The sequence below is a fragment of the Symsagittifera roscoffensis genome, chromosome 3 (genome assembly GCF_963678635.1).
Source record: "Symsagittifera roscoffensis chromosome 3, txSymRosc1.1, whole genome shotgun sequence".
Classification (NCBI taxonomy): Eukaryota; Metazoa; Xenacoelomorpha; order Acoela; family Convolutidae; genus Symsagittifera; species Symsagittifera roscoffensis.
In genome coordinates this window covers 60723436-60795524 of record NC_087064.1, presented here as the reverse complement: position 1 = coordinate 60795524, position 72089 = coordinate 60723436, and the positions used below count along the sequence as shown (strand labels likewise).

The 72089-nt window shown below is 34.3% G+C and overlaps 2 protein-coding genes across 3 annotated transcripts; one reads left to right on the top strand and one right to left on the bottom strand.

Moving 5' to 3' along the window:
* The first annotated feature begins 36101 nt into the window (after positions 1–36101).
* LOC134842281 (uncharacterized) lies at positions 36102–47196 on the top strand. The gene is made up of 11 exons (XM_063858552.1): positions 36102–36685; positions 37167–37489; positions 37787–38610; positions 39441–39627; positions 39999–40186; positions 40794–40989; positions 41526–41704; positions 41883–41963; positions 43832–44080; positions 44573–44807; positions 46823–47196. Exons 1-11 carry the CDS (start codon positions 36318–36320, stop codon positions 47110–47112), a joined length of 3120 nt encoding a protein of 1039 aa, XP_063714622.1. The 5' UTR covers positions 36102–36317; the 3' UTR covers positions 47113–47196.
* A 7828-nt stretch (positions 47197–55024) lies between these two features.
* LOC134841233 (zinc finger protein 236-like) lies at positions 55025–71338 on the bottom strand. Of its 2 annotated transcripts, none has more exons than XM_063857082.1 (8): positions 70580–71338; positions 70320–70489; positions 64484–64824; positions 63655–64053; positions 60940–61305; positions 57082–59671; positions 56148–56361; positions 55025–55810 (listed from the first exon to the last, which is right to left on the bottom strand). In XM_063857082.1, the coding sequence occupies exons 1-8, from the start codon at positions 71333–71335 to the stop codon at positions 55109–55111; spliced, it is 5538 nt and encodes a 1845-aa protein (XP_063713152.1). In that variant the 5' UTR covers positions 71336–71338; the 3' UTR covers positions 55025–55108. The 2 variants fall into 2 exon arrangements, with proteins under 2 accessions (XP_063713152.1, XP_063713154.1); XM_063857084.1 differs by having other exon boundaries at positions 70320–70500; positions 70580–70685.
* Positions 71339–72089: the final 751 nt, after the last annotated feature.

Below are 72089 nucleotides of genomic sequence, written 5' to 3'. Positions count from 1 at the left end.
AGCCTGTCAATCAATCATTCATCCTTTTATTACGTTGGTCTGCTAAAAGACTCATTTTTTACTTTTTATGCTAAAAGATTGGTCTGCTAAACGATCGGTCCCCACGTTAAACAATGAATGCTTGATAACACACATGTAATTGGATGCAAGGGTAAACTTGGATGCGTAAGTACATTGTCATCATTGAACAAAAAGAGCAAGGTGGAGTCAAAACTGATATGATTTAATTGAATCGTCAACATAAAACTTGCTTCCGCAAGGTTTTGTACAGCAGCATAAAAATTGACCGTTGTAAGGTTCATAGAAATTAATCAACGAAAGAAACGGAAACTTTGTTTTCTTTTTTTTTATACAGATATAGCCAGGGCCGGATTTAGAGGGGAAGGGGGCGGACGCCCTCCTCCCCTCATGGATTCGGCCCCTTTCCAACCCAAAGGCTCCCCTTTGAACTATTTTGAGACATCCATTTTTTGCTAACGGACCCTAAAATTTTTCTAAAGGTGCCTTCGGCTCAAATATATACTAATACTAAGGGAGGATCGCGCGCCAAAAAACGCAATTTTTAGGTAAAATTTTTTCAAAAGTGCCTAAAAACGCTGTTTTGGAATGTTTTTTGAAATTTTGCCTGCGGCGCAGAAATTTTTGGCCAAAACAGGCACTTTTTAAGTGCTTTGGGAGAGCTCGGAAAGTCTACTTGGTCGGCCAAAAATTCGAAAAGGTCAACAAAATTTCGAAATTTTTAAAAAACACCTAATTTTAAAAAAAATTTCATTTATTTTTGATTCAAAACTTAAATGAATCAGTCTTTTGATTGAAAACTCGTTAAAAGGCAGTGAAACACGTTACAAGGCCGTCAGAAAATTTAAGGTTTAGCATTGAGACGAGCAGTTTTATTTTCATTGCAGTTCTGAATTTCTGTCACGGTAATTTTATCATACTAGACAAGAATTATGAAATTCTTACAAAATGAAAAAAAAGCAAATAAGATGGATTGTTGGATTGAAATTATATAGGAACAAGATTAGCGGTTGTTGTGAATGTGTAAAAGAATGTTTTGACCATTCTAGCTGAGAAAAAAAATTAAGCTTAAATTTCATGAAATGTAACTAGAATTAAAGCTCAAAGTTTTGAGACCAATTTTTCTCGACATTAAAATACTTCAATTTCTTATCGGAATCCAAATTACATTTAAAATTTCTGATATAGCCTTTTTTTCGATGAGCAATCCATTATGAGAAAATTCGTTCACACTTTTTGCATGTGAGCTAATCAGTTTTCAGCTACCTTTTTCTTTCTCTTTGAAGTCAAAACTTCGTCTAATGATGAATTGAGTCGTCGAACCCCTGAAAGCTATTACATAGTTAACGTTTCAGAAGGCTAGTAAGTAAAAAAATCATGAAACCAAGCCCCCATAAGGACTGCAACCTTAGAAACAATCGGGAAACAACGGCCAGTTTGTTTTTTGGTTGAAAATAAATTATACAGCTTAGCCTGAATATCTACTTGCTTATAAGGTTTTTGTTTCACAGTCTGTTATAGCGAGTCAAATATGGTTTGCCGTTCATTGCGTAAGCATTGAAATTTTCACACCAAACTTTTGTTCAGACTTTCGAAGAGAACGGAAAGTTTATGCTTTGGATGGTTTTTTTATTTATTGAGTTTTTGGAGATCGAAATAATAGTTTTTTTTTGAGAAAAAAACTTTATACTCTATTGGAGATATTGACTCCCTGGAATCAAATACAAAAAAATATTTTACCTTCGATCTTTTTGCGAAGCAATTGCAATTTTTTTTAAGTTTGCCAACTTGGCCATGCTCTGGATTAATTTATGAGCGTTTTGACGAATTTACTCACAACGCTGAAAACTTAACGCGAATTATTTATGTGTGGAGAAATAACCCGCGCAACAAAATCGTTCCAAACTTGATTGAGGTTAACTAATCGATCGCATTAAAGTCGTTAGACTCAAATTTTTACACTTGATCTTTGATTATGTCCAAAAATTATAGTTTTTTGAAATTTTCGTATCCAAAAACTATTCGATGTGGGTTAAGGGCCAATCGAAACATTCAGGGCTTTACCCTGATATACGAGCAGTATTGTAACTGTTTTTACGGCATCTTTATTGACATCTTCACTAAAAAGTTTGAACTATTGGGCAATCGATATTTTTAAGCGAAATAATTGAAGCTCCCATAATTTCTAGTTTTATAAGCAAAATACGTATGAAATGTGGTAAATCAACCTAAGACCCAATTCAAATTTTTTTAATTCAAATTGTTGCCAAAAAATCACTGCTGAACACCAGCTAAACATGAGTTTTCATTAGTATAATTTGATTCCAGCTGTCTTATTTAATCAGTTATTATGATGATGACTCACAAACAATAATTACACAAAGAAAAGTTACACTTATTTGTACCTACATCCAAGTTTGGACTTAAATAATTGATTATTTGGAATTATTTTGTTTGTTTTTTGACAATTATAATTGATAATAATTATCAAAATTAGGTGTTCAAAATTAATTCTGAATGTGATTTTTTATTGTTGTCGAACCAAAAGTAACATTTTCTCATCTTATAAACCTTATTAACCTTATAAACTTCAATTGATTAGAAAACTGCTAAACATGACTTTCCTATTTTTCACATAAGCCAACCTCGATGAAAAGCAAAAGTCAAAAGGAAGGACACAGAAAAGGGGCAAACTGAGACGGTTATCTTCAATTAAAATGGATTTTTGTGCATCAATCAAATAAGAAATTGTACTAAGAACAATTGATTATAATCGATTATAATTCATTCATTAAAAAAATGGATTAATTATCATCTAAAATGGATTAAAAAGTATTATAATTGATTTGAATTTGTATTCAAAAAAAGAGAGTGTTATCATCGATTAAAAATCCATATATTATTTCTCCGTTTTTGTAAGACTTGTTCTGGAACCAAAGTATAATCGACTATTAACGCTTGAAACTAGATGCGGGTATGCATACTTTTTGTTCCGACTTTCGGTACGAAAGTAACGGAATATTTGTGCTCGGGGTGGGTTTTTTTTTCTTCAGACAAATTTCGACTTTTTAACTAGCCAATTTTGACGGACTTTTTTTACATCATTCGAAAGCTATTGTTGTCCTGAGATTAAATTTGAAAAAATATTTCACCTTTGATCATTTTTCGTAAAGTTATGAGGGTTTAAAGATTGCCATTTTGGCCAATTTGGGACAATTAAAGCGCGACTTATTTCGCGCTATTAACGCGTAAGCGAGATTTAATCCGTCTTGGAAATCGTTCTAAATTGGTTCAAGGAAGCTTATATGCCATAATTGATTTGTTAATAGGAGCAAAATCTATCACTTTGTACTTAATATGGCATGTGGGGGGATGTTTTCACAAAAAATCTCCAGTTTTTTAGAAAAAAAATTTTAACTTTACTTTATTACATTTAAATTTTCCATTTTATTACTGCTCCATAGACCTTAAAAGGCAGTAGGAACATTCAGGGCTTCGCCCTGATACGAACAGTCTTGTTTTTTTTTAGCTAGACCTTAGCCATTTAATTTCCCATATTACAAGAATTATTTTAGCGTCACAAACTTGATATTACGAGCTTTTGTAGAATATACAGGCATTTGGTATCGCTCCAAACCGCTTCAAAAACTGCAAATTTGTAGAATCCATATCAACATTAGAGGAATCTAAGACATTTTGTAGAATCCGCTTTTGTGAGCGGAATCTGAAAATTGTTAGCAGATTCAATCTGCATAAATTTTGCGGGAAATGCTATATTTTTACGAAATCCACTTATGATTTGTTGAGTTCAATTTCAAAACAGAATCCACAGCAGAATTTTTGCTCAAAAAAGATTCGCGACGCAATTGACTCCAGAAATGTAACGCTAAAAGCAGTTGCTCGAGAAGGCCACAATAAACAAATATGGCAAAAATCATAACAATTGCTTAGTTCATTTTTTGCTTTTTGGGAAAAGCTCACAGAGCATGAACAGACAGCCAAGTTGCTTCTTAAAAAAGTAAGATCAAAACATTAATACGAATTAACCGACAACTTCAATGATCTGTCTGTTAAAATTTGTTTTAGTCTATCACGGTCATAATCACCCGGATCGAGGTGCTCGATTTATGTTTCAATTTTCTAGGCCAAAGATTGGCCTGTTTCGACCGTATCGACCAAACTTTGGTGGGTTTTGAGTATCTCGACCAATTTTTGGTATGTTTCGATTTTAACGACCCAACAAAAAAGTTCGACTTTGTTCGACCCAGTTCGGGTATGTTCCGACTTTCGCGACCAAAATTCGACAGTTTCAAAAAGTTTGTTTGTTTGACCCCACATAGACACATAGATGGGTTTCAGGTTTTTCGACCAAAAACGGATATGTTTTGACTGTCTCAACTTTCTCGACAAACAAAAAATTTAATCACCTTTTTTTGCTGTGGTTGCTCCAAAAAACTGTTCAAAAGGCTTTTTTAGTCTTTCAGTGAGAACACATCTGGTTTAAATTTTTATTTCAAGTTTTGGACCTGAACAGTTTAATTTTATGATTTGGCTTTTTATAGACTTCATTATCAATCAAATTGCTCGGATTACGAGACAGTTTCTTTTATAAAGTTTTCTCTGTTTTGGTAACGTTTCTTTGATACAGTCGAATTGTGGAAACGGTACCAAAAATTTCAAAAAAATCTGCTCGCCTTATGTTTCGAATGGGCTCGGTGAATGTTTACAATGGGCTCGACCTATGTTTTTGCCGTGCTGGACCGATAATTCGACTGTGCTCGACCTATTTTTTGACTTGGCTCGACGTATGTTTCGACTTTTTCTCGATCGAAACTCGGTATGCTTCGACTCTGCTCGACTTATTTTCGACTTTCTCAACTATCAAATAACATGAGCAAATTGACAAAAGACTAGAATGTATGCTTTTCAGAGGATTTTTTGCGATGTTGCTTGATTTGAAAATAAACCATAGGAACCTGTAAAAAGCAAAATTCCTCCATCGAAAACTTTTTTTTTTTTCAAGTGAATCTCCAAGTTGCTATTATTTTCTTACCAAACCTTTTCCGAAACTGTTGATGTGAAAACCCATATTTGAGGAATTTTTGGTAAAATTTATTTTTTCTTGCCGCAGGAAACCTTAGATTTCCAAAACTTAAAGGGTTCACTCTGAAACTCAGGCAAAATTACTCAATTGAGGTAGGCAAATCAGAAAAAACCTGCGGTAGAAAAATCTTCCCAATTGATTGTTGCGGGTTGCACCTTACTGACGAAAGTCTTTTCGGAGCAGATTTTTGTGGTCAATTTCAAATTTCAATTTAATTAGAAATTTTAAAAAAATAAAATGTAAAACAAATTAGGTTGTGCTCGACCTATGTTTCGATTTTCTTGACCAAAATCAGGTATCTTTTGACCGTGTTTGAACTATGTTTTGACTTTTTCGACCTATGCTTCGACTTTCTCGACCAAAATAGGTTATGTTTCGAATCTCTCGAGCGAAATCGTGTATGCTTTGAGTTTGTGCTCGATTTCAAATATCTTCTCGGACGCGGAGTTTCAGCTGCAAAAGTGCACTTCCTCGACTTTCATATTCGAAACATAAATCGAGCTCCTCCACCCGGGCATGTTTGAAATATGTTCTACAGAATTCAAATAGTGTTTTAACTATATATATTTTTATATATTTGGTGCCCACTTTGGAAGATTAACGATTTAGGACAAGACGATAGCATGTAGCAAAAGACTGCTACAAAATGGCGGAGCCAAACAATGAAAAGTAAAGTAGCGTTTTACTGCTTTCTGGATCCGGTCATCATAGGACCCTCAAATACGACGAAAGGAGAAAAACAAGCCATTTAAAACAGGTGTGAAAGCTATTGAGAACGTTGACACAGAGGATTCAATTAATCCAAAGGAATCACTGGTGATAAAAGGTCCGATATCAGAGGAAACAAAAAAAGCGAAGATAATTTGATCAAAAATGCGAAAAAAGATCGGTTCAAAAAGTTTTCGATTGTTTAACAACGAAATGAAGAATGGAAAACAATACGAGGTATAGAGCGGACAAAAAAATTGCGCTCAACGTCAGATGCATTAATCCTGGCTAAATATGGACAGTAAAATAATGCACAGTAGGATACACAAAGATGAAAATTTCAAACATCTTGTCGGGCGGTTTTATGTTGGTTCGGACAGGACCAATGGTGGTTGAGATGTTGCACTGTTCTCTGGTTCGCACCACTCGTTGAGACACGGATTTCCTTGCGTTGCACCGGTCGTTCCGTCTTCACCTTGTTTGCGAAAATCGAGACTAAATTTTCTCGCCGCAAAAGTCTGGAAAGGACAAAGTTTGATTGAGAAAGTCTGACCATAAATTGCAAAAAAATCAAAGTTTAATGATGCAAAAAAAATCTTGACAATTTAAAAACAGAAATTCAAAAAGCAAGATTGTCTAACTGCTTTTATTTGTATCATCAAAACAATTCAGCATCGATTTGCCAAAGGGCTACATCAAAACATTGCGTCAGTGCGATGTACTCAAATTTTGCTTCAGTTGTTGATTTGTCTGCAAATTGATTACAGCCCAATCAACAAAAATTCCTTACCAGAGGAAACCGAAAAAGAATTTTCATTAAAAATTACCCAATCCGAAACATACAACGTTTGGAACTTATTAGGAGACAGAAAAAATTGCGAAAAAAATGAATTTTAAGTTTTTACGTGAAATACAAAAACACGACGAAGAAATGACAAACTAAGATTTCACTGAGTATGTTTCTTTCTTTAACCAGATACTTAGAAAAAAAATTTGTTCCAATTGAAGCTAGAGACAATCGAATAATAAAAACTTAGATAGATAAAAAGATTTAAAATGGCGAGCAAAAAAACGGAAAAAGTTTGCAAACAACAGTGTGCCGGGAGGTGAAAATTGCAAAAACTAGAAATGCCTTGCTGATACTGATAGTCAAGCAACGAAAATAATTTTACCAACACAAAATTGAAAGGATTGGACAACAAAACAGAAGAGCACGTATCAATACTTAAAAAGAATTATCGGGTAAAGGGCAAAAAAATTGTTAACCTAAACCAAAAAAAAACTTCAAATTTAATCAAGTTTTTGCTAATATTGGACAACAATTGGCTTTAAAAAATTAAACCTTCTCAAAGAGTTGATCAGAAGCGAGTTTTTGTCGTCGAACAACCAGCGGAACGAACCTTTTGTGACTTTCCATAAACTTCATACGAAACACAAACGTAATTTTTTGATTTGATTACCTTCATCATTAAAAAAATTATTTTCTGACAAACAAATATTCAGGAATATTCATGCCGTAACGTTTTTCCTGAAATTTTTACTTTAGCTGTAGTAGGAGCAAATCATTAAAATGGAAAAACGAAAGAACCAGAAAAGTATAGTCCATTATCTCAGCAACCTCTATAATGTCACAACTGAAAATTATTCACCATGCAGTTCCTCCGGCCAGTATTGTTCAGTTTAAGGATACTGAATTTTACCATTGATTAAAAACTCAGAAAACAAATAGTTATCAGCCGATAAAAATTTGAAATAAGAACAACAAAATTTTACAAATTTATCAAAACGAAGAATTTTTTTTCAAATCATTAGGCCAAGTATGAATCTTGAAACAGCGTAAACTCTAATATAAACTCGGCCCAAGATTTTTTTCAGGAAATGACCTTACGAAAATTGGAACTGAAAGCGTTAAAAAAGACCTTTATACCAACTACTTAAGAATTCAAATGGATGCAATGTATGATTTTCAAAACACATATTGACATTCTGGTCAAATTTTTTCAAAATCTTGAGAGTTGCGCTACTAATTATTTGACGTATTAATAAAACCAAAAATCATTAAATTTAGTTCTGTCATATTAAGCCAAAACTGCAATACAAAATTTGTAAACGAAACACAACCAAGTTTTGAGAAAAGTTTTACGAAGACGAGACTATCGATTTGTTACAGGTTTTGAAGAAACATACAATATATGCTAAGTGTAAGAATTGAACACATTCGACCAACCAAAAAATGTTTATTAATCTTGTCGATAAAAATTTTATAATTGATTTCCTTAATTTTCAAACTTTGGACTCAGAGGTTGAGATACTGGAACATAAAAGAATAAAAAAATCAAATGAATGAACAGTTTCACTGGCAGTGACCTAAAACATAAATAATTGGCCTAAAAACTATTTAAGTTGCTCAATTGTTTTGCAGATTATAGTCAGTTTTTTTAAGGATAATCAAATGAATTTTTTTTACAATAGTTTTTGCATTTTTTGCATCTCAATTAACAAAAACAGAAACTCTAACAAGAATTTTTTTTAAAGAACACAACAAAAAATAGAAGTGACAGCGTTGAAAAAACCTTTATACTAACAATTTAAGCACTAAATATGATGCAATTTCAGATTTTTAAAACTCACATTGACTTTCTGGTTGATTTTTTTAAAGTTTTTGTGAGTTGCTTTACTGATTATTTGACGTACTGATAACACCAAAACTCATTTAATTTTATTCTATCATATTTAGCCAAAACTGCAATACGGCATAGATAACAAATTTTAAATACAAAAACTTGAAATGAAGCATAACCAACTTTTGAGAATAGTTTTAAGAAAACGGAACTATCGATCTGTTACAGGTTTTAAATAAACATACAAGATATGCTAGTGTAAGAGTTGTACATGCGAGCTACTAAAAATAATGATTAATCTTGTAGGTAAAAACTTCATAACCGAATTACTTGAATTTCTTTTTTGAACTCAGAAATTGAGATATTGGAACATAAAATAATTAAGAAATCAAACAATGGAAAATTTCACTGGCAGTGTCCTAAAAAAATAGGTATTGGCCTAGAAAATTTTTTAATAATTGTTTTGCAGATTACAGTCAGCATTATTAGTGATAATCAAATGCAGTTTTTTAACGGTTTTTGCCATTTTCAAATCACAATTAACAAAAACATGAAAGATATTTTTTCTAAAAATTGGGTCGTGGGATTTGGAACGCTATTGGTACCTAATTGTTGAAACTTCTTAGTACCTAGAAAAATGAAATTGTACTGCTCAGTGAAGTCATCACTTGACCAAGCTATCAAGCTTTTTGATGTCTTTGCATATCAGAGTTATTTAAGTTGACAAATATTTTTCGAATAATTATTAAAAGGGCGGAAAACTATTAATACGAGTAACTTCGTTTTGTTAAAAGGCTAACAACGTTAGATTTACGAAAGATTCGCTCAACGGCTCCTTCAACCAAAATGTACTATTTTTTTTACACGAGAAAGCAGTATCTAATTTCACATGCGCAACGCAATCATCTAAAACCTTCTTGAATCGCCTTGAGCCCATACGGAAAGAAGCGGCCAGTGGCTCCCATTTGGTGGCTTCATCTACTGAGAAAAATCAATTGAATATTCATAACTGCACTTCGAGTGAAGTCGCCGTAAAAGTCAACTTCATTTGGTGCATTATGAAAAGAAATGGTGCTTGCAATTTTTTTTGTGGTCTTTCCGGTTATACCCCCTGTATTATGAAAAAAAGGAATGAAAATTTTAATTAAATAATTGAAACAATGATACAAGGAAATGCACTAAATTATTATGGGACTGATAAACACGAAACATTTAACAGATAACAGAAATAACATGATAACAGAAAAGACCCTTTTTTATTTGAATAAAAAATTAATCCTCAAATTGACGGAAATTTTTATGAGAAATTCAGGAACGTAAATATCTATTCCTTTGCAAAAGAAGTTCTGCGAAGTTCCCTATGATTTAAACCTGTTATTGTTCCGATTTTCAAAAAAAAAACTGAATTTTTATGCTTTATGTGGTTTTTTTTTATCCAGTCAATTTTCGGCGATCGAAGCAACAGTTTTTATCAAAAATTTTTGTATCGCGTTAAAAATATCGACTTCCTCAAATCAAATTTTAAAAGATATTTTACCTCCAATCATTTTTTTGCTAAGCTGGGAGTTAGAAAATTGCCTATTTGCCCATGCTCTGGACAAAATTGTGTGCGGTTGGAACATTCAGTGCTTTGCTTCTTGTTCTACTTTTAGAGCTTCTTGTTCTACTTATAATTGATTCTACCTTAATCGAAATTAAAAGAGCCCTTATCTGAAATTATTTGGAATTTGATGTTATAGTAGTATATGCCGGGAAGAAATCGCCGATAGGTGGGGGGGGGGGTGGAGGGTGGGGAAGGGGGGGGTGGAGGGTGGGGAAGGGGGTGCGGAACTCTTGTTTTAAGATGTTTTAAGATATGCTATAGAGTATCCCGTCCGCACCCTATGTATTAACATAGGGAATAGAAACTCAAAGTAATAAGATGGATTATAGGTTTCAGAGTTTCAGATGCTAAGTTAGTAAATTTTGAAAAATTTTTGGGTTTTAAAAAATTTTTGGCGACCGATTTACCGATACAGCAATGCTAAGGATTCCAAACGGGAATGGTCAAAACCGTGTGCATTATGATCTGATAGTTTTCTTGATGGTAAGCTTCAGATGGTAATTTTCAGAAAAAAAAAATCATTTTTTTCGCAGTCAACTTTTCATATTTGTTTATTTAAGCAAAATAGTGGACGTAAACAAAGTTTTTTTCGGCTAATTTGTCAAATTTGCAACAACAGATGTTACCCCCCCGTGTACAGCGAGGACGCTGAAGTATGTAAACAAATTTATTGTTTGTTTATTTAAGCGGGGTAGTGGCCATAAAAAAAAATTTCTCAGGCTTTTATGTGAATTTTGCAACAAAAGATGTTATACCCCGTGGTGAGTGAGGACGCTGACGTATGTTAACTAATTTTATTATTGTTTATTCAAGCGAGGTACTGAACATAAAAAAATTTCCAGTTGCTACCCCCAGGGAAGCCGATTCTCGAAAAATTACTTTAGTTTTCTTAAGCGTGAAAAATGTTTAGTGTAACCGATGGGGTAAGTTTTGGCAACAGCAGAGAAATTTTGAAATTCATTTGCTCAACTTTATAAAAAAAAACACAAATTGGTTGCCAGTTGAATCATTCAATTTTCCAACTGCAATTCTTAAATCATCGTCTCCATTCAGTTTCTTCTTTCTGAATTATCAATTTACACTACATGTCCTTAGAAGTTTACTACGACAAAGGTTTAAAAAAAAATTGAATCTGTGGATTTTGAAAGTTCAAAATGTAGACACCTTTCCCAGAGTATACTTGTCAAAAGATTAGTGTTAAAGCAAACAAAAATGATCTGGGAAAATTTCCTATTCAGAATTATTGTTATAATTAATCACAATCATTATATTTCTTTTTGTTTTTATTCAATTTATTGCTACCAGCATTAAAAAAAAAGATTTTCTCCGCGTTTTCTTACATATACTCGGATTTTTTCAACTGCACTTCTGCAAGTTTCCTTTTTTTAATTAGAAAACAAATGAAGAAATATTTTATTACAAAAACAAATAGTCAATACAAATTTTTAGTTACAGTAAAAAAATATCACATCCTTTATGATTTTTTTGCATCAAATTACATCTACATAAAGAGTAACATACTGCGTTCTTACATACAGTTACTTCTAAAATTCATAACATAAACATCATGATTAATATTTACCTTTAATCTAAACTTTTCATCAGCTCTTTTTAAAAAAAATCTGCCTGGAATTTTTCCTTTGTTGAGATATTTGATGACATAAAATGCCGGTTTGTTTGTTGGTATTGATGATGTTTCAAATATTTCATCGGTAAATTGTGGCTTGTTTTTTTTCGGAACGGAATATCCTTTTTCAAACTTCTCACTTTATCCCCATTTTTGAATTTTTGTTAAGTATATTTCATGATTCATTTGTTATACGAAATCGATAAAAAGTCATTGTTTTATATATCTCTCGGAGATTTTCCAGTAGACCGATTTTTTCGACAGCTCATAGAAGAAACAAATTTTTGCAGTTCGGGAGCAATATTTTCACCACGATCGTCAATAAAACGATATATTTTATGTTTCAAAAACTGAATTGCTTTCTCTGCAAATGCAGCTTTTTTACCACTCATTGTTGAGTAAAATTCATTGTCTTTGCAAAATTTTTGAAATTTCCCCCATATTCTGTTCGTTTATCAACCCAAAGTTTTTCAGGAATGTTTTGTCGAGAAATAATTTTTTGAAAGCTTGCGAATTGTCCTTGGCATACTTTGTTTTCATTGTTTGAACTCCGACAAATCTCGAAAAAATGTCTAGAGCAACTAATAAATTCTTAACTCCATTGTTTTGACTAGCTGACTTGTCTACACAAGCCAAGTCCATACACCAGATTGCATTGCTATCTTTTGAATAAGCTTGAAGTCTTCGAAACATGTGATTGGTGGACCAAATTCTGTATTCGGTGTCTTGGTTTGTAAGAAATTTTCTACCTCTTTTTTGATGAACCGCTCGCTTTACCCAAGTTTTTTTTTGGCATGCTTGTTGGTAACAGCGGTGTAAGTGGAGTTCGAGTTGCTTCCAAAATGGTAAAGAAATATCTGGAAAATTGGTATTTTTTTTTTGCTTTAGTGCACACACAAAGTATTAAATAGATTTTTTTGTATCTCGATTATCTGAAAAGATGTTTTCTGACTGGCTCTGATTATTTCTAGGATAATTCAAAATTGAATCAAAAAGCTTGTTACTCGTTTTCAAACTTGCATTTACAGCACTGTAAATTGAGTCAAAGTCTTTTGGTATAATCTCTTTTTTTTTCTTGCTTCCGCTCCATTTTTTGTTTTGTTGGAATTGTATTTTGTGATTGATAAACTGAGTACGGATTTAAAACAAACTGTTCCTTACTATGTCAATTGTTTAATGACAAATGTGGTGATAAAAGATATCAATTGTAAACATTTGGTTGAACTTGAAATAAATCTTCTTTTGTGTAAAGGAAATCATTTTTGTGTTAATTCTGAAATTTTTTTTCGTAATTTTACTAGGTTTTTTTCCGAAGGTCTTGAAGCTCTCCATTTAATAGGTTTACCAAGCACTCGCACAGAAAAACTAAAAGATACCTATTACATGTACGTCCAAACACTTTCCATGATTTTGGTTCATGATTTTTTTCATCAAAAACAAAATTTCCTAAAATTACGGGTTTGTCACATTGATCGACCAGCAGTTTAATTCTAGAAACAAAAAGTTGACAACAACATTTAATTAAATTTCAAAAAAGTTTTACAGAAAGAATATTTTGATTTAAAATTTGTTATAAAAACACCGAGACCATGTTCCGTATGCAAATGCTTTTCTCTCTGCACAGTGAGGAATTTTTGCGTGATAAAATGGGTAGTTGCTACACTTCCAATCATAATCTTCATCTTTGAAAGTCAAAGTTGGAACTTTTGTTTTTGCGTAGTCATTCAAGTATCATTTGCTTCCAGAATTTATGACTAAATTTTATATTTTTCATAAACTTTGCTAAAAATTTGGTTTCTGAGGTTACCAGATTTTTCAAAATTTTCTCAAGATATTAATTTTTTCGTAACCGCTTCGACCACTGATTCTAGGGAAATGCTTGGTACACCCAGTAGATTAGGATAATGCTTTAAATTTACGGGAGGACAAAAGGAATATCCTATAGTTTGTCCATCCCTTTAAACTCTTAATTTTTTACTATTTGTTGTTTTCAGTTCATTAAATAACCAAAACAACCAGACTCATTGTGTTTACTGTTTTCTTTCGAAGTTTTTTGGTTAAAATGACTAACAATCGAACAATGCATATAATGATGAAGCAAATATTTTAATATATAAACAGAAAAGTAATCTAATCACGTCACCAAGAAAACACAAACTGAGAAAACTAGGTGCAACATAACAATACCCAGGTCCTTTTTTCATAATAGAATTCACAGATCCAGCAGAGCCTTGTAGAATTGCACTTGGTCTAGAAGTTTTGCAGTTTGCAAGAAAATAATGCATACGGGAAATTCCGTACCCAATTAGGCCTCCAAAAGGAAAATTTTGGTCCAATTATTTCAAACTATGTTAGGGAACAAAACAATACAGGTGAAAAGTCATAGATTTTTCTTTTTGTATTTGACGAAAAACCTTGCTTCATAATCTCTACGAGTTCTAAGAAATTCATTCAGTTTCTGTACGTTCATTTTTTGCAGTGCATTCGTCAATAATGACACAAGTTTTTCTGAATGTCTCTATATAACCTAGTAATGAGAGAAGAATATCGAGAAATTTATCATATACTTTCCTTTGTAGTTGTACAGATTGATAATTTTGCTATTGATTTCCATTTCTTCGAAAATCTATAAGATCTATGTTTTTGGTATCTTTTCGGGAACCTATGAAAACTTTTCTTCTACCATTATGCAGAGTCCACTCAAAATGGGAGATTTGGTGGTATATGTCCAAATTCTGCAGGTTGGTAAAATTTGTGATTCTAAAATAGTTAGCGAAATCTTTTACGACTTTCATTGTAGGATAATATAGAAAAATACCATTTTTTTGTGAAGTTTGAAAATTGAGTTGCTGGAAAAACCAATACTCCGACTCATAAGGATCAACTCGGATACTAAATGAAAATTGATTCTAGATAATAATTACTTAAATTACGAGACAGAAAACATAAAAAACAAAGTTTTTTGTACATTACAGTTCTCAGCAAACATATAATCTCCCAAAGTTTGGGACAGTTCGTTGAATTCGATGAAAGTATAGTTGACATAGGCAACTTGTTTCATTGATTCATTCTCTTTAGCAAAGAAGAGTCGAATCCAAATGTAGGGAGGTTTGTTAACATTGTAATTCTTCATCGTGATACAAACTTGTTTTCCATTGTAATTTGCTAAGTCATACAAATTGTTGCAGTTGGCAAGCACCTTTCCAGTGTTGACTCTTTTTCAAAAGTGAGTTCCAATATAGGAACAAGCCCAAGGTTTTCAGCATCATGAAAAACACTAATTCTAATCGCCGAGATGGTTTCTCCTTCTTTCTCACCAAGATACTCTTGTTGTCTTTTTTTGAGTAGTCCTAAGTCATTTTTCTTGAAAAATTGGAAGCTGAGTTCAAAGTAAATTTCACCTTTTAGGATTTTTGGAGCCGTCGGAATCTCCCAACTCTTGTTTGATTTTTGGGAATTTCAAAATAATTGGAACTAGTGTATTTTTTCTAGTGCATTTTGAAAAAAAAGAGTGAGCTGATCACATGAGGAGAAATCAGAAAAATGATTATAAGATTAAATGAAAGTGGAAGTAAACAGTATGAGTCATTCGATTAACATACATGGAAAAAGAAACATTCATGGAAATTTTTTGTTAAATTTCCATATATGGCAATTGCGTAGGCGTTAGTGCTTCTATACAAATCCACAAATTTAGGCAAAAATTCTTGTTACACAAGGCCGCTGCTATGTGTCAAGCTCTTTCCAGTTTTTATTAGATTACTGTAAAAAATCGATAATTATTTCAATTTTCAGTTTACAGTACGAAAAATGTTTAGAAACCCAAGATTATTGTGTTTCCACCCACACTTCCTATTGTTCCTTGGAAAACTGTAAGTTTCACTTACTTCTGATTGGTTCATCTCTCGATCAAGTTTTGCAAAGATTGGGTGAATTTCAATTCACATATCAAATCATCGTTTTTTTTAGCTTGTGTACAAATACAGATTTTATTCGAATGGTATTTCATCAACTGGCGAAATTTTAAACCAACTTAATTACACTGCTCATCACAACTTGTTATAGAAAAGAGCAGAACAATACCAAGTATTGCAAGGAAAAGTCTGTTGCGTAAAAATTTAACCGACAAAATTTATGTTTTAACTTCTAACCAGAAACTGGTTTTCACGCAAATTATTGATTCAGCAATTCTGGTCAAAAAAATGCAAAGTACAAAACTCAAAATTTAAACCTGATTGGTTAAATATTATTGACTGTTTTATTGGTGGTTATCGATTTGTAAATAGTGATCACCTCAAAATTTCAATAAGAAAATAAAAAAACCATTTGATAAACTATCTAATTCCTTGCAAAAGCTTTTAAAACAAGTTACGAAACATTTTTCAGCTTTTTTCAACAAATTGCTAAAAAAAGGTTTAAAATTTTTTCAAGTTCAGTAATTTTTTGTAACCGCTTCTCTCCCACTGATTCCAGGGAGATGCTTGGTACACCAAGTACATTAGGATAATGCTTTAAATATACGGGAAGAAAAAAGGAATATTCTATAGTTTGTCCATCCTTATAAACTCCTAATTTTGTACTATGTTGTTTCCAATACACTCAATAACCAAAACAACCAGACTCATTATGTTTACTGTTTTCTTTGGAAATTTTTTGGTTAAAATGACTAACAATCGAACAATGCTTGTAATGATGAAGCAAATGTTTTAATATATAAACAGAAAAGTAATCTAATCACGTCACCAAGAAAACACAAACTGAGAAAACTAGGTGCAACATAATAATATCCAGGTCCTTTTTTCATAGTAGATTTCACAGATCCAGCAGAGCCTTGTAGAATTGCGCTTGGTCTAGAATTTTGCAGTTTGCAAAAAAAAATAATGCATACGGGAAATTCCGTATCCAATTAGGCCTCCAAAAGGAAAGTTTTGGTCCATTTCTTTCAAACTATGTTAGGGAACAAAACAATACAGATAAAAATTCATAGATTTTTCTTTTTTCATTTGACGAAAAGTCTCTTCATAATCTGTACAAATTCTAACAATTTCATGCAGTTTCTGTACGTTCATTTTTTGCACTGCATTCGTCAAAAATGACACAAGTTTTTCTGAATTTCTCTATATAACCTAGTATTGAGAGAAGAATATCAAGCAACTTATCATATTCTTCCCTTTGTAGTTATAAAGATTGATTATTTTGCTATTGATTTCCATTTCTTCGAAAATCTATAAGATCTATGTTTTTGGTATCTTTTCGGTATCCAATGAAAACTTCTCTTCTATCATTATGCCGAGTTCACTGAAAATTGGAAATTTGGTAGTTTATGTCCAAATTCTGCAAGTTTAGTAAAACTTGTGATTCTAAAACAGTTAGCGAAATCTTTTGGGACTTTTCTTCTAGGATAATATGAAAAAATCCCATTTTTTGTGAAGCTTGAAAAAACCAATACTCCAACTCATACTGATCAACTCGAATACTAAATGAAAATTGGTTCTAGATAATAATCATTTAAATTACGAGACAGAAAACATAAAAAACAAAGTTTATTGTGCATTGCAGTTCCTAGCAAACATATAATCTCCCAAAAATTGGAACAGTTCGTTGAATTCGATGAAAGTATAGTTGACAGAGGCAACTTGTTTCATTGGTTCATTCTCTTTAGCGATGAAGAGTCGAATCTAAAAGTAGGGAGGTTTGTCAACATTGTAATTCTTGATCATATTCTTCCCATACTTGTAAAAGTTGATTATTTTGCCCTTGATTTCTATTTCTTCGATAATCTATAAGATCTATGTTTTTGGTATCTTTTCGGTATCCTATGAAAACTTTTCTTCTACCATTATGCAGAGTCCACTCAAAATGGGAGATTTGGTGGTCTATGTCCAATTTCTGCAGGTTGGTAAAATTTGTGATTCTAAAACAGTTAGCGAAATTTTTTGGGACTTTTCTTGTAGGATAAAATGAAAAAATCACATTTTTTTGTGCAGCTTGAAAGTTGAATTGCTTGAAAAAACAATACTCCAACTCATACTGATCACTTCGGATACTAAATGAAAATTGATTCTAGATGACAATCACTTAAATTACGAGACAGAAATCACAAAAAACAAAGTTTATTGTACATTGCAGTTCCTAGCAAACATATAATCTCCCAAAAATTGGAACAGTTCGTTGAATTCGATGAAAGTATAGTTGACAGAGGCAATTTGTTTCATTGGTTCATTCTCTTTAGCGATGAAGAGTCGAATCTGAATGTAGGGAGGTTTGTCAACATTGTAATTCTTGATCATATTCTTCCCATACTTGTAAAAGTTGATTATTTTGCTCTTGATTTCTTTTTCTTCGATAATCTATAAGATCTATGTTTTTGGTATCTTTTCGGTATCCTATGAAAACTTTTCTTCTACCATTATGCAGAGTCCACTCAAAATGGGAGATTTGGTGGTCTATGTCCAAATTCTGCAGGTTGGTAAAATTTGTGATTCTAAAACAGTTAGCGAAATCTTTTGGGACTTTTCTTGTAGGATAAAATGAAAATATCCCATTTTTTGTGAAGCTTGAAAAAACCAATACTCCAACTCATACTGATCAACTCGAATACTAAATGAAAATTGATTCTAGATAATAATTATTTAAATTACGAGACAGAAAACATAAAAAACAAAGTTTATTATAACATACAGTTCTCAGCAAATATAAAATATCCCAAAATTTGGGACAGTTCTTTGGATTCGTTGAAAGTATAGTTGACATAGGCATTGTTTCATTGATTCATTCTCTTTAGCAAGGAAAAGTCAAAAAGGATGAAGTATTTGTAGTTTATTCAATTTTTGAGTGTTTGCTCTAACAGGTGTACAAAAAAATTCTTAATCTTTGTATCGGTAGTTTAATTTGTTTTCGAATTGATTTCAATCATTCATTCTCACAGTTTAAAAAAATTTGAAAAAGAAGATAATATTTATAAAAAATGAAATAAATGACAAGCAACAATTACTTACAAACGCTTTTAGTCAAAGAGTTGTCGAGCGGCAGAAGAGTTCTGGAGCTTCTCTATGAAACACAGCGCTGGTCGAGGTTCCATCGCTGGTGGTTGTTGTGGTGGTTTGTTTTGAGGCATTGTTTCCGAGAACCCCTCATTTTCATCTATCGCGATGAATTTTTCAGTAGATCCCATCTCCTCCTCCCAAGGAGAAGGAAGTCATTGACTGGTTGAGTCACGTAACTAGAGTCAGGGATTTCGGGCTAGTTCATTTCCACATGTTCAAACACTTCCTCCATCGTTTTCATTGTTGCATGTTGGTTCTCTGTGATGGTACTTGCGTCATATGATGTTCGATAATTATTTAAATTACGAGACAGAAAACATAAAAAACAAAGTTTATTATACCATACAGTTCTCAGCAAACATAAAATATCCCAAAATTTGGGACAGTTCTTTGGATTCGTTGAAAGTATAGTTGACATAGGCATTGTTTCCTTGATTCATTCTCTTTAGCAAGGAAGAGTCGAATTTGATTGTAGGGAGGTTTGTTAACATTGTAATTCTTGATCGTGACACAATTTTGTTTTCCTTTCTAAATTGCTAAGTCATACACATTGTTGCAGTTGGCAAGCACCTGATCCGTTGTTGACTATTTTTCAAAAGTGAGTTCCAATATAGGAACAAGTCCAAGGTTTTCAGCATCATGAATGACACTAATTCTAATTGCCGAGATGGTTTCTCCTTCTTTCTCACCAAGATAGTCTTGTTGTCTTTTTTCAAGTAGTCCTCAGTCAATTTTCTTGAAAAATTGGAAGCAGTGTTCAAATTAAATTTCACCTTCTAGGATTTTTGGAACCGTGCAAATCTCCCAATTCATGTTTAATTTTTGGGAAATTCATTATAAGTAGAACCGGTGTGTTTTTTGAGGTTTTTTTTTTAAAAAAGAGTAGGCTGATCACATGAAGGTAAATGAGAAACATGATTTTTTGAAATTTCCATATATGGAAGTTGTGTAGGCGTTAGTGCTTCTATATAAATCCACAAAACTAGGCAAAGAACCTCGTTACATATGGCCGCTGCTATGTGTCAAGCTCTTTCCAGCTTTTATTAGATTACTGTAAAAAATCGATCATTAACTCAATTTTCAGTGAATTTTACGACAAATATTTAGTAACTCAAGATTATTGTGTTTCCACCCACACTTCCTATTGTTCCTTGGAAAACTGTAAGTTTCACTTACTTCTGATTGGTTCATCTCTCGATCAAGTTTTGCAAAGATTGGGTGAATTTCAATTCACATATCAAATCATCGTTTTTTTTAGCTTGTGTACAAATACAGATTTTATTCGAATGGTATTTCATCAACTGGCGAAGTTTTAAACCAACTTAATTACACTGCTCATCACAACTTGTTATAGAAAAGAGCAGAACAATACCAAGTATTGCAAGGAAAAGTCTGTTGCGTAAAAATTTAACCGACAATATTTATGTTTTAACTTCTAACCAGAAACTGGTTTTCACGCAAATTATTGATTCAGTAATTCTGGTCAAAAAAATGCAAAGTACAAAACTCAAAATTTAAACCTGATTGGTTAAATATTATTGACTGTTTTATTGATGGTTATCGATTTGTAAATAGTGATCACCTCAAAATTTCAATAAGAAAATAAAAAAACCATTTGATAAACTATCTAATTCCTTTCAAAAGCTTGCAAAATTAACAAAAATATCAGAGAAAAATAATTATCACAGTTATTTAAGTGATATGCAAAAAATCTTTTCAAATTTACAAACAAGATGTGAAAATTTCAATTTTTTTAAAATAATTTACGAAAAATTTTTCAGCTTTTTTCATCAAATTGCGAAAAAAGATTCACTATTTTGTCGAAGGCTAAAATTGTTTCACTTCTTTCTACAAAATGTGATAAGTGTTTCAAATTATTTTAACAGGATGTGAAAATGTTTTTTTTTCACAAGAAGCTGAAAGTAATTCCTTTTTTTTCTACAAAAAGCGAAAAATGTTTCAAATTGTTCGACAAGATCCGAAAAGTGTTTCGGTTTTTTTAAGACGCAAAAAAGGATGAAGTATTTGTAGTTTGTTCAATTTTTGAGTGTTTGCTCTAACAGGTGTACAAAAAAATTCTTAATCTTTGTATCGGTAATTTAATTTGTTTTCGAATTGATTTCAATCATTCATTCTCACAGTTAAAAAGAATTTGAAAAAGAAGATAATATCTATGAAAGATGAAATAAATGACAAGCAACAATTACTTACAAACGCTTTTAGCCAAAGAGTTGTCGAGCGGCAGAAGAGTTCTGGAGCTTCTCTATGAAAGGCAGCGCTGGTCGAGGTTCCATCGCTGGTGGTTGTTGTGGTGGTTTGTTTTGAGGCATTGTTTCCGGGAACCTCTCATTTTCATCTATCGCGATGAAGTTTTCAGTAGATTCCCTCCTCTTCCCAAGGAGAAGGAAGTCGTTGACTAGTTGAGTCACATAACTAGAGTCAGGGATTTCGGGCTAGTTCATTTCCACATGTTCAAACACTTCCTCCATCGTTTTCATTGTTGCATGTTGGTTCTCTGTGATGGTACTTGCGTCATATGATGTTCGTTGAAATCCCTGACGTCACTTTCACCATGTGGCAGACTTGGATTGGGATGTCTATTCGTGCCCAAAAAACTCCAGAGATTGTTTCTCGCATTTGGATTTGTACTAGATCAGGCGAAAAATCTACCAATTACATAAGGTTGCTGTTTTGCACTGAGAAGACCATTTTGAGCGATAAATTGAATAAAAGATACAGTTTAAAAAGAAGATCAGTGACTGATTTAGAGCTGAGAGAGGAGGTAGTTGTCGGTAGTTAAATTGAAAATAAAATGACTTTGAGTTAAGAGTGAAGGATACTTTCAAATCAAATGTGTGGGTTTAACTAATCAGAATTGATTTTCCTTATTTGGTCTGTAGTCATGTCCAAGCAGATTTCAGTTCTGTTTCATGGAAACTTTATTTTAAATTCGTCTCCAATCAGAAATGAATTTGCATTTTAGGAAATTTTCATTTTATTTTAAGGTCGTGTCCACATTGTCGTTTCCAATCAGAAATTCCGTATCCAATTAGGCCTCCAAAAGGAAAATTTTGGTCCATTTCTTTCAAACTATGTTAGGGAACAAAACAATACAGATAAAAAGTCATAGATTTTTCTTTTTTCATTTGACGAAAAATCTCTTCATAATCTCTACAAATTCTAACAATTTCATTCAGTTTCTGTACGTTCAATTTTTGCCGTGCATTCGTCAATAATGACACAAGTTTTTCTGAATTTCTCTATATAACCTAGTAATGAGAGAAGAATATCAAGCAATTTATTATATTTTTCCCTTTGTAGTTGTAAAGTATGATTATTTTGCTATTGATTTCCATTTCTTCGAAAATCTATAAGATCTAGGCCTCCAAATCTTTTCGGCATCCAATGAAAATTTTTCTTCAACCATTATGCAGAGTCCACTCAAAATTGGAGATTTGGTAGTTTATGTCCAAATTCTGCAAGTTTGGTAAAATTTGTGATTCTAAAACCGTTAGCGAAATCTTTTGGGACTTTTCTTGTAGGATAAAATGAAAATATCCCATTTTTTGTGAAGCTTGAAAAAAACCAATACTCCAACTCATACTGATCAACTCGAATACTAAATGAAAATTGATTCTAGATGATAAAAATTTAAATTACGAGACAGAAAACATAAAAAACAAAGTTTTTTATACCATACAGTTCTCAGCAAACATAAAATATCCCATAATTTGGGACTGTTCTTTGGATTCGTTGAAAGTATAGTTGACATAGGCATTGTTTCATTGATTCATTCTCTTTAGCAAAGAAGAGTCGAATCTGAATGTAGGGAGGTTTGTTAACATTGTAATTCTTGATCGTGATACAAACTTGTTTTCCATTGTAATTTGCTAAGTCATACAAATTGTTGCAGTTGGCAAGCACCTTTCCAGTGTTGACTCTTTTTCAAAAATGAGTTCCAATATAGGAACAAGCCCAAGGTTTTCAGCATCATGAAAAACACTAATTCTAATCGCCGAGATAGTTTCTCCTTCTTTCTCACCAAGATACTCTTGTTGTCTTTTTTTGAGTAGTCCTAAGTCATTTTTCTTGAAAAATTGGAAGCTGAGTTCAAAATAAACTTCCCCTTCTAGGATTTTTGGAACCGTGGAAATCTCCCAATTCATGTTTACTTTTTGGGAAATTCAATATAAGTAGAACCGGTGTGTTTTTTGAGTTTTTTTTTTAAAAAAAAGAGTAGGCTGATCAGATGAAGGTAAATGAGAAACATGATTTTTTGAAATTTCCATATATGGAAATTGTGTAGGCGTTAGTGCTTCTACATAAATCCACAAAACTAGGCAAAGAACCTCGTTACATATGGCCGCTGCTATGTGTCAAGCTCTTTCCAGCTTTTATTAGATTACTGTAAAAAATCGATCATTAACTCAATTTTCAGTAAATTTTACGACAAATGTTTAGTAACTCAAGATTATTGTGTTTCCACCCACACTTCCTATTGTTCCTTGGAAAACTGTAAGTTTCACTTACTTCTGATTGGTTCATCTCTCGATCAAGTTTTGCAAAGATTGGGTAAATTTCAATTCACATATCAAATCATCGTTTTTTTTAGCTTGTGTACAAATACAGATTTTATTCGAATGGTATTTCATCAACTGGCGAAATTTTAAACCAACTTAATTACACTGCTCATCACAACTTGTTATAGAAAAGAGCAGAACAATACCAAGTATTGCAAGGAAAAGTCTGTTGCGTAAAAATTTAACCGACAAAATTTATGTTTTAACTTCTAACCAGAAACTGGTTTTCACGCAAATTATTGATTCAGCAATTCTGGTCAAAAAAATGCAAAGTACAAAACTCAAAATTTAAACCTGATTGGTTAAATATTATTGACTGTTTTATTGATGGTTATCGATTTGTAAATAGTGATCACCTCAAAATTTCAATAAGAAAATAAAAAAACCATTTGATAAACTATCTGATTCCTTTCAAAAGCTTGCAAAATTAACAAAAATATCAGAGAAAAATAATTATCACAGTTATTTAAGTGATATGCAAAAATCTTTTCAAATTTACAAACAAGATGTGAAAATTTCAATTTTTTTAAAATAATTTACGAAAAATTTTTCAGCTTTTTTCATCAAATTGCGAAAAAAGATTCACTATTTTGTCGAAGGCTAAAATTGTTTCACTTCTTTCTACAAAATGTGATAAGTGTTTCAAATTTTTTTTACAGGATGTGAAAATGTTTTTTTTTCACAAGAAGCTGAAAGTAATTCCTTTTTTTTCTACAAAAAGCGAAAAATGTTTCAAATTGTTCGACAAGATCCGAAAAGTGTTTCGGTTTTTTAAGACGCAAAAAAAGATGAAGTATTTGTAGTTTGTTCAATTTTTGAGTGTTTGCTCTAGTAGGTGTACAAAAAAATTCTTAATCTTTGTATCGGTAATTTAATTTGTTTTCGAATTGATTTCAATCATTCATTCTCACAGTTAAAAAGAATTTGAGAAAGAAGATAATATTTATGAAAGATGAAATAAATGACAAGCAACAATTACTTCCAAACGCTTTTAGTCAAAGAGTTGTCGAGCGGCAGAAGAGTTCTGGAGCTTCTCTATGAAACGCAGCGCTGGTCGAGGTTCCATCGCTGGTGGTTGTTGTGGTGGTTTGTTTTGAGGCATTGTTTTACGAGAACCCCTCAATTTCATCTATCACGATGAAGTTTTCAGAGGATCCCATCTCCTCCTCCCAAGGAGAAGGAAGTCGTTGACTGGTTGAGTCACGTAACTAGAGTCAGGGATTTCGGGCTAGTTCATTTCCACATGTTCAAACACTTCCTCCATCGTTTTCATTGTTGCATTTTGGTTCTCTGTGATGGTACTTGCGTCGTATGATGTTCGATAATTATTTAAATTACGAGACAGAAAACATAAAAAACAAAGTTTATTATACCATATAGTTCTCAGCAAACATAAAATATCCCAAAATTTGGGACAGTTCTTTGAATTCGTTGAAAGTATAGTTGACATAGGCATTGTTTCCTTGATTCATTCTCTTTAGCAAGGAAGAGTCGAATCTGATTGTAGGGAGGTTTGTTAACATTGTAATTCTTGATCGTGACACAATTTTGTTTTCCTTTCTAAATTGCTAAGTCATACACATTGTTGCAGTTGGCAAGCACTTGATCCGTAGTTGACTATTTTTCAAAAGTGAGTTCCAATATAGGAACAAGTCTAAGGTTTTCAGCATCATGAATGACACTAATTCTAATTGCCGAGATGGTTTCTCCTTCTTTCTCACCAAGATAGTCTGGTTGTCTTTTTTCAAGTAGTCCTCAGTCAATTTTCTTGAAAAATTGGAAGCAGTGTTCAAAATAAATTTCACCTTCTAGGAATTTTGGAACCGTGCAAATCTCCCAATTCATGTTTAATTTTTGGGAAATTTAATATAAGTAGAACCGGTGTGTTTTTTGAGTTTTTTTTTTAAAAAGAGTAGGCTGATCACATGAAGGTAAATGAGAAACATGATTTTTTGAAATTTCCATATATGGAAATTGTGTAGGCGTTAGTGCTTCTATATAAATCCACAAAACTAGGCAAAGAACCTCGTTACATATGGCCGCTGCTAGGTGTCAAGCTCTTTCCAGCTTTTATTAGATTACTGTAAAAATCGATCATTAACTCAATTTTCAGTGAATTTTACGACAAATATTTAGTAACCCAAGATTATTGTGTTTCCACCCACACTTCCTATTGTTCCTTGGAAAACTGTAAGTTTCACTTACTTCTGATTGGTTCATCTCTCGATCAAGTTTTGCAAAGATTGGGTAAATTTCAATTCACATATCAAATCATCGTTTTTTTTAGCTTGTGTACAAATACAGATTTTATTCGAATGGTATTTCATCAACTGGCGAAGTTTTAAACCAACTTAATTACACTGCTCATCACAACTTGTTATAGAAAAGAGCAGAACAATACCAAGTATTGCAAGGAAAAGTCTGTTGCGTAAAAATTTAACCGACAAAATTTATGTTTTAACTTCTAACCAGAAACTGGTTTTCACGCAAATTATTGATTCAGCAATTCTGGTAAAAAAAATGCAAAGTACAAAACTCAAAATTTAAACCTGATTTGTTAAATATTATTGACTGTTTTATTGATGGTTATCGATTTGTAAATAGTGATCACCTCAAAATTTCAATAAGAAAATAAAAAAACCATTTGATAAACTATCTAATTCCTTTCAAAAGCTTGCAAAATTAACAAAAATGTCAGAGAAAAATAATTATCACAGTTATTTAAGTGATATGCAAAATTCTTTTCAAATTTACAAACAAGATGTGAAAATTTCAATTTTTTTAAAATAGTTTACGAAAAATTTACAAAAAGCGAAAAATGTTTCAAATTGTTCGACAAAATCCGAAAAGTGTTCCGGTTTTTTCAAAACGCAAAAAAGGATGAAGTATTTGTAGTTTGTTCAATTTTTGAGTGTTTGCTCTAACAGGTGTACAAAAAAATTCCTAATCTTTGAATCGGTAATTTAATTTGTTTTCGAATTGATTTCAATCATTCATTCTCACAGTTAAAAAGAATTTGAAAAAGAAGATAATATTTATGAAAGATGAAATAAATGACAAGCAACAATTACTTACAAACGCTTTTAGTCAAAGAGTTGTCGAGCGGCAGAGGAGTTCTGGAGCTTCTCTATGAAACGCAGCGCTGGTCGAGGTTCCATCGCTGGTGGTTGTTGTGGTGGTTTGTTTTGAGGCATTGTTTCCGAGAACCCCTCAATTTCATCCATCGCGATGAAGTTTTCAGTAGATCCCATCTCCTCCTCCCTAGGAGAAGGAAGTCGTTGGCTGGTTGAGTTACGTAACTAGAGTCAGGGATTTCGGGCTAGTTCATTTCCACATGTTCAAACACTTCCTCCATCGTTTTCATTGTTGCATGTTGGTTCTCTGTGATGGTACTTGCGTCATATGATGTTCGTTGAAATCCCTGACGTCACTTTCACCATGTGGCAGACTTGGATTGGGATGTCTATTCGTGCCCAAAAAACTCCAGAGATTGTTTCTCGCATTTGGATTTGTACTAGATCAGGCGAAAAATCTACCAATTACATAAGGTTGCTGTTTTGCACTGAGAAGACCATTTTGAGCGATAAATTGAATAAAAGATACAGTTTAAAAAGAAGATCAGTGACTGATTTAGAGCTGAGAGAGGAGGTAGTTGTCGGTAGTTAAATTGAAAATAAAATGACTTTGAGTTAAGAGTGAAGGATACTTTCAAATCAAATGTGTGAGTTTAACTAATCAGAATTGATTTTCCTTATTTGGTCTGTAGTCATGTCCAAGCAGATTTCAGTTCTCTTTCATGGAAACTTTATTTTAAAGTCGTGTCCAATCAGAAATGATTTTCCATTTTAGGAAATTTTCATTTTATTTTAAGGTCGTGTCCACATTGTCGTTTCCAATCAGAGAAAATTTCCAATCAGAGTAAATTTTAACATTTAAGGACTTAAATCTTTCAAAACCTAAAATTTTGCAAAAACAAATGACCACAAGTTGTTTGCAGTAAAATTCAGAAATAATGCCAATATAAATAACACAAGCAAGAAAATTATAACAAGTAGCATCACTGCAAATTTTCTCATCAAGTTAATAGAATTTTTTGTTAATTATCAATGAGAAACTGCTGATTTATTTTTAAAATAGTCAAATTCTTTGATTTGGATGTGAGTTTGAGAGGATAGTTCGAAGTTGATGAATTCTTCGAAGCAAATCTATGGAAACCTAATTCCGAACCTGATCATGCAGTATTTTGAACTTTGATAATGTATTCAGAAAATGGAAGAAGAAAGATTTTTGATGGAGAGTTTTGACAAATTTTGGAGTCGTTTAGGCGATAAAAAGAGTCTTTGATATATTATCATGCAATTTTCTGATCAATTTCAAATTTTCGAGATAAAACAAAATTTCTTTCCTTGTCAGGGATAATCCACTAGTAAGTTTAAAGCTGTGATACTCAACACTTGGCTCAAAAGTAAACTCTATGATTGTGTAAGTTTCACTAAAAACACCTTTACTTAGCCGAATCACTCTATGTTGTACAACATAAACCACCAAATAATTATTTAAAAATCAAGAGTCAACATCTATTTCATCAATACGGAAATCAATTGGAACTCAAATTTTTTTTGAAAAATTAACAAACTGTTCACTTTTAGAAAATGCTGGATTTTTATTGGTTGATCTTGAACAAACATAATTAATGGAAAAAAACTCAATTCTGATTGTTTAATTTTACTTACGAAACAGCAAATAAAACTTAATTTATTCTGATAATCTTTTACGTTAAAAGCAATCGCTCTACACTTCGTATAACTACTTGAAATCAATTTCATTTAATATCAACAGTTCAATGTAAGCATGTGTAATCTGATATTTTGTTGGAACCTTTCAAATCTCCCGTTTTTGTTCGTACCATGTAATTTTATTTAATTTTGATACAGGCTAAATTTGAGGACTGTGGCAAAGAGAACAGGAGAGCTGATGCAGCCCCACATCGCAGGACTTCTGTGCGGGGAGTTATTCCTTGTCCGAAATTTATTTATTTTACTTGTAATCAGCCGGAAATGAATTTCCATACGAGCAAGGAGCACGTAAACTCAACACGAAAGTCAACAAAGTGTTTATCGTGTGTATCGGATCAAAACACAAAACAATCAAACAATGACAATTTGAGTTTGTTTCGAGCGCTGGGAGTTCATTTGCTTGAAACAACCAATCTTGAAACATCCCTCTTCTAGATCTTTAATGGTTTTCTTGAAAAAACAGGATGTGATACGAAACAATTTCGTGGAGTTTTGATGGATAATCTGCCAGTAGTTGATGAGGAAGTCGAGAAAAACATCTTCATCTACGATATCGACATTGGAGATTTTGCGGGAGAATTAGCTCAGAGAAGTATTGTTAAATATAAGAATACAGTAAAATTTCTACAATAGATCAAAATTTTCTTCAAATGTTTTCGATGCCCAACTTGCGACACTTTTTTCAAAACGTCTCATCACTTCAACCACTATCTTATGATAAATTGTTGCAAAGATCGAATCAAAACTGTTTACCCCAAAATTGTTCATATTCTACGAGAGACGTTATTCAAAAGGCTGGATGGGTTCAATTTGAGTAAATCAAAGGACAACTTTTTTTCAAAAACGTCTCCATTTTTGACTTTGAATCAATTTGCTTGCCATCTGAAAAACTAAAACCGACAGAAACAATAAATTGGATCGGAAAGCCTGAACCCATATCAGTGTCAACTTCTTCCAATTTACATGAAAAATCTATATTTTTGTGTGACAAAGATCCACAATTCCTCATTTTTGACTTCGTGGCAAAATTGGAGTTGTTGGCGAAAAAAAATATAGCGGAGGTGCGATCATAATTTCCGGAAATAACATCAAAGAGCGGCTACAAACAAAAGTCAGCATCCTAAATGAACGAGGTAGTTACAAGAAGAGTGAAGCAAGAGAGTACGAGGACGAATATATATCGAGGAAGAAGAAGAAACAGACGCATCCACTAATTTTCTCAGGTTTCAAAAAAAAATTTTTTATTGATTTGATGCATAATCTAGAGAGATACAATAATATTCTTCCAGTATTTGGAATCAACAGTGGTTGGTATGAAATAAACTTCTTTAAATCATACCTCTTTCCCCACCTTATCAACGAAAAAGAAATTGAACCTACAGTTATCACGAAAGCAAACGACTTTGTTTCCTTTAAAATTGAAGTTGTTGAGCCTCCAGACATTATTAAGTTTTTGGGTGGAGCTACTACTTTAGACTCAATTCTAAAAGCTTACAAAGCCAGGGAGATGAAAGGATACTTTCGATGCGCGAGTTTTGATACTCCTAGCAAGCTTTATGAACAACAGCTACCGTCGTTTCATGATTATTAAAGAATTTTGAAGAATAGCAACCCTCTGGACAAAGAGCATGACGATTTTCAGAAGCTTCCCAATACTGATTTAGTTGAAGAGCAAGTAAGGAAAAAACTTGGGTTGAAAACTAAACCCCCTACGGGACTAGAAAACTACAAATACTTGATACCATCTAAGAACAGGAACAGATGTCAACATTTCCGAATTTTCTACAGTGGTATAGAAACAAAGATGTCGTTTTTACCCTTGAGCTATGCAAAACATGATTGAATTTTATCATGACAACGGATTAGACATGTTAGAGTTCGGTTGCACACTACCGAATCTAGCGAATATCTGTCTACACAAATCAACCGACTATAAAATTTACCCCTTCCTCTCAGGTGATAGTGACTTGCTTGAAAAAATACGAAAAGATATGACCCGTGGTCCCTCATTTGTTTTCACAAGGAAAGAATTTGCAAACGAGACGCTTATTCGAAAATCAAACAATTTAAATGAATCAACCGTTGAGATTGATATAGTCAACTCTAACCTTATTCCGCGAATCAGGATGTACCCACAGGCTCGTATACGAGATGGGACTACAGTGCAGAACTACAAAGATTCTAGGCAAGGCAAAATCAAGTTCGCATCTTTGAAAAAATGGTCATGTCAAATTTTCAAGCTACTAGACCTGAATGTAAAATTAGGGCTACTAAACTGGAGGAACATAGAAAAAAAACTGATTGCTTGAGCGTTCATGGTTATTGCAACAATTGTAAGACTGTTTTTGAAGCAATGGGTTGTTATTTCCAGTTTTGCCCTGTTCAAGAAGCTAGACCAAGCCTAACTGATGACAATACTAAATGAGGAACCAAGAAAAGAAAAGATTAATTTCGAGAAAAAGGATACCCCATAGAAGAATTGTGGGATTGTAGTTGATGTAAACAATTTAAAACAACGTAGACGTGAAATATCACGTTAGATCTCATTTTCCTTTCAAAAGTCACTATTGCAAAACTCCAATTCACTATTGCAAAACATTAGAAATGATACAATGTTCGGCTACGTGCAATGCGATCTGAGTATTTCAGATGAATTAAAACCGAAATCCTCCAATTTTTAACCTATTTTCAAAGAAACGATATTGGGGAATATTTAAAGACGTATGCGTAAGAAAACGATTTGTTATAACAACCGCGGTGAATGTTGATATCGAGCTTCAATTTAAGCAACGGAACACTTATAACACCACTTTTTATTTTTTACTTGGATTTGTACAATACACACCACATAAAGTATTCAACAGTTTCGTTCAGTGTGTTGTTGATGCTAGGCGAGCCGGTGATGAAAATTCATTATCTGGTGTGGTAACGGAAACAATGAAACTGCTAGGAAAGAGTTCCTATGGCTATCAAGTAATAGACAGATCAAAACATACAACGACAAAATATCTTGGAGACGAAAAAACCCATAAAGCTATCAATAACCAGTTCTTCAAGAGACTCAATATCGTAGCTAAAAATTTGTATGAAGTGGAACTTGTTAAATCTACTATAGAGCATCGTGAACCAATTATAGTAGGATTCTTTAAACTACGATATGCCAAGTTGAGAATGTTGGAGTTGTATTACCCATTTTTTGATAAATTTTGCGACGTCAACAAATTTGAAGAACTCGAAATGGATACATACTCCCTTTATTTGTCTTTGGCAGAAGAAGATTTAGATTAATGTATCCTTACCAGCAAGTGACCAGTTTCTCTGTAATTAATCTTTTTAAAAAAAAATTCTCTTGAAACGCTACGTTTGTGTTAACATTATATTGTTTTTATGATTAAGAATACGTTTAGAATCTGAAACATTGCTGTATCGGTAAATCGGGCGCCAAAAATTTTTTGAAAACAAAAATTTTCCTCGAAACTTACCATTTTACCATCTGAAACTCTGAAACCTATAACCTATTGTAAAACAGTAGAAATTCTTTTCCCTATGTTAATTCATAGGGTGCGGACCGGATACTCTAAAGCCCATCTTAATTCATGGTGGTCCGCACCCCTCTCCCCTCAGCGATTTCTACCCTACATATACTACTAGTTATTCAAGATGCGACTCTGCATGCGGCTTAACTTTTGAGGTTTGGAGAGGCAACTGAAACTCGTTTTGGTTTGAGAAATACATGTTGGTGCCCCTATATCTCTAAATACGAAAAAGACGAAGAGCTGACGAGAAAAGACGAAGTGCTGAATCTAAACCAATAGATTTGATCAAAGTTGTAACAGAAAGAAACACTATTCCGATTGATTATAGAAAATATCAAAAAAACGAGATACAGGTGCTAAAGGTTAACAAGCAATTGGTGAAAGCAGTCAAAGTCGTAGTTAAAAAACTAGAGAAAAATTTATGGGGAATGTTTTTTATATCCTTGAATTAAAAATTGAGAAAGTGGTTTTTAGTCTTCTTTGTACTGTTTGAAAATTGTTTTCTGCGAAAATTTTTGTCAATCTTGAAAAACAGAAGCTCTCGCTCGGATTTTTCATAACTTTTACTTTAACAAATAACTATGAACGGGATTGTACACGCGAAAAAATGCGATAAAATTATCTTAAATAGTACCTTACAACACCTCAACACATGTGCATTTCCTTCAGTATACCTACCTATAAATACTTTGAAAATTAACCTTTAGTTGCATTGAATTAAAGTGTATCAACCTTGAAATTGTTTTAAGCAAATTTGATCTCAAAATGACTTTCCAAAAATAAGTAACTTACCTATATTTTCGTTTTATTCCACGAAGGACACCTAGGGCCCAGCTAAGACTGGATGTACGTGTTTGATATTTTTTTTTGTTATTCTGATGCGGTACAAAATTCAGGCGAAATTCGCGCAACCGCTTCTATCGATCAAAAATTTCTTCTCAGATTTGATACTGAAGTTTTTATGGAATTTCGAAAAATTTCTTAGAAAGGGTCGAAATTCAAAAACTTTGACTTTCCGAATGCAGTAACTTTTTTCTGCTAACAACAGGTCGTGGCCACCAAAGAAAAGAAAATTGCCCAAATCGGGTTTCTCGGTTGAACACTTAACCTGAGCTTTGGCGCAACTATTTTCAATAAAAGTCACAAAAAACGGTTAAAATTTTAAAATTTTAAATTTTTCATTTGTTTGAAGGCCAAAACTTTTTTTGAAAAGAAAGAGAGCGTAGCAATTTACAAAAAAAAACGATTAAACCTGAAATACCTAATGCGTTGACTTAAACTATTATATCAGATTTTGCAGGATATTTAACGAGAGAAATTTAAAAAACAATCAACAAATCAAAAATTTGACATTTCTGAGAATCATAGCTTTTTGAGCAAAAAAATAGGGCGTAGTCGCTCATGCCGCAGAATTTCACGCAACTTTGTAATTTCGATTGAACCCGATAACCCACATTTAGGAGGATAGTTTTCGAAGAAAAAACAAAAACTTTTAAAAAAAACGATCAAAAACAAAACATCCGTAGGCCATAACTTTTGATGTCAGAAAAATGTGGTCGTAGTAGCATAACAAGATGAGCTTTCCGCAGCCTGTTCTTTGAATTGAACCAAAAAAAATCAGATAGACTAGGGAGGTTTTCGACAATTTTCAAAAAGTTTAAAAAACGGCCAATGAACCACAATATCAGATTTAGGAGGTTTGTTTTCGGGAAAAAACAGGATTCTCAAAACGGTCAAAACTCAAAAACTTGAATATTCCGAGGGACATGATTTTGTTTTCAGAAATATGCGTATGCAGTGAGCTTTACAAAACTGTTTTATTCATTAAAACCAAAAAAATATCATAAATATGGGTCAAATATTCCCCCACAAAAATATGGGTCAATTACCCCCACAGACTTTTTCGAAGACTGTAGACAGCGGGGTCAAGTAGAAAGATTCTAGAAGAGCATGCAGGCTTTCAGGGGAATAGGAGGTTTTTTATTTGATATATATTTTTTTGAAAAAATCAGTAGAAGTTTCTGAGGAAAGCTAAAAAACTTCGAATAAATTTGGAATTAATTTTCCATTATGAAAAAAAAAACAAATTCAAAAAGACAATTAGTAACGTTAGGCGAGCGTAAAAATTGCAAGTATAACGAACATTGAAAAAGAAAATTTACGATTTGAGCCTCATTCCAACAGTAATTGTTTGGAGATAAAAAAGTCATTTGTGCCTAATAACGAATATTATGAAAAAACAGGCCTTTGATAGACTCAATTGATTCAAGCAAAAGCTGAAAACTTTCTAAAGCTGATGAAAGTGAAGGAGCACACATATATAGTGAAAATAAAATCAAGTTCTTTTATAGTTATCAGAAAATTGTTTAGATGACACTTTGCTGCTTACGTATAACAATCTTCAGCTAAAAAGAAAAAAGGTCAACTAAAAAAGGTTAGTTTTGTTAGATTAAGTGAAGAAGACAAATTGTCTTCCAAAAATTTCAATATTTTAGTTTTATTTTAAATTCAAGCCTTCAATCATTAGCATACCAAAAAGAAAACGAGTTGAAGACATTTTACATTCATTTTTTTTTGTGTGAAAATGAAGACTTTTTGGTAAAGCAACAGAGTCAGTATCAAATGATTCAAATGGTGCTGGAAGAACTGATGATTATTCGAGCAAAATTCAAAATAGTAGTTGAAGTCCGGCGGAAAGTTTTGTCTGCCCACAGCTCTATGACTAATTTTTCTGACCGATTCTTCCGAATTTCCTCATGTTGTCAAACTTAACATGTCGCAAATTTCCATTCAAAACTAATCTGATTCAGAAAAATCTGATAGTGGAAAATTTTTACGTTTTTTTTCTGAAGCCATCTGAAAATTATTCGCTAGATTTTTTTGATAAGGTTTCCCGAGAAACTTCATTTTTAACAAATGATTTCTCAATTTATACATACAGTGCTGACTTAAGCTATCCGGAAAAAAACGCATTGAACTATTGGTTGAAAACGCGTTTTCCTCACAAATTGGGTCGAGCTGAGGCGAAAAAAAATGAGGACAAAACTTGCTTGAAGTTTTATCAAAATGAATACGGTGAAGATTTTGGCGCGAAATTGGGGCCCAAAAAAATAAACCAAAAAAGGATTTTTTTGACATTTGTAGTTGATAAAAAATTACGCCAAAACTACAGAGTCAATGCTTGACAAATTTATATCAAACTGAGCCTCTTACGTAGCCTAAGCAGCCCAACAAAGTGTTAAAAAGTATAATCTCTAAAAAAATGCGCAAAAAATTTTTAAATGATTTTTAAATAAAAGTGGTGTTTTATATAGTAAAAATAACAATTTTAGTCTATGAAACAAAATTCAAATAATTTTTACAATGATTTAGAGATATTAGTTTTCTTAAAACTTGTAGGGCTTTGTAGGTAGTTTTGGTGTATTTTTTACTCAATATGCTGAAATAGATTCTATGTGATGATTCTATTGTGATCCTATTAGAACAACCGCAAAAATGATTCTATTCATTTACTACATTTACAATCAAATGAAATCTCATTGCGAGAACGCCGCGGAACTTTGCAGCCCGTTTTCGGGCGCCTCTAGTTAAAATTCTGCTAAAATTTTCAACAATTTTTGCCATATAATTTTTCATCTGTATATTGGCGCTAAAAATACTCACACGAGAATTTCAATATCAGCCGTTCTAACAAAAATGTCGAGTGCGTTGCACGCGAAGCACAGGCATTTCAAATGGAAGTCATATCTGCAAAAAGTTTTAACAAACAAAAATTATTTCAATACAAAATTCTAAACGTACAAGCCTTTTTCACAGAAGTAAGGCGTTCATTTAAAGATCCACGAATCTTGAATACGATCCCAAGCCATGGTAATGATAGTGTGTGAGGACAAGCTCTTACTTGTCTTCTAGCTTCAGAACTACCACAGCTTGACCGATTTTGGAGGCAAAATGGCACCAAATGAAATTTCTCGGCGAAAAAACGCTTTTGATTCGCGGAACAAAACCTAGTCTGAAAAGCGGAAATAAATTAGAAACAGACTATCCTTAGACAAGCTGCATAGTTTTTGATCTTCGCAGAAACCACAATTTAAAAAAAAGTATTTTCAGACCATTATGTCAAGACACTGAGAGCGACCAACAAAAACTTCCGCTCGAATTATTATAAAGCCGCTCAAATTATTAGAGATTGGGTTTCAAAATGGTTTTTTACTCAACCACCTCGTACAATGTTTCTGTGTGTTACATGCCTGTTTTGAAAAAGAAAACAAATGCAGAGCAAAGTTTTTCCCACTACTTCAGTAGTTATAGATAGTCCATGAGATGACGGCAACATTCATTAATTCTTAAAGAGTTAGGGTACTTGCTGAAATATGGATTTCAACTCTTAAATTCTAAAAAATACGTCATATTACATAACAAGTGTTACCATTTTTTGCCAGAGCGATCGAGCAGCAATTCGTCACACTTTTTGATAAACAACAAAGCGTTAAAATGGTCTGCTGAATTTAATACGTTGTACATATTTTCTTACGTTAGTTCATCACAGCAGAGATGATAGCAACCATATGAATCAAACAAAAAATTCAAAAAATCTTTTGTTAATGAAGAAATAACAAAAGCAAAAACCTTTTTCTAAACCATTGTTTGAAGAAAAACTAACATTTTGAATGTTATTATGTCTTTGAAAACAAAATTAAACTGCTACACGGGCTGGGCAAATTACCGCCTGCTAGAGTACGAAACAAACCTGAACAACATCATCACTGATATCCTCCAGGGATCCAACTTGAAACTCCTGGTCACTTCCATGGTCGGATACACGCCTAAACGTCTTGGATCCTTGGATGACCTGACCCAGAACCAGGTCATAACTAGAGTGGAATGGGCGGTGAAGGAACTGAAAAGTATGAATGTGATTCCAGGCAAGAGCGAAGTTGACGGGAGGCTGTTCGCAATGAGGAGCTCGGATCAGGTTTTCAATTTGATGTGGTTGCTAGTGTCGAATGATATTCACTTTCTATGGGAGCGACAGGAATTTCTAAGGTTATTATGTTCCTCTTTTTGACGTTTTTAGCATTTCTTAAGGACAATCTCCCGGCTTCCCATGGTAGCTAGTATTGAATTGGAATATCCACCCTGGTAATAAACTAATTCAATGGCTCAACATCCACGAATACCGAACACTTAACAAATAACAACTTTTTTCCATTTGCAATAGGGGCATTGCTGACCATGGCTTTTTTCAACTTCTTTCTTAGTAGAAAATAATTTGATGATCTTATTTGCAAATCCCAGTTTATTGAATGACTAATTTTTGACAAATCTGGGAGTACTAAATATGTTTAAAACTACCTCAGGTTGCAGCCACCAGGAGCTAAGATGTCATCAGCAGCCTTCTTTGGGGAAAAATTTAATTTCTTAATTTTCGCAAATTTTGCGTTTTTCCAGTGGCTTTGGGGATGAAACCAAATACTTTGAGAGCAAGAACTAAATGTTTTATAACGAATCTGTTTATCTTTCTCAGACTAAAAGACAGCAGTAAGCTATGCGAAGTTCCTCTCAAATGGGTACCGGACCAGATCCCCACTCGATCCCTTAAATCCAACCCCACAACCCAAGTAGACAAGGATGAAGCAATGTTGATGGGGTTCGGAAACACTCTCGCGGCACAACACTCAGTAGAGTACGAACCCATTCCCGACGACTTCGAAAAGTACTCGGGTCAAGGTATCTGCATGAATTACAAGCCCATGCATAAACGACACAAGAAGAAATCGTCCCCAGAAAAAGAGATTTTGGAAATATTGCAGGGTCAGTTCAATTGCACGGAGGAAGGAAAAGCACTGGGTGATTATAGATTGAATTAACTATTTTCCTAACAATTTGTTGACTTTTGACAGAAATATCAGAAATACTTTGCAACCCCACTGACCTAATCAGAGTTTTTTGCAGGTCTCAGCATCAAAACGGAAACACTGCAATGGAGCGAAAATTAGCAGTCGAAACTTAAAATACGTAAAAGGGACCAAAAGGTCCTAATGCTGATAAAGATATGACAACCGGGATGCCATAATAGGAAAACTTTGCCCTGAAAAATTTACTGGCATGTATCCTGCTCTCACTAAAAGCATTAAATTGTTTTAGGCATCAAATCTCTGCGGGACATGGCTAACAGTCAAGCATTTTGTGCCCTCATTAACACCTTTGTCCCCGACACTTTCTCAAATGAAATACTGCTACAAGACAGGTGGGCTTTCAACCTCGCCCTGAAAACATTCGAGAAAATGACCCACCTTCAAACACCTGTCACTGCTGAAGACTTATCAAATTATGACAGCCATTGCTTTGCTGCTTATCTTTGCACGTTCTTTATGCTCATGTATAAATTCAAGCAATGTCAGGCAGTCGTAAGACGACTCGGTGAAGTCAAAATGACAATACGAAGAGCCGAGTTGGAACTCGGGAAAAAGGCACCAGTCGACGAATACGGAATGCCTGTCAAAAACAGTGCCGACAACTCAAAATCACACTGGACCCACGTGTTGAAATCATGCCAAGATGAACTGGGCAGTTTGGCCAAACTTTATGATGTAACATGGTGTGAAAACTGGGTAAAACACGTTACCGAGGTCCAAAACCAGACCAGACAAATCATTCGCAACAAGATGAAAGATCGCTTTGACGTCATAGTCGTGCCTCAAAACATGTCAGTTAGCGACGTCGTGAACTCTTTCAACCTTAACCTGTCGATCACAAAATGCAACGGGTTCGCACAGATGTTCGGGAAAGAAATGGTAGCTGTTGATAAGAAGGTAGTAGTGCGGAATACTAAAACAGGCGAGTTTCTAGACGACTTTAGTGGGTCGAATAAAGATGACTTCTCAATTCGGAAACTACTCGGCTACAATACGGGCATCATGGTCGAAATAAATCCGGATAAACATCCAAAATACAACATTTTTGTCGAGGTTTGTCATATCTTTTTTGTTGGCTTAATTTGAAAAAGTGACCTACATTAGGAAATGATTAGATAAACAGGCCAGATATTTTATCGACTGAAGAGGTTTTTAAGTTTAGCTTCATTTTTAGTCATCATTTATCTAAAGCTCACAATTAATTGGACTATTGGTGCTTGAAGTGTCGATTAGAGCTTTTTAACGGATGGAGATAAGCGAAAAGGTATATAAAGCAAAATGTTTATATTTTGTTTATGGTTAGTTCGACCATGGCGCAAAAGCGTTGTCGATGACATCATAATAGATCATCTGTTATATTCATGCATTTTACTTTTGATGCGTATGAACTTTCCCAATTTTTACACCTTTATGGCCAAATTTTATATATAATGCCAAATTGTTAGGAGAATTGATGAGATTTAGCTTCTTAATCGGTCATACATTCAGGCGTTTTCGGATAATTTGACTTTTTGACACTGTTTTTTTTTGTATTATAATGAGTAGAAATTGGTTTCTGGTGTCAAAAGAGCAGGTTTAGTACAAGTAATGAAAAGGATGCTGCCAGCAACTTGACATTAACTATAGTTGCTGCAATTTTTTTGGCAATATCGGTGATCTTGGGAAAGTTATTCGGCTATAAAACAGTGCTTTTAGTTAAATCAGATTCTTGACACGGTTTTCTACGCGCAATCAATGAGTGAAAACATGGTTTCATGTGTCAAATTGAGCAGTTATTGGTTAATTACCTGCGTCCAGATTCGAAAAATCATTGCCGACAATGTAACAGTTAACATAACTATAATATTTTGATTTCCCTGTCAGCCTAAGCAGTTTTTTTTCAGGTTCCCTCTCTGAGTAAGATGTTGCGTGCGGGTAGTGAGTACCTCTACATGGTGTTCCCGGGTGGCATGGGGTTGTATGAGAACATGTTGCAGAAGGCAGTGAAGAGTGGCGAGTTCGAAATGGTGCGCAAGTTCGTCGTCTTCTTCAACTCAACCAGCTACGTCAACTCCAGAGACCCAAACACTGGTTAGGGCTAGGCTGAGAGAATAGTCGCATAACTAGCATTTGTGGAGGGGGTATAGTGTTGACAAGTACTCATTCTTTGATGAAACCTGGACCATAGTTTTTTCCAATCGGTGTTAATTAATTATGTTTAATTAATTACTTTTAGCCGAACTATTTGGATTCATGTCTTTTGTTTGTCAAATTAGTGACATTGCCAGAAAATGTACGAACGCATTCTATAAAAATGAAAGAGTTCGTCATTTACAAATTTTAAAAAAAATATTAAACTTTTGAAAAGCAGAAACGAACCACTTGGGTTGAGTTTAACCGTTCACTAATATTCTTCTCAATCTAATATTTCAAAACATTATACTTGGTTTACAATCTTGTAGGCAACACTCCCCTGCACTGGGCGTGCAAATTCGGCTACGAGAGCATGGCACTGTTCCTACTTGAGCACGGTGCACAGTGCAATGCAGTCAATGCCACCCAGTGCACGCCCTTCAGCTATGCCATGAGTAGCATACACAAGAACTGTGCTCACCTGCTGATTGAATGGGGGTGCGACACATGGTACAAGGTGGGTGAAATAGTCCCCCCCACACACACACTTTTTAATGAAAAATGTACTAATTTTTGGTCCTCTAAAATGCTACGTTCGATCATATTCAACTTAATGCATAAAATGATTTTGTAGGCCAATTAATTCATTTTTTGGGTCCTCTAAAAAGCATTTTTATCGATTTTATGCAAATTCTGGCGAATTTCATACAGCAGCAACATTCATTGTTTAGGCAATATAATCGAAATGTGTACAGTCCCTCTATCATTACATTTAGCGTTTAATTGGGTTACGTGTAATCAATTTTTTTAAAATTAAAAACTCGTGTTTTTTTTCCTCGTGGATTATTCGTCTTAACTTTCTTTAACTATTCAATCATTATTTCATTTTTCGACAGGTTTATAATACCAGCGGCACAAATTACGCTGCAAAAATCAACCGTCCGTGTGAAATGTGCAATCGATCAAGTTGTGTAAAATCTATGACAGTACAGTTCCGAGTTCCAGGACCTGATAATAAAACGTTTCTTGCTGCTCAGTTAGATATTTTTTATCAAAATTTCAAAAAATGATGAAAATATAATACAAAAATATAGTTTCAAGTTAACTGAAATGAACCTTTCAAGGACCACACTGGGAAAACAGCGTGGGATGTAGTGCGCAACCAGGGCATGAAGGACATGCTGTTCGAGTGGTATGAATACTTGTCTGATCACGTGCCCAGGATAGTCAAGGGCGAGACTGAGACACTGTTCAAGGTGATTGAGAACCACGTGGAGGGAGTGGCGCCCTTTGCCAGCATCAGAAGCAGAGCCATTCAAGGTATACGGATAAAGATACGAAGACAATGCGTTGCTCTGAAATATAAATAGATCAAATTAGGGAACCACTTACAAGGTTGGGGAACGAGGGACACAATTTGCAAAACCGTCTTACCCCCCCTCCCAAATCTCAAGATAGACCAAGTTAAGGTACTACACCCACTATCTAAGTGGTTTGAAATTGCTTGGTGCTGCTGGTAAATTACTCGGTTTTGATTGGCTAAAAATTCATAATTATTACAAAGTTAACACCTTCTCCCTCAAGACAGTTGGCGGGAGAATAGTAATTTGGTCCCTATTAGGGGAAAGATTGTAACCTGGATTGGCTAAAATTTCGAATTTATAATAACCTTAACACCCTTCCCCTAATGATGCAGGGGGTAGGTTGGTAATTTGGTCCCTATTGGAGGGGACGGTAACTTGGATTGGCTGTAAATTCCATCTTATAAGAAAGTTAACATCCTACTCCCCTTAAAAGCGTTAGGGGGAGGATTTTAACGTGGTCCCTTGCGACTTCTCATATAAAGCTTCTTCCAGGAAGCACCCTGCTGCACACTGCCTGTCACTTTGCCCACAAGCCCTCAGTGGAGATGCTACTGAGTGAGGGGGTGGATGTGAATGTGAGGGACTACAAGGGGGCCACCCCTTTGCACCGGGTGAAGAGTGCCGACTGTATGACCATTTTACAGGATGCAGGCGCCGACGTCGCTGTTCAGGTGTGATCTCTTATGTTTTCACCACTTTTCTCTCTATCATTCATAACTAGTTTAGTAGCAATTTATGTATTCTTACAATGATATATTCATTTGAAGTTGGAGTAAAATATTTACCAGAAGACTATCCAATAAGGTATCCTTTAACTTTTATGCATCACAAAATCCATGCTGTTTATAGGATGCGGAAGGCAACACACCACTACACATGTTGTGCTTCGAAGGCAGCGAGAACAAGGACGAAAACGAACGAATGATAGAGGTTAGACAAAATAAACATCTATCTATCTTTTATGCTTAAAAGTCCCTATGTTGACGTTTTTGAGGTATTAAACGTGTTTGATACCTCAAACACGTTTCATGTTTGACGTTTAATGTTTGACGTATTTGAGGTATTAAATTTGACGTATTTCAAATTTAAGTTTTGCATATTAAGCGACAGAATTTTATTTCTGTTCGTTTAGGCTATATCGTATTTTGCAAGGCTTAAGAAACTTTTTCGTTTTCTTGTTAATGAATGATAGGCCAAATGTAAGGCGGTATCTATGATGCCAGCATGGAAGGGGAAGAGGGCAGTGTAGTGAAGTGTGTATATGGGATTCACCCATCGATATCAGTAAAATATTTAAATAGTGTTTCAATTGGATTTTATTTAAAAAACTCACATGTTGACTTGTTGAAAAGTGAATGCTTCGCATTGGTTAAAATTTTTACCCAGGTCGACTTATTGAAATCTATTGGAACGCAAATGCTTCAACTCTGCATGCAATTTCTTTTTTTTTGCAACGTAAGTTTTCAAGATTTTTTTCTTCTTTATTTCACTAATTTTGAATTTCTCAACCCTATGCTGGGGAGCTGTAAATGTACTCTCAGGGATTGCAAGTATGGCCTTTAAATATGAATCCTCAAATTCTTTTAGTTTACTAGATGTGGTATTTTTATTGAGTTTTTCATTTTTTTTTAAAATTTTTTATTAAAAAACAAGTTAAATGTGGATTTCTCATTTTTATGGTGAGTACTGTCAAGGTACACTCAGATGTTGCAAATCTGGCGTCTGAACATTACTTCTCAAATATTTTTGATTTCTGACAACTTGCGTTTTTTTGTGATTTTTTCAAAAAAAAATGATTTCAAAAAACTTAAAATTTCAAACCTATGGTGAGGTGATATAAGGGTCTAATATGGTGTTGCTAATCTGCCCTCCCAATATGACTGCTGTATGATTTTTTTGGTTTTCGAGATATGGCGTTTTTTATGGTTTTTTCAAAATAGAAACGCGGAAAAAATTAATAAACTTGAAACTTTCAACTCTATGGTAAATTTAAAATGGTAAATTTAAGTTGCTGACAGAAAGCACTCAGTATTGCAAATGTGGCCTTCAAAAATTAGTGCTCAGATTTTGTTTTAGTGCCGAGTTATGGCGTTGTTTAAAAAAACATTAAAAAAACAAAAAAATTAGAGAAAACTTGAAATTTTCAACCCAATGGTGGGATGTTGTCAGGGTTACACTTCGGAGTCTGTATAAAGGTTGTCCAAACTTATCTAATAATCTATACCAGAGAAATAAGTGCTTATTTTTCAATTTTCTTGAAAAAGTGACAAGTGCAGTTGTATGTTGTCGGCTTTATAGGGTCCTTTTTTAATTTAAAAATTCGCATATTTGAAGATTATTCTGGAGATATTGATAAAAAATAATTTAAAATTTGACTTTATAAATCCTTGTATTAATGAAATAGAAATCCCTGATGGATGCGCCCAGTTTAATTTTACGGTTCCATTAAAAATTGCTCTTTTTGTGTAAGTTTTAAGAAACTGTTTTTACGTTCAACGATCTGTTTGAGGCACCGTAGGTACAAATCGTGCGCTAGTTATTTCTTAAATGACTCATATTTTATAGCTGTTTTTTTTAAGTCATGCATTCCGATTGTCTTGAAGACGAAATATAGACCTTCTGATATTGGAACTGGTGCAAAATGACTTTTTGTGGTTTGATTGTTTCAATATAAAGATCAAAACTGCAAAAAAATGAAAAAGAAAAATTTGAAAAACCATAATCACCACTCTTACAACTGTACCATTGCTAATCCAATTTAACTCGAGTTGACCTAAACTGTAGAAATTTTGATTTAGGTTCTGGTCAGCAAAGGAAGTAATATCCTAGCGCGGAATTTTAAAAACTTGATGCCGATCCACTGTGCGGCCATGGGTGGTAACATAGAGTCTGTCTTGTCCCTCCTGCACCAGAATGAAGACGAGATCCTGGAGTCACTGATGGAAGAACCTCAAGATGGGGACCCGCCCTCGCTAATATACTTGGCATTGAATGATTCCCACTTGGAATGTGCTGCACAGCTACTGGAAATTGGGATCAAATTCAAAGTAAGCCAATCGGGGCAAACGGGTTTCATCCTAAGGCACTTTTTAAGAAAATTGACACATATCGATGCTGGGGGGTATTTTGATATACCAGCAGATTGAGTCCCAGTTATTAAATTAATCTTACACTCAATCACTTTGGAAAGCTTGATGTACTCAATCGTGTTGATACCTCTTCCACGTGATTTCGATTCGCGAGACACCAGCTATTGATGAAAACGCTTGACGCTTGTCGGCGCGTAGCGCCTACCGTCAGACCACTGGGAGAGCATTTCTTCAATAGGACGCAATCTACACACGGGAGATCAATGCTCAACAAACTTTGAATATTTTTTATTTGTCTGAAGAAGCCAGCCATTTTCGATTGTGATGAATGCACATTGAAAAAACGCGAATGAAAATGAGCAAAAAAAAATTTAATGTAACTTTAAAATATGAAAACTGACAAGCTAACCTTTTGAGAAAAATTGTGAAAAACTTTCGAATTACTTTCAGGAAGGCGAAGCTAAGAAACTGCTCCACAAATACCTCACCGGCACCTCAAGAAGCGACATGCTAGTGGATCTCATCTCCTTCCTATTGGACAACGGGGCTTCTGTCTCCGACTCTTTCGATGGGCAGGAGGGACTGTGTGCTCTCCATCTGGTATCGGGCAATGTGTTGTTCACTGACTTGATTGAACTGATGGTTGTCACTTATGAGGCAGATGTGGATATTCAGGACAGAAATGGTACTTGCTATTATGTAACAATCGGTAATGGTATGAAGGCCAAAACCAAGGACATTTCTCAGTGAGGTAAAGGCTAAAATTAGGGTTTGTTTTTTCTACAGGGAGAACAGCATTTGCGCCCTTTAAATTAAGTTCTTAGTTTCAAATTGTTGTCGCATCCTCAAGCTAAGAGCCAGGACATAGTAATACACAAAGGCGAAGCGGATCTTCGCACCATTTGCGATAAAACGCAAACATAATAAACACAAAAGATCGAAAAAAAAATAAAAATGCTGAAAACATTAAGTCTACCAAAAATTAATTTTTTGTATGTCTCGATAGAAGTTCATTGTAGACAAACTAGTTGCCCAGCTAAAACTGGAGTGCATGTTTGTTATTTTTAGAGCAAGTTTTTGCTGAAGCTGGATAAAATACGTAATTTTTAAAATTTCAAAATTGAACTCTACGCAAAACCTTAGATGTTCCTGCCAAAATAAGGGATTAGAGATACCTATCACCCGTTCTTCAATTGAACTCAATATGAAATTTGGCAGGGCAATAGACTTTTCCACAACCTATTCCTTTGATCGAACCCATGAGCGAGAGGTCACTTATGCGCGAAAGATTCTCACAACCTGTTTTATTTTCGACTGAATCATTTATCTGAGGATTGGCACGGTCGTTTTCGTGTAAAATCAAAAAATGTCAAAAAACAAATATTCGACATTTCCGCGGGCCATAATTTGTTATGTATATAAAACTTGGCGCAGCCGCTTTTGACGAGGAGTTTTTTCGGTTAAACCCAAAACTTCAGATATTTAGAAAGGTAGTTTTCGAGAAACTCAAAAAGTTTCCGAGAACGGTACAAAAACAAAAATTAAGTTTTTCGAGGACAAAAGTTTTCGTATAAAAAGTTAGGCGTAGGCGCTAAAACAGGGGAGCTTCCCATAGCCCCTTTTTTCTTTTGAACCCAGAAACTCTGAGGTCAGTTTTTAAGAAAAGTCAAAAAGCTTCGAAAAACGGTCAAAAAATCATAAGTTTGACTTTTGCGGGGTCCATACTTCTTTATGTAAAATTGTGGGCGCAAAGTCTTAGGCAGAAGAGCTTCCCACTATCCACCGTTTCTTTTGCACCCAAGTTTTCGTATTTTGGAAGGTAGGTTTCGAAAAAGGTCGAAATTTTTCAAATTACGGTAAAAACCAAAGTTTGATTTTTCCGACGGCTATAAATTTTTGTTAGATTCATTTGGACGTAACCGCTGTTTCAGATGAGCCTAACAGAATGCGTTTTTTTAACCTAAGATTTGAGATTTTGCACGGGTGTTTTTAGAAAACGAAAAAAAAAACTTGGGTCAATCGTTCCACACCACAGAGTTGTCAAAGTCTGTAGAGAGTGGTTTATAGTGTGAAAAAAGACTGCTGGCACAAGCCAACACACAGGAGAGTGGGCGGTCTTTCCATTCGCACCACTTTTTTTTTGAAAAAAAAAAAACCAGTAAAGTTGTTGTTTTAGAGAAAAACCAAGTGTTGAGCATTCTGAGAAAAATTTAAAAGCCTTTCAAAAAAGCAATATCCCGTATATAAAATCTAATACATTTTCATTATATTTGTTTTTATTATACATAAAATATCCAGACGTTTGAATTTTAATTAAGCAAGGGAACAAAATTTACAAAAAGGAAACAAACGCGACAATCCTTGAGCACACACAAGTTGAGCTGAAAAAAAGATGATTTCATTAGAAAAAATTTTCAAGTTTCAAGTCTCCCCTGAAACAAAAATGATCAAAACTTGCATTTGCAACTAATGAAAGGTGCTTACAGCAAAAAATGGTAAGTTAGCCGACGATCTTTGAGCAGCAAATTGAAAATTTAAGAAACGTTTTTTACGGGAAAAAGTCTGGTTCCCAATTACAAGAAACTTGATCTCGCAAGTGTAAAAAGCTTCAAAGGGGTTTTCAGCATACAGGGTGTTAATAAAATCTCCGAGAAACTCAACCCTCGAAATATCTATTCAAATTGATGTTTTCCAATCCAGGTTCCAGTCCTCTGTTCTACGCATGCAAGAACAACAACCCCTTCGGGGCCAGTCTTCTTCTGGAACATGGTGCCAACATCCGCCTCTGCAACCACCACAACCTGATGGCATTCGACCTCATACCAGACTTCGACGACTGGATCGACAGTGGCTTCTTTTCTCCAGAGATGACAGCCAGACTCAAGGCTTACAGTCTCAAACAGACGAAGGAACTGATATCGGCAATTAGTCGGAAAGTGAAAGGAGACCAGTCGTCCAACGATAAACTTAGATTCTCCATTATGAGATGAATTTTTTCCAGGAGCAAAAACAACTTTGAATTTCCGTCTTATAATTACCTCTAAAATTAACCGCTTTTGTTGTAATAAAACTGCACCGAGTGATTTATTACAATAGGTGGCTGGTTTACTGGCAGGTCTTTACAATGCAAAAAATGATCCCGGCGGGAATCGAACGAGGACCGCTTGGAACTGAGTCAATTGGTTCACCATTATTTTGGAGCATACAACTTGCGCCAAAATAAATTTTTGATAATCAAAAAATTCAAAAACTCAAAAAGCCTCAAAATGCTTTGAGACATTTTTTTTTGCTCAAAAAGAGACCTCTAAGCCAATACTTTATGAGCCGAAACCTCTTAAACCGAATAAAGAGAAAACAATCAAAAAACGAAAAAACGGATACACTGAAATCAAGTTGATAAAATTACTACCAACATAAATACAATTTTTGATTAGAACGTGCATTTAAAATGCAGACATGCTGAAAAATTGTCTGTTTGTTGACGAAGGTAAAAATCCAGATGATCACCATTTTCAGTCATCCTGTGAACAAACTTATATACAGGAAACACGGCTATTTACGGGAACTGTGAGCATCAACAACTTCAGCAAAAATAGCCGATGTTCTAATCACAGGCATCTTTACAAAAATTTTTCTTAAAAACTACATTTTTCAAAATAGAAAATCTACTTCGATTATTTTAATGGCGTTTCCTTGAGTGCACTAAGTGAAGGAGCTGAAACTTACTGTCTTATACTTTTAAAATGCCACTAAATCATAGCTATTTCAGTCGCATTATTTCACTCTGTCTTCTATAATCTAAATAGCAAAATTTCATGACTTTCTATTTTTTGACTTTCTCAAAGAGCGACTGCGAAAAACTCTGTTTAATTTCGCTTGTTTATATAGAGTACTTGACTTTCCAACAGAACAGCACATTCAAATCCAAAGCTCTCCTCATCGGTAGTATATGTGAAAAATTATATTGACTTTTGTTTAAGAAAAAAAACGGAGAGCCCTTGACAAAGCGACCTTAAATATGAAAAAAACTTCAGGGAAACTGAGCCGCTTTGCAATGTTAATGTATATTCATCAGTTAACTCACGTTTCGCTTGACTCGTCGCATGTATTTCATAAAGACATCTCATTTTCGTCTTATTGTGGATATAGTAACAGAGACTCTGGATAGTGGGATTGAAAGTTTGCCACATTGTATTCCAAAAACGCATAAAAAAAATATTAAGTATTTTGGTCGCAATACTTAACTCTGACCTTGTATTTTTCATTTTGCTCGCGTTTCACTTGATTCATTGCTTCGGGGTCCTTTGATTAACAGCAATGGAGGGCTATTTTGATGCAAGTCAATGCCATGAACTAGAATTTTTAAAAATGAAGAAAGTCTTTGTTGAAAAATTGGTAAAACTTTGTCGTGTCTTAGATGTCGGTAATGTTTTTAGTGAACAAAAACTGAAGCAAAATCTGTTTTTTTGGGACACCAGTTTTATGTTTATTGGAATACAAAACTTTTCGATTGTACACAAAAACGATAATGAAAATTACCAACAGGAGCCAAAGATGAAACAAAGGCAGACGATTACTGTGCAAGTAGCACAGAATGCTCCGACCATAGTCTTTAAAAAACAACTGATTTTTTTTTCAAATCAGTGTAGTTATTTTTGCCATGGGTGATTAAAGGATCTGACCTCAAAGTATAAATTAAGCAAATTCGACAGCCATAGTAACATAGACCATTTGAACAAAACAATTTATAGAAATGGTTAGAAAAACGAAAAACAACTTTTTAAACTTTTTTTTCATATTTTTTTTTGCAGATAATGCTTGATTTTTTTTTGAAGTTTTTGGTTCCCAAAAGAAAACTTAAATTCCAAAAAGAAGTTAACTTGCTCAAAACTTTGTTTTTAAGGTTTAAATTGACATAATTAAGCTGTTGTAAGCCTGCTTGCTTGCTTGATTCGCTCGAATTAAAGATAAAAATCAACAACTTCAAACCGATTTTGCTCAACACTGGGAATTCTTTTTTGGAAAATTCTAAATGTCAATCGAATTACAACTGAAAGAGCTTCAGTATGATATATCATTCAAAACTCTCCGATGATTTTTTTGTGGCAGCTGACTTTGCGTGGAAAACAAAAAAAAAGAGAAAAAACTAGCTCAACAGTAAAAGTAAGAACACATAACAGATGATTCGCATTAATTCAAAATTCAGACCTATTTTTCTTGATATTTAAACTATTATAAAATTAATTGAGCTAAATTAACGGCTTGGTATAAGCATGAAAAAGCCTGCTAAATTAAACCAAAAAATTCAAACCTGTTTTTCTCGACACTACTTTGGGAATTTTTTTTAAAGTTGTTCAATATGTGGTTCAATTAATGAGCTTTAATATAATATACCACTGAAGCTAGGCCAATGATTATTTGTAGCCCCTAATTTTGCGTGAAAAACAAAAAAAACTGAAATACCCGAATACAAAATTCTTCCCCATTTTCAATCGTCGGAACAAAAACTAGCATTTTTGATAAACCTATTAAAGTGGAATTCTATGAACTTTTTGAAAAAATGTTGATGCTTGGGGAATCGTAATCCATCGCTACGAGATCTGAATCCAGACTGATTTAAAGAACAAATGTTCCACAAAACTAAACATTCCGAAGATTATCTGTTGGTAATATATACTGCAAATCTTGAAAAGTGAAATAACCTTTGCTTAATAGCTGATTTGTTGTTCGGTACGTAGACTGTTAGGTTTTTTTTATCGCCCTTAGGTGAAATATACATCTTTATTTTTATCAGGCGCAGCGATACATTTGTTGACTTTCATTAGACTGACTTTCTGTCACTGAAAAGTACCTGAACACAGGTTATTTGTTCAGAACAAAACGGTTTAGGCTAAAATTACCTAAGTCAGCGAGGCTAATATTTTCGAGTTAAGATGAAAAAAATCTAATTTTTGCACAGCAGTTTGAAGCTAGAATTTTTCATCCTAAATTGAATAAAACTATCAAAGCTGAAGAAGACGAGAAAAGTTTTGCACCCAATGTTAGAATTAGTAAAACTGTTTAAAAAAATGATGCATCTTTAAAAAAAGGAAGATAAGTTTTTGATTGAAAAAATATTGTATGTTTGGTTTTTGGTATGATCCACTCCAATGTTTGGATAACAAATCCATTTGGTTTTAGACCCCATGAAGGCAAGGGACTTAAGTTTTGGGAAATTTTGTGTAAAAAAATTAAGAACGTTGAGAGACGGAGGCTTCAGCAATTGATTTTAAAATCAACATCGCTTAGATTGGAAGCTAAAGAGAATAAAACTGGTCATATTACGAGAGCTGAACACTGCCAGGTAATTTAGATGAAACACGCGAATGTTCAAGTGCAGAAATGTTTATATCGATCATCCTCAAACGCCTTCTAAATACTTCTAAAGACTGTGATACTTTTTGTATTTTGATAAGGCTTAGTAATGATGATATGACTGAACTTAAGATTGGGTTGACAAACTTTGAATGTGGTCATTGAAATGAGAAGGAGAAGACTGAACATTGGCTCAACTCAAAGACAAAAACTTGGAAGTGTATTGACACATGACGCATAGTAGCTCATTATATTTCGTGAATAAGGTAAACCAGATTTTCAAAGTAGTTATCGGATAAGGTACAGCAGCTCATTGTTTAAATTAGTGAATAAGACAAACCAGTTATCCATTGATAGTTATGCTGTGAGTATTTTCAGATGCTTAGTTTTATGACACAATGCTAGGGATTGTAGGAAAGACTCAACAGAAACAGAAGTAAGGGATATGAGCAAAAATCAGGCGAAACAAATGAAACCCATTTTAGCTTCTACAAGTCAGCCGAGAGGGTTGAGGTTGTGTTAGTTAAAAATTGAGGGACAATTGCAGTATGCAAACGCCAACAAAACTGAGACTCAGGTATTAAGAAAGTGAGATTTGAAATTAGCGTAGGGAAATTACAAAAACATTTCACTGAGAGATTTTTTCAATGTATCAGGAACTTCCAAGAAATTGGTCTCAGCCTCAAAATTTCTTAGGGGAGAGGGCAAGTGTTTTTCAGAGAAAAGGCGCGTTTTTAACAAGGCAATTGGTGTTTTACCTTCTAATTGAGCAATAAAACCTTTTTTATTTGAAAAATGAGAGGGTTTAGAAACCCAGCAAAATTAAATTTTGATAGCGTCGAGAACATTTTTTTAGGATTCATTGTCAATAATACTTTCATTTGAAGTGAGACAGATTAGAAGGTTGAAAGATTTTCCGGACAATTTGAAGACTCGAAGATAGTTGACGATGATAAAAAGAAAGAACTTGAGCTAGAAAAAGAGTTCAATACTCATATCAAAACAAAAGTTTTCTTAAGTAAATGGATTAAGGAGGAGTTGAGAAGGGGAACTTCAAATGTTTCAGAGCTTGGACTTAAAATGTTTCTGCCTCGATTTTCGGTCTATTTAATTTCTATTTGAAAGTTCTACAAATCTTTCTTTTTGAATTTGATTTTCTGAACTAAAACATAGCCAACATACAGCTAGATAAGAGTCAATGAACAAAGTAAACACAAACACAATGACTGAAAAATATTTTAATACGTCAATTTTTTGTGACTTTTACTGTTTTGGTGTTTGAAAGTCGAGTTTGCTTTCCTTTTTACGAAGGAAAAGAATTAAAGTTAGAGAAAAATCGAAGATCATACCTCGAAAAATCAAATGTGAGCCCTAACAAGTTTTAAACTTTTTCTGACAAAAAAAAACAAAAGAACAATTATCGCGACTTAAATAAGAGCCTGCTTCATCGACTCTAAGCATAAAATATAAAGTTTTGACGCATTTTAAATGCAGTTCAATGAAGAACTTTTTAACTTTTTTATTTTGTAATTTTAGGAAAAGTGGGGAACTGGAAACACCCGTTTTGGCAAAACTGACGTTTCACTGATGTCTGAAGCATCAACATCTGAAAATGCATTCAAAATGTAGCAGAGATTGGTATTTTCTTCTACTAGTGAAACTCTCAATAGTAATGCATCACATAGGCAAAAGAAAAAAAATTTAAATGAACAGAGATTCGCATCACTTGCCAGACAAAAAATTATCCCAGAATAAGCGGGTAAAAATTGACTGAAAAAAAGGCGACACTTTCCATCATTTTTTCCAATAAAGTCGAAATTTTATAAAAATAAGTACAATTTAGCCATTCTCTTAAGCTGATTATTCATAAAAGTTCACTTCAATAAATCACACATAGTGAGCAACTATTTGAAAAAGATCAAATGAACGCGAAATCAAACGTTTTTGAAAAAGATTCCATTTTTGAATTTCAAACAAAAATTATATGTCTTTAACAGTAATTGAAAATGGCACTCTGGTAAAATTATTCAAATGTGAGAAAACTCGATTAGGAAAACATTTTTTTTTCGCTGACAGACCTATATATAATTTCCACTTTCGAAAGTACAAATCTATTGCGTTTTTTCCCGCCAATTTAGCTTTCGTAAATGAATGTTGTAGTATGCTTGCTTTCTTGCAAATGAAATTGAATTGAATTAAAAGATTGCATATATACTTAAAGGCAATCATATGAGAATTTCTAAGAATGAAATATAAATGAATGTAATTAAAAAGGCTCAAGAATTCGCAAAAATTAAGACAAGTAGTCAAATAACACTTTTTTGGATTAGAGAAATGAAAAGATTTCAAAAAAAATCATAAAAACGTTCATTAAAAATCAACAACCAAAAAGCAAGATTTCGTGGAGTTTACTTTTTTTGTACCATTTACCGAATAGTTTAAAAGGGTTTTGAATGACAGTAGAAAGTGTCGAAAATATAAACATGTTTCGTGCTGACGCAACTAAATTGACAAAAACCATCAAACAAAGAATAGCAGACAAATAATTGTTAATATTAATATGCAAAAAAAACAAGACTGACCTGATTCGAACCCAAAACAATTGTCGACCCGAGTATGACGGTTAGCTCTGTGCTAAATGGGTACGAACTTGGTTTACCAATTAAAAAAGCCGGCCAAATGAAACAGTCACTTTGTTAAACTAGTTGTTAGCCCGAAAAAAATCTTTATTTCGATAAGATATCGCTTACTAGTCGCAAGCTTAAACCTTATGTGGATGTTACAAAAAGTTCTTATATTAAATAGAAAAACGCATGATCTGGCGTGCAAACATATGACAAACTGATAAGAGAAAATTGCCTGCAATGACTGAGCCGCTAGATCATGAATTTTACTTTAATTATGCTTAAAATAAGCTTCAAAACGTTTGTTGAGTTTCGGAGAAATGACTTTTAACTATATGAAGGTTTCACTTCCCACTTTGTCGCTCAAATTTGCAACACATTTGGATATCGCACGATGGCACGCACGATATCAGATCTCAACCTTCCATTTATATAGAAGTTGACTTTTTCCTCTAATTCTTAATTTTTTAATTTTAATCCTCTAATTTTAATTTTTCCTCTAATTTTTACGCCTCTAATTCAACTGTTGATTATACCTTGTTTTGATATCAACCTGTGATAAGTATCATATTTTTGAACATTCCCAAACCGATATATTTTGCCCTCAAAATTGCGCAAAATAATCTGACTCAGTTGATATAACAAACTGAAACTGTTTGAATATTTAAAAAAAACGAAAAAAACTCACTATCAGACATGGTAAATTTACAAATTTGTGAAGCTTCAGTTATAGTAAAAACTGTTTGAATTGGAACAAAACCCATGCTTTAAAAAATAAACCAATAAAAACCCTACCAGATAAAAAAAATGGTGTTCAAAAAGCGGAAATTGAACCGACAGAAACTAGGACGAAAACCAGACGTTTTTTTACATTTCTTTGAAAAGATAATTACAAACTGAAACGGGCTTGAGCTTATTACTAGCTAAGTCATAGTACTTTTGAATTTTCAAGAAATTGAGCATGTCAGATGAAAGATCTTCTAAAGTGAGGATCCTCTAGAAGTGAAGACCATGTGGACAAAATTGTTGACGAGAAAAAAAGTCGTAAGGCTAATTACCTTCACCTGAAAAAGTACGCGTTATGCATTCAGTGAGGAGGTGGGGTGTGTTTATAGATCGGACTGCGGCCAGAGCAGTTGGTTTTAGCAATTTCATTTACCTCCGAAGACTCAAGTATGAGGTTACAGGCTGTTTTTATGGTAGTAAAGTGTATGGGAACATAACATTTTCTCTAACTCAGACGCCTTCGGTTTATTCAATAATGAAACATGATGCAGTTCAGCCGTAAAGACGTTTTACAACAATTTTTTGCCCATATACTTCCTTTCATCGGTCATCTGTATCTTAGAAAGTTTATATGATCCATTTAATGATCTAGCTCAGAGGCGGGTCTAGGATTTTTTCGAGGGGGGGGGGGGGGGGGGGCAGATTTACAAAAAAAAAACATATATCTTTAAGGTAGACCAACTTGCTTTTCTCCCATAACGCTATAACAACCGTATTTTGAAGAAAACCTTCTGCACCGCAGACAAAAGTTTGAAAGAAGAAAAATGCCGTTTTGGGCACTATTGGAAAATTTTGACCAAAAATTGCATTTTTTTGGCGCGCGCTCTTTTTAAAATTTAGTATATATTGGCGCCAAAGTGCCCGTTAGAAGAAAATTATGGTTTATCGGCTAAAAATGATGACAAAATAATACAAAAGGTGGACCCTTTGGTTGGTGAGGCGGTCGAGTCTCTGAAGATGGGCATTCACCCCTCACCCTAAATCCGCCCCTGATCTAGCTGTATCAAAATTAGCGAATTAGTGAAACTCGCGATTTCAGAAGCATGTTCGATTACTTCGAAAATTATGTTAAACTGAACTTCATTCTAGATCAACATATGCAAAGATTTTGAACATCAATGTAATTACAACATAGAAGTAAGAATTATTATAAATTATCTTTCATCAGGTTCATTAGATCTACCTTTTTAAGTTCAACAGTTTTTACCAAGTTTCTCAAAACTCAGAACTGATCAGGCCTTGGCCCCAAATTGCTGTTTTCTACATAAGCAAAATTATCTTCTGTGCTGAAAAACCTTTGTGATAGCGGTAGATTAACCGGGAAGAACTCATTGCCAGTGTTACTATCAGCATACACGAATCTGTCACTATGTGAGGATGCGATTTGAAGATTCTGATCTTGTATCTGTACGTTCGGCTGTATGAACCCAATGGATCCACCCGTATCATCATAGAAAATGTTTTGATGCTCAAGTTGAGTGTCGCAATTAGCCGACGGAATGGTTAGCCAATTATAACTTCCACTTTCATCCATTATCGAATCAACTGGAAAGCTCAAATCGTCAAAGGGAATCGCAATATATTGCACATTCATATTGTTACTCTCAAATGTGTTTTCACTGGTATAGCTAATGAATTGAGATTCTACAGGGAAGTCTGAAATACTGTTTGATGCTGCTGTTGTTTCGTAAACTCCCGTTTGAATTGATGTACTAGTAGCAACTGTTAGTATTTCTGATTGAGGTTGATCAACGATTTGTGGGTAAGCTTGAGTTTCTTCACCTACAGGTTGCGTGCCAAGATTTGGTTCCTGTAGCAACACCGGTTTTTCACTTTCCGAAGCACTTCTTTGGATGTCACTTACAGTGTCTTTCTTTTTGGGATCTGCTTGTTTTCTTTTATACTTCTTTCGGAGCTCCGCTTGCTGAAAAAAAAACACTCTTCCAGTCTAGCCTTATTTCTTTTAAACGCTATTTAGAAATAGAAAAAAGCAATACTTCAAACTGAGCGCCATAAAGATCTCTTCAATTTGGAACTGAGTTACAGCTTGTAATTGAAAACATCAAATTGATGACTTATCGAGAGTTGCAAATGATCTATTTCAGAACACTTTCATTCAAAATCTCCATGAGTCGCTCAATTCGCATTTCAAAGTTGTCTGAAATTTTAATATTCTTTGTAAAATATCGTTAAAACTCTCGAAATCCTTCAATAAAATAAACTTGATAGTACGTTAGTTTTAACAACAGCATGAGTAATACCTTCTGTCTGCGGGCGTGCATGCGTGACGTGAAGTGCACCTGGTCCATGTGGTACTGCCTGGAGTATGAAGATGGGAATCGTTTGGTGCAGAATCGACACTGCAGAGGGGCTGCTCCACTGTGCAGTCTCATGTGCAGACTGAGAGAGGAGGCTGTGACGAACTGACGCTTGCACAGATGACATTTGTACAGTTTACGAGTGCGGAAGTGGCCACTGGAACATGTCCATGTTTAAGTAATAAGAAGAATTTTTCAATGTCGAAAATCACGCCCGTGGGGTTTGAAAACAGTTTCTATCAGAATTTATTTTCACAATTACAATTAAATTTGGACTCATTTAGGAATCCACAGATTCTCTTTTTGCTACTAATTTTATCTGAAAAACGACCTTTTTTCTAACACTGCTTTTGATTTTAATGTATACAACAGTTTAAAGCAGAGGCTGATCTAGGATTTTCTAGAGGGGGCGGACTTTCAAAAAATTTTCGAAAATTTTGACGACCTTTTTTTTAGGTCGACCAAATTGATTTTCCGAGCTTTCCTAATGAAAGCACTGAAAAGACGCTGTTTTGGCCAAATTTTCTGCGCCGCAGGAAAATTTTAGAAAAAACAGGTCAAAAAAGCTGTTTTTTTTTGGCGCGCGCTCCTCAAAATTAATATATATTGGCGCCAAAGGCGCCTGTAGAGAAATTGTAGGGTCGGTCTGCCAAAAATGGATTTTTTAAGAAGTACTAAAGGGGGGATCCTTTGGGTCGGCAGGGGGTCGAATCACTGAGGAGGGGGGGGGGGGGGCATCCGCCCTCCCCCAAAATCCGCCCCTGGTTTAACGTGGGTTCGCTCGCCAAAGCTCCTTTTTTTCACATGTGTTGTAAGTAAAGCCCTTCAGTGAAAAAATTCCTAAAAGTAGTGAAAAACTGCGCAAACTACAACTTACGTGACATGGTATGTGTATGAGCTTTTAGTCTTGTATCCCTTGTCACAAATTGCACACACGAAAGGTCTCTCATCAGTATGGGATCTTCTATGCTGAGTCAATGCAGACACAGACGAAAACGCCTTCGGACAATCTTGACACTGATTCGACTTATTATTTTTCATCCTTATCTGCTGGTCATAATTACCAGAAGAAATATCTTTTCGCATCTCACGATCAATATCATCAATTGACCTCAACAGTATCTTTTCAGATACTGTTACATTCAATCTGTCTTCTTTGGCTGTCTGCGACATTTTATGCTTTATATCACTTGCATCTCGGCGACTGATTCGGATAAACTCCGGGTCTGAGAATTTAGGCGGAGGTCCAGAGACGTTCAGACTTCCGCTTAAACACTGCGGTTTGACCACGTGGTACGACTGGAAATGAGCCTGCAGTCTGGCGAAATTTGTAAATGATACGAGACAAACTGAGCACTTGGTTTTGAAGTTTTTCAGACTGGTTCTAATTTGTTCATAACTGGAGATATCTCTTTTGATAAATTTCCGACTGTTTCTATCTTCCATAGTCCATGTTTTATCGTTCCTCAAAGCCAAGATACTTTCTTCTGGTTGACAACTTTTCATTTTGTCAGTCGAGATCTCTTTTTTAACAGTCAGATCGACAACATCTGAAGACCCGTGAGTAATGATACGATGTGCTTTCAGCTGCAAAGCAGTTGGATAACTTTTAGAACATTTTGGACATGCAAATTTAGCAGAAAAATCATCTCTATTTTCGGGTACATCTTTGAAAGCACTAACTTCTGCCATGCCTGCAGCTGTATCTCCAGATACCTTCGTCCCTTTTATTGGAGAAAACATTGCACTTGAAATCTGATTCGGTCGTTTGGTTCGGTTTGGAAACTCCGAGGAGATGTCAAGCTGATCAGTATTAGAATCATTTTGATCGACGTTAACGATTGACGGCTGATTTCCACCATTAGCACCTTGATCTTCCATCGGGATAACTGAATTATCTTTTATCACAGGTGCTTCTGCAAGAATCAGCCTGCTACTTAAATCAATAGGTTTTGATTGACGCTTTTTCGGCGAGTTTTTATTTCTTCGTTTTAGAATATTAGGAGCCCTAACTGTGCCGTCTTTAGATACTTCCTTATCTTCACAAAAATGAAATCCGACACCTATTGCTTCATTCTCACTTGGTTCTAACGAGCTGTTATTGAGGACATTTTGCACATGCACAGATTGTTGCAATGTTGGACTCTTTTCGATACGTGCCTTGTGAAACGCGCTTGATGACTTCAGATCACTTCGATTAAATGAAGATCCGCCAAAAATTGTATCCGTTACTCCATCATCACTACTGACGTTATAGTCGCTCCTTGAACTGCATGCCTCTTCCGAGGTGTTAACAAATCCTGGAGTCTTGTCGGAACTTTCTGTCCTTAATTTCACCTGAATCGGCCCTGTTTCTGACCCAATCTCAGCTGCACTTTTCAGCCAAACAGTAATGCCTGCCTCTGAATTGGCTGGAATCTCGGAAATCAGCGGACTCTTCCGACGTGTCTTGCTTCTCTCCTTCAAAAATTCTCCGGCATCCAAAATCTCAACCTCACTTCCATATTTTTTGCTGGTCGGTTTCGGAATGATTTTAAGCGACGAGTCTGCGTCTCCGACAGCAATAGCATCCTCTACGGGCTCTGGAATTATCGATTTATCAATTTCTGCGATCGGAACTTTCTTAACCTCATTGTTTTGTTGCAAAGCCTTCCTGTGGGTTTTGATATGGGTTTTGCACAAGGACATAAGCTTGAAACTTTTCCCGCAATATGGGCACATGAACGGTTTTGTAATGCTATGCGCGACCGCCTTATGCCATTTCAAATTGGCCTTCACTGAATATTTCTTCGTACATTCATCGCAGCTGAATTTTTTATCATTTCTGAAATGCTTCAAAAGATGGTGCTTCAAAGTAACATTAGTTTTAAATCTATCATGACAAAGAGTGCATTTAAATGGCTTCAAATTAGTATCATTATGAGACGCGATATGTCTTTGACAATCTACGTTTCTTCTGAATTTACGGTCACATTTTGTGCACTGGAAATTGTATCCACTCTTGGATTTTTCGAATTGGTTAAACTCGTGATCGCTCTTAGCTGATAATGTTTTAAAAACTCCAGCACTAGTGATCAATAAGGGTTCTTTCAACTCTACATTTAAGGAACTTGCTTCGTCATTATTTTTTTCGTTTTCATTATTTGAAGTTTTGGATTCGAGCGTTGTAAATTTCTTTTCATGCATCTTCTTATGACTTTCCATTTGGCCTTTGGTTGGAAAATGTTTCTTGCAAAATTCACATTGGTATGGTTTCAATCCAGAATGAACCGTTCTCATATGAGCACTCAACGTCTGAGAGTTCGCTAAAATTTTACCGCAGAACTCGCATTTGGAAAGAAGCTTTTCCACGAAGTTTTGGTCGTGCTTGATTAAATGTTGGTCTCTGTTGAACCGATTTGTGAAATTCTTGTTGCATTCGGGACATGAGAAAGGCTTCTCTTTTGTATGTTTGCGAATATGCCTCACTGAAACAGCAAATCATTTATCAACATTAGGGCTATTGGTTCATTTCAACACAACACTATAAAATTTCATAGTAACAAGTAAATTAAAAACTAGCGTGTAACGCACCTCCGGTGCTTCGAAGTTTCAACAACTCAAAAAACTATTCTTTGATTGTACTCTGACAACACCCAATCACAGAATTCGTAATTACAAATTTTGCAAAGTTTTTCATTCAAGTTTTTTATACAAATTTTGAAGAACCATAAAATTTTATGAAGTTTAATATAAGTTCTTCAAAAAATTTGAAATGAACTAAAAACGTCACATCTGGGAAACTGAAAGCAATTGAGCAGTCGCATTTGGACGCAAGATTTGCAACTCCTTAGAGTGCCCTGACAAAGTCTCACTACAGAGATGGTAATTTCAAGTAATGTGAAATTATTTATATCTAAGTTTTCTGAAAAAATTTGAAAAAAAAACTACAAGGATTTGAGCAGCCATAATCAGAGGCAAGATTCGCAACCCCTGAGAGAACTTTGACAGCACCCAAGTACAAAGTGAGAACTTCACAAATTGAGAAATTTTTCTAAATTGAATTTTCTAGAAATTTTTGAAAAATCTCGAAAATTGCCTATCTCGTAAAATAAAATGATTTGTTTATTCATATGTGGAGGCCAGAATCGCAAAACCTGGGAAAATTCTGACAATATCCCACTATTGGGTTGCTAAATTCAAACTTGATGAAATAAACACTGAATTTAAACTGTAAAATCGAAAAAAAACCTTAACCATTGCAATATACGATACATCTTAAACGTGAAAAAATTCTTTTGTTAAACACGGAGAAATAATACGTTGAAAAAGCTTAAACATGGCGAGATAGTGAAGCCCGCATTTGATAGATTAAATTTTCTAGAAATTTTTGAAAAATCTCGAAAATTGCCTATCTCGTAAACTAAAAGGATTTGGTTATTCATATATGGAGGCTAGAATCGCAAAACCTGGGAAAACTCTGGCAATATCCTACAATTGGGTTGCGAATTTCAATTGGGTTGATGAAATAAACACTGAATCAATCGGAAAATTAAAAAAAACGTATTTATTGCAAAATACGATATATCTTAAACGTGAAAAAATTCTTTTGTTAAACATGGAAAAATAATACGTTGAGACAGCTTAAGCATAGCGAGATAGTGAAGCCCGCATTTAAATATATAATAGATTACGATTCATCGTAAATTATGCAATACAACACAAAAAACAACAGCTTCTAGTGATCTTTACTTACCTAAATCACACGCTCTAGTGAACTCTTTGCCACAGAAATGACAAACGCTGGCTTCAAATTTTCCTTCAGGTCCCAGTCTTCTTAGATGAATGTCTAAATTAGCCAAACTGTCATTCGCGTCGTGTCTTCTCCTTGTAGGTATTGCAACTTCTTCCATTTCAATTGCCTGTTCGGTCTTTGAAGCAGATTTCGTTTTGTTGAATGGCTTCACTCTTTTTGGTTCATCATCAGCCTTGTATGAGTCCATAACGTAGACACTTCGGCCATTTGACTGAGAAAACAATTCAGGTGAAATGGAGAATTTTCCCGAGTTGAACACGGTCGGACCAAACATCTGTTTTCGGAAGCTATTTGTTGTTTGCGACACTAAACCGAAAAAATCAAACATTTCAAATGGAATTTTTTTAGTGTTACTGAGCTAAAGAACCGAAACCAAACTTCAGTTGATTCACTGAAATGAAAGCATTGACACAAAGGCGAAGCGGATCTTTGCGATACAATACAAACATAAAGAAAGTTTTTGAACATGTCGAAAAAAATTACATGTTCAAAAACTAGAAAATTCTCAAAATCGAGTTTCTCGATTGAACGCAACCGGAGAATTGATACGGTAGTTTTCGCGTCAAGTCACAAAGTTTCCAAAAAACTATGTAAGTTTCTTCACTTTGACTTGTTTGAAGGCCATCTTTTTTTCTTAAACAAACCGGGCATGGCCAATTATAAAAGTAGGCTTTCAAAAACATATTGTTTCGATTAAACCTATGATATCAGATTTGGCAGAATAGCTAGCGAGAAAAATCCAAAAAAAACGGTCAACAAAACGGAAAGTCCAAAAAAGTTCAACATTTAAAAAATGTTATTCCAAAACCAATGTTTTTTGTGTAAAAAACAGAGCGGAGGCGCTCATGCAGAAGAAAATTAAGCAACCTATAATTTCGATTGAACCCATAATGTCAGATTTGGGAGGGCAGTTTTCGATTACAAAAAAAAACAACCAAAACAACCAAAAATACGGTCAAAAAATCAAATTCACGAGGGTCATGAATTTTGGTGTCAGTAAAATTGGGCCGTGGTCGCATAAACAAATGGGCTTCCGATAACCCTTCCTTGACTTAAACCCAAAATCTCAGATATGGCAGGGAAGTTTTCGAGACAATTTAAAAAGTTTCAAAAACGATCAAAAAAACAAAAATTTGGCTTTTCCGAGGGCGATAACTTTCTGTGTAAAATCAACTTTGTGAGTGGCTGCTTATGCAGGGGAGCTTTTCTAAAAAGTTCTAATCATTTAAACCAAAAACTCACGATTTGAGAGGTAGTTATCGAGAAAACGAAAAAAAAAATCAAAAATATGGATCAAATAATCCCCCACATTTTTTCGAAGGCGCTAAACAGAAGGGTCAAGAAGAAAAAGACTCTAGGGGAGTATCCAAGCACACAAGGTAATGGGCGGTCTTTTAATTGCTACCTTATTTATGAAACTCAGTAGAAATGTGTGAGAAAAACAAAAAAAATTGGAAAATGTGAAAACATTTTTCAAAACGAAAAAATAACTGTCAACAAACCGATTGGTTAACAAAAATTAATTTGAAAAGAGCGGCGGGAAGTGTTAAAATTATGTTTGCCTTGAAACTACCCACAAATAGGTCATTAGGCCGATGAAAAATAGGCCGAATTAATTCGTGCCGATAATTTTTTTGTTAGCGAAACAACAAAAAAAAACAAATAAGTCAAGGTAACTAAAATTACATATTGTAGGAGTAGTTCAAACACTAAAAGCAACATTAAAGAAAAATGCGCGCAGCAAAAAAAAACGCTTCCAAGATAATGACAACTATGCCGACAACAAATAACCAGACAAATAATTGGCCGACAATTTCATTTGAAACCGAATATTTCCTACTCAGATTCGAACCCAGGACCTTTGCCGTCCAAGGCATAATCGTTACCTCCAGGCTAAAGTGGCTGGAAACGCAAATAAGTTTGAATTTATTATGAACCAAGATACAAGTGATTCAAATGATTCTGTTAAACAAGTTGCTAACCTGGAAAAAAGTCTACATTCCAGTTTGATAACGCTTGCTTATCGCAAGCGTAAAAAATTAAAAAGCAGATATTTTAGCAAGCGTAACAATCAATTAAAACATAGCCCATAGACAGTTGGAAAATAATCAATGAACGCGTGATAACCACTATAACAACAAAGGTGATGAACACACGGCGCCCAGATAAGTTATAAACTGTCTGATTAACAAAACTTTTTCCCAGTGACCTGGCGATAGGCGCGTCAATGAACGCAAGAAAATCAGAAAAACTGAATGACCCGTTTTTTATATTAAGACCTTCGAAAAATATGGCTGAATAGCTATTTAAACTTCAAAAAAGAAATTATGATTGGCGATTTTTTTTGATAAAAGTATCCTAATTTGAGAAGACGGGATCAATAAGTAAATTTTTATTCCGCTAAGAAATCTAAAAAACAAAATCCACTTTCGAAACTAAAAATTGTTCACGCTTTTGTTTTGCTCTATTTCGCTTGCTTAATTAGAAAACGCAATTTTCTTACTTTCATCGAATGAATTTGAAGTTCAAATCAACCAAAAAAAAAGACGAAGCATCCCGGAAAAAAAAACAAATATTGCCTCCTCTACATCCTTCAAAACTAATCAACCTAAGTGAAACCGAGAAACTCTGTTCTAAGGTAAAATCAGCACTCACCAGCCGCAGCTTGCTTCAGCGGCATAGCTCTGTAACTGTCGCCCTTGATGCTGACAGTTCCATTCTCCTTTATGGGATCATAGACAAATGGGATCCTGTTTTTCACACGTGCATGTTCAGGATGATGTCTGGTTATATGGGCCGACAAACCTAGTTTTGTGTTAAATGTACATTTGCAAAAATAGCATGATAAAGATTCCGAATCATCCTCTCCGAATATTTCTCGATGACAGTTTTTGAGGTGGTTGTTGTAGTTCGTCTTCTGAATAAACTTCCGGTCACATAATTTGCAAGTGATCATGACGTCGTCGATATTGACATTGCTGCCTTTCGCTGATTGGCCAGTGCTCGCGATGTGGATTTTCTCATGAGTGCTGAGACTGCTCTTCTGGGTGAAGTCTGAAAAAAATATGCTGCTACTGAAGCCATCAAGAATTCAAGACATTTCAAACATTTTAGGGCTTTTTTCCTTTGATAAACTCTGCACATATTTTATGGTGTAACGAACGAGTGTCTTAACAAGGTATTGTATGAAGACCAAACATGATCAAAATTGCCCATTTGTAGTCAGCATCCCATTTTTCATCACAATCCGACAATGTAAACGAAAATTTTTGCAGTAAAATATTACAGTGAGGGGGAAGGAAAAGCCACTGTCTTTATGCACTGTCAATTCGAGACGCTTTAAAATTTCAGGTTTTCAATGTGTACAAGGCACTAACAAATTTCTAAATATTCGGCGAAATTTTCTTAGTACGTACTATTTTAATTGGATTTTCGTCTGCTACAGAACACTTCCGCAATAATAATAAATGAAATATACTCTTACTTTTGCCGCAAGTTTTACAAGTGAACATCTTCTCTTTCGTATGTACAACCAAGTGCCGCCTCATATGGTCTGCCCTGTTGAACACTTTTCCGCACACTTCACAAGGGAAATTACCACCCGTTCTTTTTCTGCCAAGCCTCAACTCATTCTCCGAGAGCTCCAGTGGTACCTCCGGCAAATCTGGATCTCTTTTGCGCCGGCTGAATTTGGGTTTATAATCTTTGATGGCAGGATGTTTGCACCTGCCTGACCGTACATGGTACTCTAAAGAGGGTTTACTGAGGAAGAATTTTTCGCACAGTCTGCACTGAAACTTCAGTCCGGGCTCCACTTTGATCAATCTAAAACCGCAGCTTGTTTAAAACAGAACAATCACCACCGATTGCTGTCATTTTGACACATAATGTTCGATCTATACTAATTATAGCATTGAAATGAAATTTTTTTAAAGAAACACTTTTTCGGAGCTTCGCAACACTTGCGAGACAGCAATAACGTTGCAAGGGAATTTGTTTTAGAAAAATACTTGATAAAATTAATCGAAACAGGCCAAAAAAACTTCATCTACAAAAATTGGGTTGACGCCCGCCGTTAAGCCGGAAACAAAATTGTTCTTATAAAAAATTAAGTGATGTAAAGTTTTGAAAACTGTTCTCGAAAAAAAATTGAGCTGTTAAGTTCTTACGACCATCTCTCCTGAAACAGAGAAAATTAAGAACACTTGCTTTCTCTTCAAAACTAGCCAGAGGCGGATCTAGGATTTTCTCGAGGAATGAGGCGGATTTTCAAAAAAATGTCGAAATTTTGTCGACCTTTTTTAAGGTCGACCAAGTTAGTTTTTCGAGCTCTCCCAAAGCACTAAAAACTCCGTTTCGCAGGCAAAATTTTGAAAAAAAAACAGTCAAAAAAGGCGTTTCTAAGTACTTTTGGCGCGCGCTCCTCCCTTAAAATTAGTGTATATTGGGGCCAAAGGCGCCTTTAGAAAAAATTTAGGGTCCGTCAGCCAAAATTGGATATCTTAAAATAGTTCGAAGGGGGACCCTTTGGGTCGGCAGGGGGTCGAATCCCTGAAGGGGGGGCGTCCCCCCCTAAATCCGCCCCTGAAACTAGCCAATATAAGCTCACTAAGCCAAATACAAACAGGCAAAAGCATCACATAAAATTATTCAAAATCAGAGGTAAAATTATTTACAAACTACAGAGCAACTTTCAATTAAAGTAAAACTGCTGAAATCAAAGTAAAACCCATGCTTTAGAAAGTAAGCCGCTAAAAAGCTGGAAATGCGCTGACAGAAATTAAAACCAAAACCACAAATACGAAAAAACTACACAATTTTTCAAGAATTACTAAACTGGACTAAAAAGTAGTTATTTGAGCACGCGGAAATAACTATGCACAAATTCCTTGGAGCTTTCTTATACAGAGTTGTTTATCAAAAAAGACTAGTTTCCAATAACAAGAAGACTTGCTCTAGCAATTGAAAAAAAAAAAAACAGAAATAACATTTTTTTATCAATTGAAAAAACCAATTGACCATTTTCTGTTATTCTTTTTAAAACTGTTGAACACCTTGGGATATAAAACACCTTAGGGGATACAAAACTGAATAACTATCAATACTTGCAGACAAACCGAAAATTCGTTAAACTGAAAGCATTTTAAAAAGTTTTTTTCTCTGAAAAATGACATAAATATTACCTGCACCATTCAGAGGCGAAGCAAAAAAAACAAGCACTGGAAAGCAACAGCTGGAAAAATGAACCACATAAATTAAATTGCATTGAAAAAAAAAACGGAAAATCAGCCGACAGTAATTAAGACGAAAATTCGATATCCGAAAAATCAATATTTTTACAGTAACTTCAATAAATAAATTTGAAAAAAAAGTCCTACCTACAATGATCTTAAAGGTCGTTTTAGTCGAGTTGTCAAGAAAATGAGCATATCAGCTTGTATGTTCAAAGAAATACAGGCAGTTAAGGCAGTAACATGCCAGAAAAAGCAATCCAACCTAATGAAATAGATCTCTCGCTGGTCTAAAAACGGATTTATTAGCTAGATAAAAAACTCCGTCTATCATTAGGAGCACAAAAATCTTTTTCACGAGTAACCACGGTCCATCGGCTTGCACATACTGTTTTTTTATTAAAAAATTCATTTGACTAATTCATACCTGAACGAAAGAATCTTCAAATAAAAAGCAAAAAAAAATAAATTTTAATTAGATAAAATCATAAGCACAGGTCATAAAGCTACGTTCATTGCGTTATGCGGCTAAAAATCGTCAAAATTGTGGATTCGAAATAAAACTTTTTTTATTCGAAAATATAGAGAAGACTGCTCGTATCAGGGAGAAGAACTGACAGATCCAACTGCCCTTTGGAATTGTTGATGAAAGTTGTGACACAAAATTTAACACAGAGGCGAAGCTGCGTTTCGAAAACACATGCGAGGAAAATGCAAAAAAGACGCCAAGCAGGCAAATAAAATGGAATCAGGAAAAGATTAAAAATACACCTTCAAAATTTTTTTATTGAGACTAGGAGTGCCACGTTCTTACATCTGCTCTTCATCCACTTGTAATTTTACTAACACTCGCCACCAAAAAGCAGCTACATTTATCACATTGCCCATGTTATGCAGCGAAAATTCGACCAAAAAATAAAACTATTAAAATATTCGGGATTTGAATATCCGACCTCTTGGTAAGGAGTCTCATGTACTCACATCTGCGCCACGGTCGTTTTGAAGTAAACGCTGGATCTACCTGATGTAATATTTTTAATTATATTGTACTGACACGGAATTCGCAGTTTTCAAAATTACAAAAAAATTAACTTAAGCTAAACCCCAATGTTTCTCTGCTTATATAGGGGATAAACCGCTGATTTAAAAAATAAAGTCACTAGTCTTTCTTGCACTTGAAGTCCTTATCTCAGATTTGGCAGAGTAGTTTTCGAAAAAAAAGTTTTCAAAAAACTTTAAAAATTAACCAAAATGTCGAAAAATGGGCTTTTTTGAGGCAAAAACTTTCTTCTACCAAATTAAGGGAACAAAAGCTTGAGAAGGGGAAATCCCCGTAAATTTTTATTTTGACTGAAACCTTTATCTCAGATTTGAGCATTTAACTTTTGACAAATTGAAAAAATTCAAAACAAATAGGTAAAAATCCCCCTACAGAAACTTTCGAAGACCGTAGAACGATGAAAAGAGACTAGCAAACTAAGCAGGCAGATAAAAGAGCAGCCAGTTTTTCTATTGTTATCATTTTTTTTTTGAAAATCAGTAGTAGTTTTCGAGAAAAAATTGAAATTTCTGCAAAAATGTTCCAAAGCGTCGCAAAAAAGAACAAAAAACAGCAAATCCTATACACTTTCATAATACATCTTTTTTTCAAAACAAAATCTAACGCTAGACAAAAATGAAGCAGCAACATATGCCATTATACTATTCATGTTTAAATCAGCTAAAAATAAGATTAAATTGAAATATACCAAAAATGCCACCAAATGAGCTCTTCCATTTTCGAGTTAGGTTAGAAAAATAAAAATTCTTCAAAATAATACACTACGTTCTGTTAAGGGAATCGTAGGCAAAAAAAAAACCGAAAAATTGTTTTATTTTCAAATGTGTAAGCAATCAAATTCCGAAACTTGACAGGAACAAGGGCCACACAAGCTCTCTCTCCTAACTACTAGATAGAAACGATAAGAGAAATCTCGAAATCTTAGAAAAGATTAACACAATTCTTGCAATCAAACAAACTAAATGACCTTGAGGAACAGATGAAAAACCAAAGGCACCAGGCAACTCCTGCTAAACTAAAATCAAAACAAAAGAACAAAATTGAAAAATAAAATGTCAAAAAGCTTGGATGCAAAGGTTTCAAACAATTGCCACAAAAATTACCTTTCAGAAGAACTACAGTAAGTTCTTCAAAATTATAGAAATGCAAAATATTAATAAAATCAGAAGTTAGAAAAAACTGATAAAAGATCTGACTCACATTAACAAAAAATATTTACAATAAAAAGACACCAATTAACGAAACAGAAAAAAAAAGCACAAAAATTCAAGTTTTCAAATAGATTCAGCCAGAATCAAGCACTCTTGAATTTCGTGCAAGACTTGACAAATAACTTCGTAGACAAAAAATCAAGTCAAACGTGCAAAACCAATTTTGAATTAGGATGAAAAAAAATTCGAAACTAATTCGAAACAAAGACAAAAAATCTGCCGAAGTCACGAGACCGAAAAAACACTAGTACTTCCGTTTTTCTTCAGTAACTGATAGATTTAATGAATACAAAACCAAAAACATAAACGACATATACCCTGCTATGTAATGAATTAGATAGATTTTTGTAAAAAAAGGGAAAGAAAAAATACATTTTCAAGTATAAATTTTTTTAAATAAGATGTATGGTACCCGGAACCAAAACCTTTCCTTGTCGCAAGGGTAACACAGAGGTGAAGTTGCACTACGTGTACACAAGCAAAAATATGACCGATAACGCTACTGGCAAAAACTGAATGAGTAAGACTTTGAATCTACAAAATTTCTCAAGTGTTAAGCACGCCAATTATGAGTCTACATAACTGTTAGTGACGCAAGCTAATTATCATGCATTAGCAGTACCAGTCAATTTGAAAAAAAGAATTTCACCAACTAACAAGAGTCAATTTATAGAGCTGACGCATTTTAACTAGTATACGAAAAAGTTCTGTAAAAACATCCGACCCTGCCCAGGTTCGAACCCTCTAATTTAGTTACGGGTCTCCTTCCCTACCTCTACGCTACAGATCCATGATACATTGAAGCTAAAGTGCTATTTGTAATATAATAGTTTGTGCTAATGTCCTTAGCATTGGCTGTACAAAACGACCGAAAACAAAGCCACCATAATCTAGTTAAAAACGCTCATAGGCCAAAGATCTTTTCAGCCCTGGGTATCAATCAATATCTTGTATACTGTATGAAAATTTCAGTCCAAAATTTATAGTTGAAAAGTCAAAAGTTGTCTGGAGAACAAAACTTCACCTCGGCGCAAATACTTCGAAAGTCGGAACAAAGCGTTGGTTGTGACAAATAAAACTGATCGAACATATTGAGCCTATTAGATTACGAACTGCCAATTTCTTTTTACAAAGGTTTTGGAGATATTAGAACTTCAATTACAATTATTTGTAGTCTAAGTTACACTTACCTCTCTTCTTCATTTCAATGAAGGGTTTACAAATTCTGATAAAGAATCGAGTTTTCTTGCATTCATTTTTCTTTTTGCAATTATTAAAAGATTCGAAGCAATTTGGGAAAATCGCGCAGAAACCGGCTACTTTTCTTTCTTATAGCTGCGTAAAGTATCAATAAAGCTAACAGACAATTGCAAAATATTAAAAAAAACCCAAAATAAAACAGATTGCAACTGATTGCATTTTGGAAAAAGTTCAAATTTCAAAGAAAATAGATGACATTAAAGCTCTTTGAAACAATTTGTACAATTTATGGTTGAGATTTTTTTGATAAAATTAAACCAATTTAACACGAAAGGTAAAAGTTTTATTCCGCTGCAAAATCTGAAAATTAAACTCCATTTTGGAAACAAAAAGCCTATCACGTTTTCGTGACAATTACACTTAGGCTGTTCGATATTGGAGTTTGCCTTCCTGTCAACACAGAAAAGAAAGTGAACTTTAAATAAAAGAAATGAGAATTCAAACCGCAAAAAAATCAAATTTGAGCTGAGCCTGAACAAGTTTTGGATTTTTCCTGAAAAAAATATATCTCGGCCTATATAAGAGCATTCACAAAGTTCATGAATGTTAATCACTAACTTCTGCCCATGAAGATGATCGTATTCGTGTTGCTCATACTCGGCGAGGAACTCAAAATTGAGGTCGCATATGTCACATTTGAAGTCTTCTTCCTTCGCGTGAATTACCATATGTGATCTCAACTTCGATACACGATTGAAACTTTTCTCGCACTTCGGACAGTTGAGCACCTACAAAAGATCTTCAGAATATGTTGCGTCTACATTTTAGCTACAACTCAAATAAATACTTTTAATTCTCAAGCCTATAATAGTACTTACCTGGTTCGAATTTGGGACATTTCTTTCTTTAGCTCCTGCCTGATTACATTTTTCTCCCAGCTGATGTATAGCCGCAACATGCAACTCTAAGTTTTCCTCAGAGTTGAATGACTCTTTGCAATTCCCTTGACCACATTTAAATGGCTTCTCTTTCACATGGTTCTTCCTATGTTTGAAATACTCGACAAAACTTTTGAGCTTCACTCCACAAAAAGAGCATGGATAAGGTAAAGGTTCAAATGAATTGTAAGATTCAACAGAATTCTCGGACTCAAATTCAGCACCTGTGGAATGATTAGCTTTATGTGATAATTTCGATTTAAGTCCTTGTTTATCCTTACTTTTTTCTTCTACAGTAGAAACATTTATTGAGAACTCCTCATCGTTTATAAATGGAGCAAGCTGACTGTCAAGACTTTGAAGAATCTCTCTAATTTGAGATTCGTCAAAACCTGCTGTCGGCCAGGATTCTATTACGTTTTCTTCGTTGCAAATACTCAGCTCAGTAAATTCCGGTTCGTTTTGATCACATGTTGCATTTTGTGCTTCGATGTTATGGACATTTGATGACACATTCGAGTACAAGTTGAATGTAACAGAATTCAGACTCTTCGAATATGGGTGCTCATTATCACGCAAAATCTCCGCAGAAACTTTGTTGCTTTTACGGGAAATTAGAGAAGACTCAAAAGGACGCCACGAAGTAAGTGTGAGTAGATTCCGGTTTTCTTTAACGCCACCTGATTCACTGGACATTTTATCTATAATAAAGATCTTCAAAAGTACACCCGGGCTTCGCACGAGCTTGACTACAAATAACCGGCCTCTATCTAGCATAGAAAAATTTAAATAAACGACATATTATTAATACCATTACCACAAGCAGGGTGAGGTTGGGTTTATTGCTGCGCACCTGCTACAGAAAATTGAAAAACGAATGAAACCGAGTGCCCATCATCCAAATGACAGGAAATTGTCAACATAATGCGCTGTGAAGAGAGGACTACCTGTTTTAGAGTTTGAAAATTGCGTTGAAGTTTCTTGAGTAAATCTTAAAACATGAGCACTTTAATTTCAAAATGATAATTAATAATCTTAAGCAAGTGTAAGTGAAACAACTTTTCTTGGTTATATTTTTAAAGCGAGAAATACGTAAATTCAAAGATCCATGGGAGTTAAAACTGTAAAGTATCAAAATTTACAGAAACTCTCAAAAGAAAAAGTAGCACCGTTGGATACTGACGCGATAATATAAAAAGTAGAAGTGGAACGCTATCAATTTTTCTGATTATTTGCGAATTCATGGATTCTAAAGCAATGTCTTACACTTCTTCTGTTTCCTTCGGTTGCCACGGAGTTCTCGACCCGCTTACACACATGAAAACAGATTTCACAAGCATCACTGACAACTTTGTTCTCAACCAGCATTTAACGTACTGAATACTTCTCTTGGCGCTTATGAGCAATTTTTGCAGCTAAGTTAGAGATAAAAATGCCGCATTCTTCACCT

Bases quoted from the DNA above. Each gene is read 5' to 3' on its own strand.
- LOC134842281 (XM_063858552.1), top strand. From the start codon at position 36,318: ATGTCTTTGAAAACAAAATTAAACTGCTACACGGGCTGGGCAAATTAC. The intron at 40,990-41,525 runs GTATACGGATAA...AGCTTCTTCCAG, and splicing joins CAGAAGCAGAGCCATTCAAG to GAAGCACCCTGCTGCACACT. The intron at 44,081-44,572 runs GTAAGCCAATCG...AATTACTTTCAG, and splicing joins AAATTGGGATCAAATTCAAA to GAAGGCGAAGCTAAGAAACT.
- LOC134841233 (XM_063857082.1), bottom strand. From the start codon at position 71,335: ATGTCCAGTGAATCAGGTGGCGTTAAAGAAAACCGGAATCTACTCACA. The intron at 64,825-70,319 runs GTTAGTGATTAA...CTGCGGTTTTAG, and splicing joins GATCATCTTCATGGGCAGAA to ATTGATCAAAGTGGAGCCCG. The intron at 56,362-57,081 runs GTAAGTTGTAGT...GACATGTTCCAG, and splicing joins TCATACACATACCATGTCAC to TGGCCACTTCCGCACTCGTA.